Here is a 72,089-nt window from a genome sequence, read left to right on the forward strand (position 1 = left end):
AGTGCAGATCTGTGAGAGAGAAGGCTTATTTAAGATGAAGGAAACCTATGAAATGGGTCAGTTTAGAATTTATGAGAATGTTACAAGGTTTTTGGGTTTTTTTTGTTTATGGTTTGTTTTTTTTGTTTGGTTGCTTCGTTGTTTTGTTTTGTTTTCTTTTGTTTTTGTAAAAATGCAGTTTGTGGATTCCAAACTGTTTTGCTCACCACCTATCTGGTTTCAGTCTAAGACACAGTTCTGGGGGAAAACTGCCCATTGCTTGCAGGTCTGCTCTGAAACCAGAGCCTCAGGCTCCAGCCCAGCCCACCCATGGGAGACCGGGGGACTGCTGTGAGCATCAGGGAGTGGAAACTTGTGAACTGCAGCTATTCATTGACATTATAATTCTTATCCATCAGCAAAGGAGCTGCTAAGAATTGTAATGGTCTCTCAACTGACAAGTTTCAGTGAGCCCTGCAAGCCTCTGAGTTCTCAGATAATGATAAGTGATAAGATACTGGTAAGCAGAACTGCAAGCCCATCCACCCAGCAAGTGCCTGTCCATAGCCTACCTGCCTTGCCACGCCCGAGGGAAGTGCAGCTCTTGAGTCACACCACGAAGCACACCATTACGATGGCATTTAAACCATTGCCACATCTTCCTTTTTTCAAGGCTTTCTGCCCTGCAGATAATGACCCGTTCTGGGTGCCAGCACCGTACCTGCTTGTACCTGATCACCTCCACTGGTGATCAGCTCTGTACTGTATTACTCTGCTCCAGCTGGAGCTCACTGCTTGTCTGGACTTCACAGCTTGCCTCTGACTTCTCTGACCCTAGCTGTGTTACTTTGCTTTCTTGAGAGTGCCCTAGATCTTTTTCTGATCATAATTCTTGTTTGCAACTGGGTCCTACTAATTTAGGGGATAGTTTGACTTCTGACTCCCTTGTCTCTAACTCCATTTTCAGCTTTTTTAACCAGCGAAGTACCTTGTGGACCACTTCACACTGCTGACATGGATTGCCTGACCTTGTACTGAGTTTCTGTTAAAGCTCTAATCGTTAGGACAATGGTCATCCTGCACACAGCCTTAGCATTCTGCAGTAACAAACAGTACTCAGTCTTTCCTGTTTAAATTCCTGATAGCTCTTTCTCATCTAAAAACATTTCCTGTTTTTGTTCCCTTAGACAGTTTTATCAATACATAGTTTTCTTAATCTGGGTTCCTCAAATTCTTGCAGCAAAGGCTCAGAACTCAGTTTTATAGTTCTGCTTCAGTTAGGGAAATATCTAGATCTTCCAAATGCCTCTCATGAGGGAAGCTGAAAACAGCATCTACTTTCTTGGGAATAAAGCCTAGATATACCAGCCAAAACTCAACATGATGGAATAAACTGCGTAGAATCGTCTGACAGATTATTCAGTCAGGTGATCTCATGACACAGACAAGGAAGAATTATTTTTGCATAGTGGAGAGGAGCAGAAATTATTTTGTTAAGCCAGGTTTTTATTTCTGGATTCTTTTACTGCTTTCTTCAACACTGTGGAATCCAAAGTTACAACCAAGTCTTACAGACAGCGTTCTTCTTTCATTGCAGTGGATCTAGGATTTGGTATTAATAATGTTGACAGTATTTAGCTAATATATATTATTTCTATTGCTAACCATAACTATTTTAACACAAAATATTACTGCAAATATTTTCTTGTTATTTAGCACATAGATTTTATGCCTGTTTCAACATTGCATTCCTATAAAAAACATTGTTTGTGTTACTTGATTTCATTCTGTTAACACAATTGATTCTACATACTTTATTCAAGAAAAAAAAAATCTTCTGTCAGAATTCTGCTCTGGTACATGTGATTTTTTTTTTTTTTTTGTGAGATTTAAACAGATCAACAGAATACTCCAAGGCAAAACTTCTTAGCTTTCAAAAGGAAGACTATATTCAAAATGTAATTTATAATACCAGGCACCATTAGACATAATGCATTATTCAGCTAAACACCATAATGGTATTCAATTCACGATGAAAATTAAAAATTAATAACTTTGCAACCATTGATTTTCTGTATTCTGCACAGATATTGAGAAAAGTGAACTAGTCTACCTGAAAAAAGTAGCAGCCCGTTATTACTACAAGCTTCAAGGACATTGAACATGTAAACAAACAATAGAACGAACAACATTACCCAGGCAACTTGGACTAATTTGATATTTATATAAAAGTGAAGCAAACGCCAAGGCAAACAAAGGAGCACTGAAATATAACCAACTACGGGTTTACTTGTTCCTGTTTGGAAGATGAAGGAAGAAGCATCCGAAACCGCTATTTCCTGTAATGAAGCTAATATCTGTTTTGCACTGAGTAATTATTCATTCCATATAAATCAACAAAATACAACCCATCTTGCCACTGCATTAGAGAATATCCTGCATATTTATCCGCATCTCGGTGATGACAGGAAGTGTTCTGCTTTTTTCAGGCAATTGAAGGAGAAACTTAAATGAGAAAATTACTCAGTCTACAGAAACACAAAATTTTGAATGGAGATGGAAATTAACTTAGCTATTACGATTTCAAGGCCTAAACTATGAGTATATGTTTCCTCCCAAATGGTTTAGGATCAGATTTTCTACAAAAAGTTATAATTACTTTCTTCATTTACCCAGTAAAACCAATGCTTTTGCAACACAGTGCCAGTGTAATCTAACTACATAAGACTTAATTTTGAAAGATGCTGAACACCCTGGCTGTAGATCAGGAATGCACTTAAACAGATGTATAACTTGAAGCACTTGAGCAGTTCCAAAAGAGAAATTCTTGCTGTACTGAAGTACAGTAACGGTAAAGTAATAGCAATGATAACATTTCCATTGACTTCAGTATATCCAGGATTTGAATCATAGAATCATAGAAAGTTTTGGGATGGAAGGGACCTTTAAAGGTCATCTAGTCCATCCCCCCTGCAATGAGCAGGACCATCTTCAACTAGATCAGGTTGCTCAGAGCCCTGTCCAACCTGACCTTGAATTTTTCCAAGGATGGGGCATCTACCACCTCTCTGGGCAACCTGTTCCAGTGTTTCACCACCCTCATTGTGAAAAGTTTTCTTCTTGTGTTTAGTCTAAATCTACCCTCCTTTAGTTTAAAACCATTACCCCTTGTCCTGTCGCAGCAGGCCTTGCTAAAAAGACAATCCCCATCTTTCTTGTAGGCCCTCTTTAAGTATTGAAAGGCTGCAACAAGGTCTCCTGCAGCCTTCTCTTCTCCAGGTTGAACAACCCCAACTCTCTCAGCCTTTCCTCATAGCAGAGGTGCTCCATCCCTCTGATCATTTTTGGGGCCCTCCTCTGGACCCGCTCCAACAGGTCCATGTCCTTCCTGTGCTGAGGACCCCAGAGCTGGACACAGTACTGCAGGTGGGGTCTCACCAGAGCAGAGTAGAGGGGCAGAATCACCTCCCTCGACCTGCTGGCCACGTTTCTTGTGATGCAGCCCAGGATATGGTTGGCCTTCTGGGCTGCAAGCGCACATCGCCAGGTCTCGTCCAGTTTTTCATCCACCAGTACCCCCAGGTCCTTCTCGTCAGGGCTGCTCTCAATCCCTTCATCCCCCAGCCTGTATTGATACTGACGGTTGCCCTGACACAGCTGCTTCTTCTTCTCACTTCTCCTCACTTCTGCACGGCATCCTGTCCCTCAGGTGTGTCAACCACACCGCTCAGCTTGGTGTCATCTGCAAACTTGCTGAGGTTGCACTCAATCCTGCTGTCTATGTCATTGATGAAGATATTAAATAGCACTGGCCCCAGTATGGACCCCTGAGGGACACTACCTGTCACTGATCTCCATCTGGACATCAAGCCATTGACCACTCCCCTCTGGACACAACCATCCAGCCAATTCCTTATTCACCAAACAGTCCACCCATCAAATCCATATCCTTCCAATTTAGAGAGAAGGATATTATGGGGGACTGTGTCAAAGGCCTTACAGAAGGCCAGATAGATGACTTCCATAGCTCTTCCCTCATCCACTGATGCAGTCAATCCATCATAGAAGGCCCCTAGGTTGGTCAGGCAGGACTTGCCCTTGGTGAAGCCATGCTGGCTGTCTTGAATCACCTCCCTGTCTTCCATGTGCCTCAGCATAGCTTCTAGGAGTATCTGTTCCATGATCGTCCCAGGCACTGAGGTGAGGAACGATGAACTTTGAACCATGAACTTTGTTGCTACTAATAAACTGCTTAAAACTATTTTTTTTTTTTTTTGGTAGAGGTAATATCTTTTATTTAGATCCACTGGTGTAGCTAGGACAAGTGCTAGGGCACCCAAGCCCTTCCTCAGAAGCAGCAGAGTTCATAGCTAAGTGCAAGCTGAGAGTAAAAGCAAGCATAGATGTAAATATAAGTCTGAATTGAATCTGAGACCTTGTATGACTGAGAATGAACAGGAACATTTTGAAGATTCAGCACATGTGTAAACATAAAACCATGGCAAAAGCCTTCCTTCAGACCTGCTTGATGTTGTTGCTCAGTAATAATTACTAAAAGGAGATAGGCAGTTTTATTACTTTGCTCCTTTTCCATCTCTTGTAATGAAGAGAATCCTATAGAGTCACAGTAATAGAATCTCAAGGTCTAGTATTAAATTTTATGTAATCATGCCTGGGGAAGAGAAGGGCAAACCCACTTTGATATATATTTCAAAGTTATTTTACTTGGTATTGTTCAGTACTCACAGTTATGCAGTATTCTAAAATGGAAAGACTACTGCCATAACACACACATAAATGTCTGAAAAAATAAAAAGGACCACTTATTAAGAAATTATTTTTCATTTACATGTAATTTTCTGGAATATCTCATTTAGTATAACATCTTACATAGTTGTTTCACTCACTATACTTTTACAGATCTTGAATAAAGATGTTTATCTTAAATTCATTTAAAAAGACACCAACTTATGATGACCTAGCATTGCAAGAGTAAACATTATACTAATGGATATTTTTGCTTAAACACTGATGTTTACTTCCTACAATTCCAAATTGAAACAGTCACTACAAAAAAGATTTACTAAAGCTTTACACAAATAGAATGATATCCACACTATAATTTCTGCTGACAACTGCACACGAATGTACATATTCATGTATCTAATTTTTATTCACATGGAATAACATTTATAAACACAACACTTAGTGGTTCACGGTGCTGTTTCACACTTACTGTGAAAGAATTTAAAGTTATCCGTACCTACAAAGTATATTATAACTGCCCAGACCACATCCCAAGGAGACATGTATTCCATAATATCACGTTTACCTGATTTTTTTGTAATTTATTTTACGTATAATTTGTTTCCGCTATGAGTATACTTAAGGCATAATGTTCTGAAGCTGTAGAGGATTTTGTGCTGGCCTCTTAGCACTATGGAAACAAATGTGTACCTGTTTGTGTGTGTCTCTCTCTCTTTCTCTCTCTCTTACAAATTAATAGAATCTTTATTAATAGCATGTTCAATTTTTCAATGTGTTCTTCTTATGTTTATTTATACTATGAAGTCCATATCATGATGAGTTCATTTGCAGCTCAGGGTTAGAACAGACAATAAATTATTGTTTCTTTTGCCATAATTATTCAGAATTAAATCTAAGGAGATAATCTTTCAGAAACATGCAGACTGCACAAAAAGAAACCCACCTTGCTGAACGTTTGCTCCAGGCTCTATCATATTCTAGCTGAGGACTTATCTACACTGTTTTGAACATTGAAATAATCAACTCTCAGTCTCGCGCAACTTGTTGGAAACCTGATCTTTTGGAAAGGTTAACATAATATGAATTAAATGTCAGATTCCCTTCTGCCCCATTGCTGAGCCTTCTCCTAGCAAAATACATGCAGTCCACCTTCAAGGACCTCTGGATTACGCTGCGTTACACATTACTGCATACACAAAGCTGATTCTCTTCCCACATTAGTGTAATTAGCACTGCCTTCATTAAAATTAATAGAATCCTCACTGTGTATTTCAGGCCAGCAGTGAGTACTAGGCCGTGCATAGCATATGACATACATCTCCTCTCCCTCCCAACAGCACCATCCTCACACAATATACGCCTTGGAATCTCCCAAGGCACCGACACTAATGGCTTGCATCCATATTAACAAGCAGTATTGGTGTTAGTACACTCCCAAGTTACAGTTTAATCAATTCAGTATTGCTCAGCTATGGCGTTAGGAAATTTTAAAACTGAACTTGTTTTGTGGTTCCAAGAAAAATTTCATTTTGAATTAAACATACAAAATCTCTTACTCAGAGAGGCCCTTCACAGAGGTGTTGCACATGACATCTGAAGCCTGCCCTGTCATTAGTGACATTGCTGAACAAGGACATTATCATAGCTAATTAACATCTAAATTATCCACTATCTATTAATTAACCACACTAATGTGAGAGGAGAATCAGCTTTGTGTGTGCATACAGTGTAATCCAGGAGTCCTTGAAGGTGGACTGCATGTATTTTGCCAAGGAGAAGACTCAGCAATGGGGCAGAGGAGCATTTGACATTTAATCCATATAGTGGATTTGTATTTGCTAACCACTTTTGATGTCTCTTTTACCATTTGTTCATCTGTTTAAATTTCAAATAGTGTAATATAGCTTCTTACCATTGGTAACGATTTAGATATGGTGTCACATGGGACTATGGCATCACATGGGAGGCCCCTAGTTAATCTGGAAAAAAATGAGGGTTACTAGAACTGTAAAAAAGTCAAGCAGATGGCTAAAGGCAAATCTGCAATATACACGCTTTTAAAGTGAAGTAGTAGTATGGAAGAAGATAGCTTGCACTGAATCTTGGTAACATTTTGTTTTCTTAGCATGAAAATAAATTAAATAAATTAGATAAAATTTTATTTTAGCTTAGGCATTGAGTTATAATTAGGCATATAGTTACATGCTTTATTCAGAAACTATTTTACCTTGGTCTATTCACTTTTCCAAAGATAGAAATTGAAATTCTTTCCCACTATCCTCTATTTCTCTCATAACAATTATATTCAATTTCTCATATGTGATTTTGTGTACTGTGTCTAGTTAAAGACGAGAGCAAGTAAGGTGGCTGAATCAGATGATCTAAATTAAAATGTGAAAAACAGCAAAATAGAAAGGTGAAGGCTGATCATTATCCCCACACAACACTGTGTATTCCACACCAAACACAAGAAATTTTATCTATTAAGCTGATGCAATAGCAGCTAAAGATAATCTTACAGAAAAGTGAGCCCAAGAGAGGGTGATGGGGGCTCAAAAGGAGGTCATATCAAACAAAACAGCTATTTGTTGTTAAAGCAAGCAAAACAAAAAAATCTCTTGAAATAATCCTCTCTCAGGAACGAGGTCACAAAACATGCATACAGCTTCTGAGCAATCTCCCAACTTGTCAGACGAAGGCAAAAACTGTATAATTCTAACTATAGGGATGAAATACACTATCTTATATAGCCATACTGCTGTGAAGCAAATCTGACCAGTGCGTTAGAGCAAACACACTGCTGACATTTTGGAATAAAAATGATAGATGGTGTACTGCCCAAATACAGGCTCTATTTAACTACAGTTTCTTTTACTATGTGGTAGAATATTTTAGATTATAAGAAAATACTTTAAGACACCAGAAATGAACCTTTGCCACCATGTACAGATGTATCCTAGCTCCGGATGTAGATTCAGGCCTCCACTGCTCTACAACTTAACATCATGTAAGACTTTACTTGTTGTAAAGCACTGCTCTGACAAAATTTGTTCTGAAACAAATTGGGAGTTTCTTGGCCACAATAGCTAGCACAATCATTCTTCAGCCTTCTTGAGCACTGTAAAAAGAGTATGCATTATTCCATGATCCTGAGAGCTTTTATTGATGTGAAGCAACTATAAAATATAATAATTTATCACCTAGGCCACTATTCTGTAAGTAAACTAAACAACTGGCATTGGTGAACACAGTTGAAAAGATCTTTTATTATTTCAAAGGAGACTGCATAAGGAAATACTGTTGGTGAATCATATGTAACCTGTAATGAGTATTTCTTCTGCTCTTGTAAAATTAAAAATCAATACAACTTGCCTGCAAATTTCAACACAAGAAACATATGTGTCAGAGAGAACATATGCAAGCAGATCTTCAGGTGTAGCCCTGTTTTTGGTAATGTTGTCCATGTACAAAAAGGTACACCTTATCCACAGGATTGTAATAGGAAGAAGGTAGTAGAAAAGTCCCTAAGTATGAAATAAAGTGTTTTTAAGATAAATAGGACTAAAAAGAGAATGAAATCTGTTTATATTTAAGACTAGCTAAGTGTGTAAAAAAGCAGAGACTATACAGTTCTGTTTTCCTGCTACAGGGTGATAAAAATAAAAGGAACTTGGGCCTATTTCACACTTTATACCTATGGGTGCAGTGGCAGTGTTAAAAGGGCAAGAAGGGCAGAGACAGAACCGTAGCAGACACTCTTAGTCAAAAGTATAAAAATGGGTGTGCTAGGCACATGGTTAAATGAAACAAAATCCATGCAAAGTTGGAGTGTCCTACCTGTAGTATCTCCATCCTTATAACATCTACCTCTCTCATTATCACATATTTCCATCTACCATAACCTCTGTGTCCTGGTTTGGGCTGGGATAAAGTTAATTTTCTTCTTAGTAGCTGGTATAGGGCTGTGTTTTGGATTTAGGATGAGAATAATGTGGTAACACACTGAAGTTTTAGTTGTTGCTAAGCAGTGCCTACATTAGTCAAGGACTTTTCAGCTTCCCATGCTCTACCAGCTGCACAAGAAGCTGGGAGGGAGCACAGCCAGGACAGCTGACCCAGACTGGCCAAAGGGCTCTTCCATACCATATGGCATCATGCCCAGTATATAAACTGGGGGAGTTGGCCAGGGGGCAGCTATCGCTGCTCGGGGACGGGCTGGGCATCGGTCAGTGGGTGGTGAGCAATTGCATTGTGCAGCACTTGTTTTGCATATTCTTTTATCATTATTATCCTTATTTCCTCTTCCTCTGCTGTCCTATTAAACTGTCTTTATCTCAACCCATGGGTTTTACTTTTTTTTCCAATTCTCTCCCCCACCCCACTGGGAGGTGGAGGGTGAGCGAGTGGCTGCGTGGTGCTTAGTTGCCAACTGGGGTTAAAGCACACTCTGCTCACTACTTTCTTATCCCTTAATCTGCACGCTTTCACTTGCCAATATCCAAACCACGTGTTGTTTGTCTCAGAAATCATTCTTTATCCTTTATTTCCAAACCAGAAAACTATCGCTAAGGTTATTAATTTTCCTCTCCCCTCACTCCATTCTTTCCTGAGCAGCAATCTACATCACTACCTCTGCCACTTTGTCACAGGAGACACTAGGAACCCTAGAAGAAGACTAAGTTCCCATATGTGAGCTGAACTGTTTTGTAAAAACTCTTATCCCATGGTACCAGGGTGGAAGGCTGCACAAGAGAACACAAAATGGGCTGCATACATGAACCGCTCAGGAGGGCAAATGGCTGGTGGCAGAGAAGCAAGTCAGACCCCTCAGCTGCCCAGCCATTCTCCATAGCGGTAGCACAATGAAGATGGCCAAATAAAACGTCTCAGAGGTCTTATGAAGTGTTAAGAGATAATATTGTTTGGGGTTTCTTTAAGAAAGGATTTTATACCATAGTTTGCTAGGGTTGAGTGCATGCTTACCAACCAGAAAATGTTAAAATTGTTTAAGTCACAGTTTGAGTGTTATCTACTTAATTTTACATCATTACTTATGCTTTGTTCAGCATCAGCATTCAAAGACCCCTGTAAAGAAGAAAATCTAACACATCCAATAAAAACTTTGATGCACTTTTCCTTCAAGATTAAGTATTACAGAAAAAAACTCTTAATTTACCAAGTATGGTAATAGCTGAGTATGACTTAGTCTTTGTACTCCAACGCTAAAACACCTCCTGTACTGTAAAATTCTTGCTCTCTTTTCAAGCTCATTCTGAGGGCAGAAATTCTTGAGATCTTATAGAAACAAAAAATCCTACAGACTCACTGGGGAAGATGAACCTTAATTTAACAGATTTGCCTGGTAGACCCTTGTGTCTTATGAGATACTTTGACTGATCCCGAGATTCACGGTTTTCTCTCATGCGCAGGCTGTTTATCTATTCTGTGACACCTACTTTGTTTCAAACTGAGTGTGCTCACAAGGTGGGGGGGAGCAGTGGATACAAAGTCACGCAGAAGCTCAGCTGATCCTGCTGCGAGCAGGAGGTTGGACCAGATGACCTCCTGGGGTCCCTTCCAACCCGAATTTTTCTGTGATCCTATTATAAGGTAATAGGATCTTTCTTTGGCAATCCAAACAGCTCAACACGTGCATAGTAGGGAAAGAGTTGGAGACGTTGCATGTAATTTTCTTAGGAGTTTGATATTAAAGAACAAAACAAGCAAGCAACAAAACAACCCATCGATAGGATGTGGGTACGCAGACAGCCCTACGCTTGAGCTCTGAGAAAGTACGCCAGCCACATGAAAGTTGACTGAGTAGTTTTGAGCCGTGGGGTGGGAGCGGTTTTTTTGCCTTTCTTTTCGCGGGGGAAAAAAAATACTGCTGCCTGGTGAGTCTCAGGAGGGCAGAAAGCTCCGCTGCTGCCCCACGCCGCCTCCAGGCCCCCTCCCGAGGCGCCGATCGCCCCGCAGCCCACAGGCACCCAGCGCCGCGGGTGGGGGCTGGACCCCGCGGCCCCTTGACGGATCTCGGCAGGGAAGCGGCGGGCAGCGAGCACAAGGCAGGCGGGGGCGCCGGTAGCCGACGGGGACCGAGGCGGGCCCAGGCGGGGCCGTGACTGAGGAGAACGGGCTGCCGCTCCCCGCCACGCCTCAGGCGCCCCCCGCCTCGGGAGCCGCCCCTGCGGGCCCGGGGCGGCCGCGCCCGCCGACGGAACCTCCCGCACAGAACCGTTTAAATTCGAGCCCTCAGCGGTTTCCCCCGCGCCGCTGGCAGGTGTCCGGGTCTCGCGCGCGATGGCGTCACACAGACGCCACCGCCTCCTCCCGCGCCCGTTTTTAACCTCATTCACGCTGCGGCTTCGCTGCGCCCCCCTCCCGCCCCCGCCACCAACGGCTCGCTGATGCCGTGCGCACGCGCAGTCGCCCCGCCCCGCCCTTCCCGCTGTGCACGGGCTCGCCCCCTCCCCTCCCCTTCCCTCCGCGCCGCCGTGTGGGCGGTGCGCGCGACCGATCGCCTCCGGAGGGGCGGCGGCGCGGCGCGGCGCGGCGGGAGCAGCAGCCTCTCGGCCGGCGGCAGCGGCCCCGGTGCCCGGCCTCCGCCTCAGCCCCTCTGCCCTCTCCCTCTCCGCCTTCCCCTGGGGACGGCTTCAGGCCAGCCCCCTCCCCGGCGCCCCGTTCTCTTCCTCTCTGCCTGCTTGCGTGTGAGGTAAACTCGGCGTGCGGTGCCTACGCCGCTGTTGCGTTTCAGGTGAGGGAGGGGGAGAAGGAGAAAGAGAGCGGGGAGGCGCCCACTCCCCCTCCCTCCTCAGCGCCTCTCCGGCGGCCCCGGGCGCGAAACCCCGCCGCTCCCTTGCTTCTCTTCCCCCGGCGAAGTAAAACAGCCCCCTTCCCAAAATGGGCTGCACGCTGAGCGCCGAGGACAAGGCGGCGGTGGAGAGGAGCAAGATGATCGACAGGAACCTGCGGGAGGATGGCGAGAAAGCGGCCAGGGAGGTCAAGCTGCTCCTCTTAGGTAAGGGTCCCCCTGAAGTAACCCCGCCAGCGCCCTGAGGCGAGGCGCCCGCTCGCCTCCCAGCCCCGAGGTGAGGGCCGCTGTGCAGGCGAGGGCGGGGCAGGTGCCCGCCGAGCCGGCCGGCGGCTAATGTGGCCCCCGAGGGGGCCGAGGAGAGGGCCCCGCTTCCCGGGCGGGGCGGCAGAGGGAACGGCGCTCTGCCGTGGTGGCTGTGTGCTCAGGGCCCCTCCAAAGTTTTCGGGGTGAGGGGAGGCGCAACAGCCTGCTAACGCAGGTGGGCGCCTGGGCTTCTTTCGGGGTTAGGGGCAGGGCTGTGCTGGGGAAACGGCACGGCGTGGTTTGTGCCGGGGCCCTGGCTTCCACGTGAAGGGGATAACATCTCAAACTTTTAACGTGGATTCTGTCTACCTCTGCTCAGAGGAAGGATATTTTAGGTTGGAGGATGTTTGCTCTTAATGCCTCTTGTAGACCCGGACGCCTCCTAAACTGTTGCTGTAAGGGTAACGTGCACAAAGCATCAAAGGAACACAAGGCAAAGCACTGTCTAACTTTTTGCATTGTTTAATTTTTGTGGAAGTTGCTTGTGTTGCTGGAATTTTACAACGGGAAGTACAACCTTGATGGGGGTTCTAAGTCTATAACACAGTGACTCATATAATATGCTATCATGCGTTCTTGAGTTTTGCTCACAAGTACTGGAAGCTAGCTTTTTTGTATATTTTAAGTGATGTGCTTGCATGTACAGATAAGTAAAATAAGATTATTTTTAAAAATTACTATACAAGAAAAAAGGAAGCGAGTGTTTTAATTAAATATACCTTTGTGCAGGACTAAAACTACTGTGCAACGTGCGGACAGCTGAATGGTGTGAGATTTTCATTGTATTAATGTTGCAGGGAGTTTTGCAGTATATGTCGTATAGTTAAACCAGACTGGATCCTTCTAATCCGGAGTTAAAAAGCTGTTGAGTTGCAGCTTTCCTCGTGCTGCCCTTCCCCTCCCAGAGCTACAATTTCAGGCAAACTTTTTAAAGGACTGACCAATTTCTCACACCCCTCGACACTGATTTTGCCAGATTCCTGGCTGTAGTTGCTCTATTCACTACAAACATTGTAGTAGACCTCTTAAATAACTTTTCTGTTGCTAAATTCTAAAATAGCTCCAGAAAGGTACAGGAAACTGAAGCACTTTCATGCGTAGATGAAGAGGTGAAACAAACCTAGTATGAGAAAAACAAATGTCCTAAAATGTGTTTATGGATTTAGAATTTCGCTTGTGAGAGAAAAAATTAAAGCCTTTATTCTTGGTTTGTTTTCCAGAAATTGTTAGGCTTTTGGTTGGTACTGTGCCTAGTCCCGTACACCTTTGGAATCCTCAGATTGTTGCATGGAAAGGTTGTTCTGTATGTGATCGATAGCAGTACTGCAGAAGATGTTACCATCTTTTTTGAAGGTGGAGAAGTAATGCTTTATACGTCTTCTGACAAGGCATTTAAAATGACTTTTCAGTATTTTGCTGTTCTGTGTGGAACTTTTAGCACATGTAGTTTGGTAGTTGCCTTCATATCTTTCATCATATTCTGTGGATATGGATAAAATCCACACCTACAGAAAGATGCTTTAAACTTGAGAATGAATGTTGTCACTATTTTCAGTTGTTTAATGCTCTTATGTATAAAGTCCTGTGTTATGAGCTTTTATTTTTAAATTTTATAAATTCTATGTTTCTAATACAGAAAAGCTTTTGAGGTAGGTATGTTCTTTTGCTAGAATCTCGTGAAATCTTAGGATACGGAACAAATGCTCAAATACATGTGTTTTCTTATAGTGTTCTGAGCAGTAGCTCAGTTGGTTTAATATTTCCCCCTCCCCTATTAAAAAGAGGTGTGAAAACTAGCAGGCAAACTTCATTTAGGACCTGGGTTTGAATCATTATTTAAACAAAAATTACCTAAATGTTTACTGCACTCAGAAAGAGGTTTTGTATATACACTCATGGATACATTTGGTATTTCACGTCTTGGAATGAAAGTTTTTTTTGTTACTTTTCCTTGCAACTGTGTCGGATGTCTTAAATGTTATGCAAATGCTTTATCTGATGGCAAAACTATTTAAAGTTACTTCCACTATAGTCACTTTCTTCTCACTGCTCACTTTCCCAATTGCTTGTTCAGCCCATATGTCATAGTTTATCATCTACTCGGTTGTACTCCTACATCTATTTATGGGCTTGTTCTGTTAAAAACATACTGAAATAAAAGGAAAAGTACAAATTGTGGTCTGCTGCCAGGAAAATACAATGTGTGAGGCATCTAAAATATCTTGCTTATGTAGACAAAGAGCATGTAGCTGTATACCTATTGACCCACTGAGACAGATTGATTCCAGCATCTATAAAAACTATGTTTTTGTCTGTTGACTAGAGAATCCTACTGAAGCTTGAGCTAGAATGCTCAGTTGAGGGAAGATGTGTTTATAAAATCGGTCTATTTCTAGCCTTAAAATTTAATTTAGTCCATTATATGCTTTTCTAAAGGTTTTTCTAAAACAGGAAATTGCAGTGATTTAATTAAAAGAGATAGATGACATAGCTGTACCTAAACCATGACTTTGTGAACAGTATCACTGATCCATGTTAGATTTATATTTTGTTGTCCTGTCTCTAGGAAGAAGCAGACATATTTAAGCTGTGCAAAATTTGGCCTGGATTATCTAGCTTCTTTCATCATATCTGTAAATTGGTGCATCATTTTGTACAAATTTGACTGCAGATCATTTGGAATAAAAATACTGGATTCTGAACATTATTCATGTATAACAGTATTTTAGCCTTGTAATTCTATCCACTTCAATGTGCTATCCCAACAGCATGAGAACCTCTTCTGGAAAATTTCTGAGAGCTATCCTCATTATTAGAAGTAAGCTGAATTTGAGCATATATATAATTTGTAAGCCAAATAGAAAATGCTGGTTTATCCATGAAATTTGGTGATTTTCTTTTTTAAATCATGAAATAAATGAGCTTCTTTCATTTAAAATTGTTTTCAATCAATGTGTGACAAAGAAATACTTAAATTTCATGGGAACTCAATAAAAAATACAAGTGCAGTCTAGTACATTGTCCAACACTAAAAATTTGACATACAGAAGTACTCTTCTGTAAGCACTTCAATATGTGTCAAGTTGACAGTTCCTAAACTTGTTTCCTAATTGTTTGAAGTAATATTTTGTTTTATTGTTTTTTGTTGTTGTTTCTTATAGATAAGCTCATATACATAGTGTGAGCAAGATTTTTGAAAAGCAATGTGTATTTTGGCTGGCTTCCAAGTAGAGAAAGCAGTAGACCCAAGGTGTTTTTCTTTTTCACGGTTCCTCATCTTAAATTTTGGTGTTAAACAAATAAAAATTCTGGTGATGCTTGCAGAACGAGCGTAATTCTACTCATGGTGGGAGACGGTGGTTCTCTGTGACCAGTCTGTGTGCTGCATTAATATACATGTGATCCAGATCAGGTGTGGATTTGCAAGTACATTTCTGTTAAATTAGCTAAAGCACATAAGACTGAATTTATGCCAACTACAGGAGAACAGGCAGTACCTCATTTAGTAGAAAGCCTTCTGGTATGAGGTTAACTCATCAGGTTTTATGAATACATTCAAACTGGCAGCATGAGTTTATAGGATTAGCGCTTTGTCTTGTGGATTATCACATTCTTCGCCTAATATAGCAAATTCACTGTTCTGGTTCTTAGTATATTGAATGAAAAAGGCAATAGATAGGTCTTAAACATTCTTTAGGAGTAGATCCTGGGATCCAGGAGGTCACAGACCATATATTTGACAACTGTAGTTATCTATCTACTTTCTGGATAATCATGTTTGCAGATTTAATTTCAATGGATACCTTTATGCTCACAGAATCATGGAATCATTTAGGTTGGAAAGGACCTTTAAGATCATCAAGTCCAACTGTTAACCTAGCACTGCCAAGTCCACCACTAAACCATGGCCCTAAGCACCACATCTACACATCTTTTAAATACCTCCAGGGATGGGGACTCAACCACTTCCCTGGGCAGCCTGTTCCAGTACTTGACAAGTTTTTTGGTGAAGAAATTTTTCCTAATATCCAACCTAAATCTCCCCTGGTGCAACTTGAGGCCATTTCCTCTTGTCCTATCACTTGTTACTTGGCAGAAGAGACTGATGCCTGCCTTGCTACAACCTCCTTTCAGGTAGTTGTAGAGAGCAATAAGGTCTCCCCTCAGCCTCCTCTTCTCCAGACTAAACAACCCCAGCCCCCTCAGCCGCTCCTCATAAGACTTGTGCTCCAGACCCTTCACCAGCTTCGTTGCCCTTCTTTGGACATGCTCCAGCACCTCGATGTCCTTCTTCTAGTGAGGGGTCCAAAACTTAACACAGGATTCGAGGTGCGGCCTCACCAGTGCCGAGTACAGGGGGACAATCTCTTCCCTGGTCCTGCTGGCCGCGCTATTTCTGATGCAAGCCAGGATGCTGTTGGCCTTCTTGGCCACCTGGGCACACTGCTGGCTCATATTCAGCTGGCTGTTGACCAGCACCCCCAGGTCCTTTTCCACGAGGCATCTCTCCAGCCACTCCTCCCCAAGCCTGTAGCGTTGCATGTTGGGACCCAAGTGCCGGACCCGGCACTGAGCCTTGTTGAACCTCATGCTCATGACCAACAGACCCACTTTTCCATTCCTGAATAGATCCTTGTGATTCGTACTGGGACATTGGTATGTCATGTTCTTAAAGATACCTGTTTTTTAACTTAAGACAGGGTACTGCTCTTAATCTTTTACATTGCAGTTCTTGTTCCCTAAGGCAGTAACTAAAACAGTTCTATTCAGTTGTTCTTCTAAATCTTCACATCTCAGGCATCTTTTATGGCTGCTTTTCTTTTGTTACAGACTAGCATCTTTCTGTCTTCTCACTCAACTGACTCCCACTGCATACTCATCTTCTCAACTGCATGATCCTCACAGTCCTTGGCAATACCTGCCTTCCTCCAGACCTGACTGCACATTGGACTAAAAAAATATGTATATATGCTGTTTGTACCATTATTTCTCTTGCCTTTTCTCCAGAGTATTCTCTTTCTCCACCCTTGCAGACAAAAGACTTTAGAAGTCTGAACTTATGGGAGCTCTCAAAAGAGCCTTATTTTCACAAACAAGTATTGCACGTTTCGGAGATGTTGACCTCATCTTTATAAGTTATGCCAGCCTAGTCTAAAACATTTCTGACAAAATATTTCCTGTCTCACCTTCAGGTACAACTATCTATAGGTATTTACAAAGTTCACCTCTTATTTAAAAGCTGTTTTGTGGTTTGGGTTTGTTTTTTTTTTTTTTGCTTGTTGATCTTGTCTGTCTGCCCTGCCTCCCCCTGCCCTGACTTTTTGCCTGTCTGCTTAGATTTAGCGGGAGTTCTGAACTAGGAGCTTTCTTGCATTTTAATGCGGTACAGTTGGACTCTGGCAATCAGGATGTTATTTATGTGGACGTTTATATTGGACTCTGTAGTTAAGTCAATGAAGTCCTCAAGCCTTTGTACTAAATATAACAATAATTTCAAAGAACAAAGTCAAAATTACTAGATTCCCATAGTGTAATAATCCCCCTTGCTTTTGTGAATGGAGGCTTATGGATGTACAGAAAACACAGCCATTCAGTTAAGGTTGTGTTTGTATAATTGCAATTTGTGTTCTTTTATGCTTGTCTCTTTCTATTTGAATGTTGGTGTAAAAATTTACAACATAATATTGGTCTTCAATGTGTATATAGACTTCTTCACTACAATACAAATTAGTGATTTCAGGTCATCTGTTGCATTATTATTTGAAATCTTCATTTTGGAAGTTTCTTTATAAAATCACCCTTTATGATAGTATCATGATTTTAATTCTTTAACATTCTTAGGAAAAAAATTACGTCAGCGCATGTTGTTTTAGAAAGGACTAAAGAGAAACTGTATGTTTTGTACCATGTCATGATACCAGTAATGGTGACTTTGCTTTTTTGTCTCCTGATTAAAAAGTGTAGTTATGGATATATCTAAAAATTACTTTAACTTATCTTTTGCATCAGGCACTAAGGCTTTTAAAAAATATTTTATTTTAAGAGTTAGCAAATATTTTAAGCTTAAAAAATTATTTTCCTTCAAGTTGTCTTTTAAAAACAATGTAATGCTTCTCCCCCCCCCCCTACCCCCCCCCCCCCCCCCCCGTTAGAGACCAAAAAAGCTCTGGTAAGGTACTTTGGTAAGGTACTTTTTGGTGAGCCGTTCACTCCTAGCAACAGTGGTGCCTCAAGACTACACGTAAGTTCTATAATACACTGACTTAATTAGTTTCTTCCTACTTTTTCTGGCAGGACAATTTATTGTGTCATCATTGTATTGGTATGACAGCTTACTTCAGTCCTATAGATCATATTACTGAAATGATAATGTATTTAAGCTAACCTCCTTTTGTGAAGTTATTTTAAATCACTTAAGAACTAAAGTTTACAGTATAGCTTCTTGCATAGTTGTGAATTGGCACAAATTGAACTTGGGCTTTGTGCTATAAAGAGTTAGGCTGTGCTGATTTATGTAATCTTATTGCCAAAGTGGATTGTTCTTTTGCTGCCACATTTTACCCTTTAGTTGTTTTGGTCCTCTGAGAATGAAGAATTGAGTAGCCGCAGATCCTAAAGTCTGGCTAAATATTTTGAAACCAAGCCATGAGTCCAGCTTCAGAGGGCATGAAATTCTCAAGTCAGTTTTGCTGCTGAGCTTGATGGATGTCTGCAGTGTTTCTTGTAATATTCTATCTGGCAAAGGTCAACGTAGAAAACTGGAAGTAGAAAAGAGATATTTAAGATGTTCTGTTAAGTGTGAAGTTTTTCTGCCATGGAAATGCTGAAATAAAGATCTGAACTGACTTGATAATTAGCTATTAAAATGCTCTTTCCCCAAGATGTGTATAGGAGACCCTGTATTGATGAAAACTTGCTATTCTGAGGTTGAGTCTTAGTCATTGTCCAGCTTTACTGAGGTCAGCTGTTCTATTTATTGCCCTTGTTTGCTCAGTGTCCTACTGTTACCTCAGGCTTTGTGTAAATTACTGTTTTGTTATTTTGTAAATGGAACTTAGTTAGCTTCACCTGAGAGATTCTGTATCCAAAAAGTATTTAAGTTGGTAAGGTACATAGAGAGCAGCTGGAAAAATCAGAACTTTGAACTTGTGAGAGCAAGAAGTTTTGAGTGCACTATTTGGAAGAATGCAGAGATTTTGAAGTGGCTCGACTTAGTGACATTTCTGAGTGGAAGGATAATTAAGATATTTAAGTTTATTTTTGTCTCAATCGTCTAATAAACTGCTGAGGCACTTTCGTGTACTAGGAACGTATGCTTTTGCAAGAAGATTTGAACTTATCACTTCTTAAAGCTAAACATACTTTGTTTTCCTTGTCCATTGAGTAGGAGCAGATAAGACAAAATAAGATTTCTTAATGAGAATCAGGGTGGGAAATGAAGGAATGATATGATGTCACAGACTAATTATCCGTGTTTGTGACTGCTCATAGCTGTAAGAAGTGTTAGAGTTGGGGATTTGGAAGATGTTTCCCATCATCATGGCTTTGCCCTTGGAATTTGCAAAGCTGTGGAGCCAGCTTCAAAATCTCTGGAATTATCTATAGCTTGAATATGTAACAGGAGGTAAACTATCATGTATCTTTTTATGCTGTCCCAGTAAAATGGCCTAAAAATCACCTAGTGTCACCGATACCCATGTGCATTATTCCTTGATTTGAAAGAATGTTCAGATCAAATTTTGACTTTCCATTTCATTTTGATTTAATTGATGGCTAGCTCCTTCCTTGAAAACCATATTTCTGTGTAATTTTTAAAATTTTTTCTTGATACCATTCTTTCAGGATCCCAACTGATATGGGTAATCAACATAGAGCATTTAAGAACCAAATCTTTAAATATGAGATTTGTTGTTAAACATATGATAGACACACAAATTGCTTTCCTGTCCTGGCTTTGGTAATTGAAGGGTCATTGAAGCTCTGAAGAACACAACTTCTTGTATGTTTACGTATCAACTTAATAAATCCAGTAGCAGTGTTGACATACATCTGTATTTTTTATATGGGCACTATGTATTTATATTTAGAGATGCATGTAAACTGCAATATTATATGTACCTATATAAATTGATATTGAAATTAGAAAATACTTTTTGTAAAGCTACTTATTTAAAGGAATCAACACTATTTGAATATACAGTGCTTCAGTTTATGAAATAAACTGTACCTCATTACATTTTCATATATGCTTTTTAGAAATGTAGTATTGCATTTGAAGTGTGTAATATACTTAGCAAAGGTACCTGATTAAATCTTTAGTGAAATATAACAGTATCTAGGCAACCAGAATGGACAGGAAGTCTTTACAATCATTGCTCGAAACAGATTGCTTTTAAAGAAGAAATCAATGTACTGTAATGAAAATTCCCGTTGAAACTGTGAAACAGGTTTATAATTCTTAATATCTTCTAGAATTTAATATGGTCTGTTTCTTGAAATGAAAATACTGTTGGAATCAAATAGCTACCTGTATCACATCTTCCATTTGCAAAGTTGATAAAATAATTTCTTGCATACAACTATATGTTGGTTTTTTACATGGATGTAGCTATTGTAGTTGTTTGGCTCATAATATGAGTTGTTACCCATCATGATCATAAGGACGTTCTGAATCTCTGGGGTTTTTTTAATAGTTTCCAGTAAAACTCAAGAGGTTCTTGCCTACTTTCTAAATTCGTATCAGAATGCTGGAAATAAGCAGTGCATGTTGTCTAATAAGCAGTTGAGCCATTCTAGCAGCTCTGTGTTGCTAAAAAGGAGAGTGCTCTTGCAGCATCTGGCTGAATGGTTTTGCCCTCTCCCTGGCACTTTTAAATGCTTAATTCAGTTTTGTGCTGGTTTAATAGTTAAATTGGCTGTCCTGTTTGGACTCTAGTTTGCTGCTAGAGTGGTCAGTTTAACTGGTATTTCATAATGGTCTGGTGAGGACCTGAATAAAAGCATGATGAGGAGCACAGATACATGCCTTATGCAGATGGAGTACTGGAAATACATGGCAGCAGGTGGAGGGGAAAATGGGTGCAGAATAGGATTCTTTCAATTTCTGCATTTCTCTGTCACAGTTTACTGTAGAATCGGATTAGGAGTAACATGAAATTGTGCTCACCTGCAAGGTTCAGTTGATAGACATGTTAAGTGGGTTTTGAATAGAGTTTATTTTAAAACCTCGTTGCTGGAATAGGAGATAGTGCCAGTCTTTCTCAAGGTGTGTGTTGATTAGGGCACTTGATTGAAAAATGGAGGTAGGAGTTTGTTTTTGTTCCAGATCCAAGGAGTCTCAGACTTAGGTTTCCTTACGCTATTCTAACTTATAGGTCATAGGCTTGACTCGGAAGAACCCTCTTCTGCCTAGCACTTTGTGAGGAATGCAAGATGGTAGTGGACAAGCAGCATAACTGCCAGCTCAGTGTCCAAACAGTAGAGAGGAGGATGGAGACATTAGTCTCCAGTTAAAACAGTAAAGTTGTACTAATATTAGAATACAGTGTGAATGTCGTATTGGAATGCAATTTTAAAACTTGCTATGACTGGAGGTAAATGTCTTGCAATAACAAAATTGGGAGTAAACAAGACAATTGTCTTGAGTATTTATAGATTTTATTTAATGAAATGTTATTTTGAATGTTTGTTGATTTCGGAATCTACCAGTGATGTACTGCACAAAGGTGGACTGAAAATAAGCTGCTAAGTCTCATTTAAGTATTGTCTGTGTTCTTGATGCAAGAAATATTTCTTGAAGTGTTTTGAAATTGGATTTCTCAGCTGTATGCAGATTCAGTTACTGATCCTTAATAAATCTGGTAAACTCTTAGCAAACCCATTATATGCTTTCTAAAGCTCTTAAAGACACTGACAGGGATCCCTTCTAATATGCTTTAGTGCCTCAGTGTTTGCTAGCAAAGGCTGTAATTTAATTCCTAGATGAGAGACTACTTAGGTTATTTTCTGTGCCTGCTGTTCTGGAACATAGGACCTTTTGGGGTTGGGTTAGATTAGATCAGGCTTTGACAACGTACTTGTTTGAAGCCTAACAAGCTGCTGTTTATGTAGGTATCTATCTTATTCCTTGCTTCTGGGCTTGTTGGGTGCAACTGCCTGTTTGAATGGGTTGAATTTTTATGTACTTCAAAGCTTTCTCAGTTTGAGACCAGTTAAATACAAAGTCTGTTTAAACAACAACAACAAGCCAGATTTTTGTTTTAGTACTGTTAACCACAAATAATATTCTGTGTGTAGGTAGCTTTGTGTGTATGTAACAAAAGAATATGGTTGAGTATACACTTGAATTTTCTTTCCTGGTTCAAATACCAATAAGAGTTCTGAAAATGTTTGCTTTTGAAAAAGATCAGTCAGGATAGCTAGATCTCTTCATTTAACGTTTCAATCTGTGTCAGTTTGTAAGTCCTTACAATTTTTTGGTGGAGGTGGAGACCTTTTCATAGTGAATTTAGGTCAACTATCAATATGCTTATTCTACTTACTTTTGTGGATCTTAGTCCTCAAGCTACAGGATGAAAAACATTGTTAAGTTAGGCGTGAGTGAAGACTGAGAATTTATGTGAACTAAAGTTTATTGCACTACTTTTACAATAATGGGCTAACTTTTAGTATAACTGCATTTGGCCTGGTATAAACGTTGACAGTACCCACTTATCACATTTGCAAATAATGTAGCTTGGTGTTACATGACAAGTAGAGCTTTGAATAAAATCAGTTGAGATTTACATGAGTTCTTTTTCCTATTTTGAATAGGAACGCATACACTTTGCTTTCTGATTTTCCCACCTCCTTGTACAGTTACATAGTAACATGAGGTAGCAGGGACTGTCGGATCTGTCACAATTGTAGATAATACAACAGTAGTGTTGTTCTGAATTGCCAGTGGAGCCTGAGATGAAAATATGCTGTGATTTCCAAGTTCTTTTGTTGTATCTCTCCGCCAGAATAACCTGCATAAAGTATGCCTCTATTGCAGTGGGGAATTGTTTGTAAAGTATCTTTGATTGTGATTAATGATAGTCTGCTTAGTAGTAGAAGTTCTCCCTGGTATCTCAGTCACTGAACCTACCATCTTTACACACCATATTTATAGCTCAGTGAACAGTAAAAGGCCATGAAGGCCAACCACACTGTCAAGAAAAATGTCAGGGCACTCTGGATTTCTAGAAGTCTGTTAGATATATATTTGGATGTCTGGATGAGGCATGCTGTACTCTGCTGGCAGAAATTGCCAGTAACTGTCTTGGTAAACATTGTAAGAGCAAAGGAGGTGGTCGTCTCTGTTGGAGCCCTCAGCGTTTATCTTGTGTAGTGTGGTCATATCCAACATCCACTCAAACTCGTGTTCCAGAAGGTCTTTAATCATGTTCTTCCATACCATGATTTCAAATTATGTAGTGATTGTTTCTGAGCATACTACTATGTATGGAAGAAGATAACCACTTTAGATTTTTTTTCTTTTTTCAAGTAACAAATTTAAATCTTATTTTAATTTTGAAGAGAACATCAGTTATTTGCTATTAGTGAAGTTCCATTAGAAACACTAACAAGTTTCTGCACTTTGAATTTTGAGGAGATTCTCAAATCTTTTAGAGGATAGTAGTGTGGAGGCTGGCCTTTGATACATTTAAGTCTGAATCTGAATTCTCCCAGTGCCAGGAGGCACACAAGGAGCGAACATCGTTCTTCCACTTCGATTGGTCCGCTGCTGCGTGCTCTGGAGTCAAGGGCCACAGCGCAGTCTTCCGTCGGTTTCCCCCTCAGGACACGACTGATCCAGCTCCATCTCCTCCTCCTCACTTCGTTACCGATTTTCTCCATCCCCGCCATTTCTGATGCTCGTCGTTTCTGCAACTTCTTTTTTTCTTTTTTTTTTTTTTTTTTTTTCCCCCGGGAGGAGGTAGTTGGCCTCCTGCCCAACCCCCATGACTTGGAGAGCCAGTGGTTTTTCTGTCAGGGTGGCCTTCCCTTAGGCTGCGTTGGTTCGCGGCACCTTCTTCAATTTTATCTGGTGCACCCTCCAGAGAGGGATCCCCTATCCACCACCCAGGGGACGCGCCTTCTAGCCGTGCAGCCCCAGCCGAAGGATACATTTAAGTAGTCAACTGATAATCTCACCAAGCTGCTGTCAGCATTGACATGTTAGATAAACCTGGAGCCACAAATGTCTTAGCCGCGGGTGGTGTGGCATATAGTTGTCAGGCAGCAAGCATGACTACTGTGTGATCTTCATCTCTAAATGTGCATCCATTCCCTTATTTAATTTCTGGCTTAAGAGGTTTATTTTCAAACCTTTGAGTCTCAGCTTGTCATGGTCCTACGGGGTTTGGCACCTCACACGAAGGAAGCTATGCCTATATCTTAATTGAAGAAAATGCTTCAGATTTTAAAATACAATGGCACTGTCCCTCTGTAAGGCAATGATACTGTTTTTTAAGAGATCTGTTGTACGTCCTCAACAGATACATCTTTTTAAAGTAGATTCAATTCCAAGGTACCATATTTCCTTTTGAATGCTTCACAGAGTTTCTGAAACTTGGGATTGTACTGGTGCTCTCCTTTATAGTGAGAGAATGAGTCCACAATATGGTTATGGTATAAGTGATGCACATAATGATAAAAGGGTTCCTACTGTATAGCAGTAGCTGTACAGCCAGTCATTTGAAACAGTTGAGGAATATAAATATAAGAACCATTTTGAAGAGCTAGGTATAATTTGCATTCAAAAGCTGCATGCATTCAAGTATGTTGTACATAAAATTGCACATAAAAATTTTCTGCTAAGGTGTCTGCTTATCACATGCATCAAATTCTAAGCAAAAAGAAGATTTCATAAAACCTTTGTCATAAAAAATATTAAGCACTAATAGAAAATTTGAAATAGCTGGAAACTCAATTCATATTCTAAAGATGAAGTTGTGAATAAAAGTTACCTGCAGGTTTGCAAATTGGAGTGTGTGCTCTGCTCATTTCACCATAAGCTTTATTTTTTAGAATTCATTGAGTTCCAGAGGTTATATTGAATATAAACCCATGCTTTTTCTTTGTTGTTTCAATATTAAACTAATTAATACAGTCTTTATCACTTGCTTATGTGTTTACTATAGTAATAGCCTAGGTATCTAAGAAACTTAAAGCAGTTTATTGGAGGTCTAGGCCTGAATAAACACACAGGATGCTAATGTAAGTTAATATGCGATTGCTTCTTGAGGTAACGTTTTATATTAACGGTTTTCTTAAATGATGTTTTATGTATAATATATTGACTATTTTGTTGTGTACTATTGATTTCAAGCATCTACTAAGAGCAATACCAGAGACCTAGGAAAGAAATAATTAGTTGTAATTAATTCTTGATTTGTTAGGGAATTTACAAAAGCGACAGTGGCTTATAGGTTTTAATGGTGCTTCTTCTGTAGAACTAAGCCAGCATGCAGCTACTGAAACCTTGAGAATTATGTCAGATCTTCTGTCTGAGTCAGTGTCATAATTTTAGAATCTGTCACTCCTGTGGTTTCAACCAGTGATGTAATCTGGGATTCACACTCTATTACTACATGGCTAAGTTACTGAAATATTTTCTTCCAGATATTATTCACACAGCTTCTTTCTTAACTCATTCAAAGTTTCCTGGCACGTTCAAATTCCAGTAGCTACAGAAATTCCAAGACTAATGCCACCTTGTAAGTAATGAGTATTGTGAACCTTTGGTTGACTATATGAAAAGAGTTGGGAAGGGGAAAAGGAACATAAACTCTGTCAGTGGCAGCAGCCACCCCAAAATTAGAAGAATACAAGATGGTGGTAGATAAGAAGCATAACTGCTGGGTGGCTTCCAAAAGGGGGAGTAGGGGCACAAGAAAAAAAAAAAATAAAAAATTGCAGGGAGATAGAGCGGTGTGGGTGCTGGCGTCAGACGATGTTTCATTTAGTTGTCAACCTGTCTAGTGGATGTGTAGCAACAAGTTTCCACTGTTTGTGGGTTTCTTGTACTAGCATTGATGTATTTTGAATATAGTAACAATGATTAGCAGCTTGAATTCTAATTTAAGTCTCATGTCTGGTAATATGTCATGAGGTGATAAATTTAAGAGATTATACTTCCAAGCTATCTGCTTGCCATGTGCTTTTGCAAGACATTACTGGCCCTGTAGCAGAAAGTAGAAATCACTGGGCATTTAGCTTGTGCTGTGACCAGTGGCAGCTGAGGAACAGGCACCATTCATCTTGTGCCTTCTACTGTGAAATACTAACATCTGACAGAAGGAAAGTTGTGGGGAGAGGACCTTACGGTAGGTGAATCCAACAATTTACTAGTCAGTGTGTTTTATTTTAAATTTTGCATATGTCTCTATGTTTAAGTTAATCTGGTGCAAGTCTCCTGTTTTACAGTCTGAAAAGCTGACAAGCATCTGTTGAAGGTTTTATATTAGTTACTGTTGTCCATACTTGAACTCTCTTCTGGCAACATACAAGACTATTCTACTTGTTTGTGGGTTCTGTTCCTTTGTACAATTTAGTTCGTGGTTCAAAGCCAGCCCTATTCTACTCATCAGTTTTTATCTAATTCTTCTCTTAAACTAGGGTTTTTTTCCCTAAAATTTACTCTACAATTTTTTCTGTGTTAGTGTTGTGAGGAGTATATTTGTGCTATTAAGACTTGTTGTACTTGACAGTTGGTTTCCTCCAAAGAGGGATACTGTGAGCTTGAAGTTTGCATTGCTTTTTATTTTGGTATTTGATTAGTTTCTTCAGTAAGCAATTAGCAAATGCTTAACAAGTGAGAAATGTTACTATTAAGATCTCAGCACTTCCAAACACCAGTTTCTGTGCCTGGGTGCATAAAACATTTGTTCCAGAAATTTGTAGTTCTGGAACGCCTGCCTTGTAGGCAGGGTGTAGGATAATAAATCACAAGGCACTATGAGTAGTTTAAAGCAACATTTTTGCTGATCTGTTATTTTTAATCATTATAAAATACTTATTTCAATTCTTTTTAAACACAGACCTGCTCCATTTGGAAAGTAAAAGAATATTGAGTCTGTCTAAAGTTGTTTGCTACAATTTCATAGTAGTGGGTCATAGAATCATTTAGGTTGGAAAAGACCCTTAAGATCATCAAGTCCAACCAAGTCTGTCTTTTTAATATCTTTTAGTAAGTTCTTGTGTAACTGGCCAAATAGCAGCTTGGAGAATCAAATATTGCTTTAGCTGCTTCTTAAATTTATTTGAGCTTTGGTAGCCCTACTCAGTTCCTTCAGAGCACTATACATAAGGTTGATCTGTTAAATGTTTTTTTGGTTGGTTTTTGGAACGTGAAGATGCTTTGATTTTTCTCGCTATTTCCAAAGTCGAAAGTTGGCTTTGAAAGAAAAAATATAATACAAATTTAGCCCTTCTTATTTAGCTGAGCTTCAGATTGACTGTGCCATGGATGGTGCAGCGGGGTTGGTCATAGGCCTGGGTTTATGTGCTAGGTATGAATTCACTGAGTGCTATCATAACTCATGGTGGATCCAGGTAAACAGTTGCTTTGAGTAGCATCAATACTAGCTGTGGAAGTATTGACATGTGAACTAGACTTTGAGGCAGAAGACCCTTCAGATTGTAATAGAATCTATGGGGAAAAACGTGGTTTTGCTGTTTCCTGTGTTAAATTGTGCTGATTAAGTTGGACATGCTTTGCTTCCACACTTAGTCTGTATAATGAAGTATAAGGACCTACCTGCTTTCTGGCAAGTAGGTGTAATAAGAGTATTAGCTGAAGTTGTATTCCTACTGAACTATGTGAATAAAAGTTTTAAAATTCTATGCTTTAAATTGGATTTTCATAGGATGTGTTGCCCTCTTTTTTTTTTTTTTTTTGTGAGGAGCACACGAAGGAAAAAACTCATCAGTTATTAAAACTTCCTTTTGTCAAAGTGATGACCTAACAGTTAGCTTAGACTTTCATTTAAAACTAAGCAAACAAAAGATGTCCACCATTCTTTCAAATTCAGAAATGATACACTGCTGTTTTTCTAGTCTGAGCAGAACTGCCATGTCTTTTTATTACTATTTTTATGTTATACATAAATAATAACTGAGACAATAAAACTGTTCAAATTATTGGCAACAGTGAAGCTGAAATCAAGTATCACACTTAAGTAGTAGGCAATAAATAGCATCCTTTACTAGATGATTAAGGAATATACAATCAAGTCTGTCTAAATTTGGGTAGGGTTTGGTTGTGACACTACAGCTAGCTCTGACATTTTATATGCAGCTGTCACATGAAATATTTAATACTGCTTGCTCCTGTCTAAAAGTTTCTAAAACAGATTTAGTTCTCATTTTGCTGTATGGACAACTTATTCGCACTGAGATAAAGGAGGAAATTTTACAAATGCATCCATCAGAAAACCTGGCTGAGCTCTGCATTCAGGAGTGCAAAAATAATGAATCTCCTTTCAGTATGGGACAGTGAGTAAGGTGTAATTTTCTTACATACTTTGCAAAGATTATTAGGCAAGCTGCAGGCATTTTAGCATGCAGTTAAAGAAAAAGCCGAAACCAAACACAACTGTTTCTATTTTCCATTAAATAAAATAGGGGAATGCATCTTCCAGGAACTCACTGTTGATGTTAGGTACTCTGTAATAAATTACTTAATTTTTTTTCATATGTATGATGTGTGTTTGTGGTTATGTTGCTGAGAGGGCTTTTATGAGAATACGAGGTATTTGGTACATGTGAATTTTAACACCATAGAGGAACACACGTATCTGACTCAGGAAAAACTGAGTAGAAAGTGTATTACAAAATAATTAAATTTTGATACTGTGGCTAGCCCTGACACTGACCTGCTCGATTAGTCAAATGTGACAAATTTTTTACAGAAAGAGCACTTCACAAGGTTATGTAAATTAAATGCTGTAGTAATATTTCTTAATATCTCCAAGATTGCTGTTGAATGCAGGGGTATATACTTTCTTCAAATTGTTTGAATAAAAATATTAACCCAAAAGCACATTATAGTAATTTCATTAATAAAGCTAATCTTTAAACTTTTGTCACTTATTTGTGCTTAAGTGCATAATTAGGTATTTACAGATTAAGTGCTAATTTGGTTTATAAATGCTTCAGGTGTCACACTAACAAATTACTTTTGTACTGATGTCTCTGTTTTCTGTTTATATTAATATACTGATATTGAACTTCCATGGCAGCTCAGAGTCTGAGAATTATTGCTACTCTATAAAGAAACTTGCAGATTTATAAAAAATAAGTCTTTTACTTGGATATTAGCTAAAGATGGCATTAAGCAATCTTAGATTGATGTTGACAGGCATACTCTGTTCCTTAGCTACTTAATTCTGCAGCACGCTAGCTCCTGGTGGTGCTAACACTCATTCTACTGTGTGTTGGAGGAAGGGAAGTCTAGCGACCTCAGTAGGCATGCTGGGGAGGAGGTGGGACAACTTTTGGCAGCCAGTCTTAAATTGGCTTGACCCTGTCATGAAGCTACGTATTTGGTTCAATAGGAGGGATATCCCAAAGGCATCACTATACAGTAGTCAAAGTATAAAAATATTCTGTTATACTGACATTAAATAATATTTTAAATTGAAAGAAACCTCTAAAGGTCATCTAGCTCAACCCTTGGCTCAAAGCCAGGCTAACATCAAAATAGATAAGGTTGCTCAGAGCGTTGTCTAGTTGAATCTTGAAGATCTCCAAGGCTGAGTTTCTACTTCCTCTATGTGCAATTGGTTCCAGTGCTTAACCTCTTCCATGGGGATAGGTTCCTTGCCCCATCTTATATCTCTGTGAAACTGCCTGTACTGCAGCTTCTTGATTGCCTCACATCTTTTTGTTGTGTACCTCTGAGAAGTTTGCTTCTGTCTTCAGCTGTCTTAAGTAGGTTTCATGGAGAGGACAGCAATTAGACACACATCCCACCTCACCACCCCCTTGGCCCCCAGTAGTCTTTCCAGGATTAAAAAGCCCAGTTCCACTTAGCTTTTCCTTGTATGCCATGTGCACCAGCCCACTAATCAACTAAGTGATCTTCTACTGGTTTTTGTGTAGTTTATCAGTATCTCATTTTCTGGGCACTGAGGGAGGCAACAGTACACAGTGCTCAGAGGCAGTGTCATGAATGCTGACTGCTGGGAGTAACAGCTTCTTTTGACTTGACTGCAGTTTTTCCAGTGCAGCAGTGGTAGCTGTTGGCCAGGGTCAACCCAAACACCCACACAGCTGCTTGATCACTGTCATCTCCCTCGGCAGATGTTTGGCCACATCCTGGAAAGGAGGACCTGAGCATGCATAATGGTTGTGTGGGAAGAATCATAGAATCATTTAAGGTCATCGAGTCCAACCGTTAACCTAGCACTGCCAAGTCCACCACTAAACCATGTCCTCGAGCACCATGTCTACCCGTCTTTTAAATACCTCCAGGGATGGGGACTCCACCACTTCTCTGGGCAGCCTGGTCCAGTGCCTGACTACCCTTTTGGTGACTAAATTTTTCCTAATATCCAATCTAAACGTCCCCTGGCGCAACTTGAGGCCATTTCCTCTTGCCCTATCACTTGTTACTTGGCAGAAGAGACCAAGCCCCACCTTGCTACAACCTCCTTTCAGGTAGTTGTAGAGAGCAATAAGGTCTCCCCTTAGCCTCCTTTTCTCTAGGCTAAACAACCCCAGTTTTCTCAGCTGCTCCTCATAAGACTTGTGCTCTAGACCCTTCACCATGAACTGTGTTCCAAAGGTTATGACAAAGAAAGGTTAAGACAAACACCATAGCCACAAACGTCCACCCTTCCTCCTTCTTTCCTGAGCTTTTACAGCTGAGCATGGCATCATATGATATGGAATATCCCTCTGGTCAACTTGGATCAGTTGTCCTAGCTATGTCCTTTCTCAACCTCTTGTCCACTCCCAGCTTACTCGCTAGGTGTGGGGACAGGGTGGAAAAGAGAAAAAGCCTTGATGCAGTGCATGCACTTTTCAGCAATAGCAAAAACACTGCTGTGTTATCTTCAGTGATTTAGCCGCAAATCCAAAGCACAGAACCATATGGGCTGCTATGAAGAAAGTTAGCTCTATCCCAGCCAGACCCATTGCAGCAGCCTGGTATCTGGTTGACCTTCGTCACCACAAGGGCCACTGCTGACTCTTCAGGTTGTTGATCCCCACAGTTGCTTTCTGCAAGGTTGTTCCGTAACCTGTTAGTCCCAAGTCTTTGTTGTTGCATGGGTTATTCTGTGCCACTTGCAGCACTTCACATTTGTCTCTGTTCACTGTCGTGACATTCCTGTCAGAGCAGTTCTCTAGCTTGTTGAGAACCCTCTGAGTAGCACCTCTCTTCTCCAACACGGTGACCACTTTGTGGCCTCTCAGGCTGATGTCAGCTGCAGATTTGATGTGGGTGCATTCCGTCCTGGCTTTCAGGTCATTGATGAAGATGTTAAACTGTACTAGCCCAGTATCATCTCCTGAAGAATTGCCTCTTCTAACTGGCTTCCAGTTAGATTTTAAACTGTTGACCACAAGTCCGGCTGTCTAGGCAGATTTTCAGGCACCTTGAAGTTGATATTTATCCAATTTGGTGCAAGGATGCTATGGGAGGTGGCATTGGAAACCTTATTAGAGTCAAAGTGAATGACATCCATTGGTGTCCTTCATCCCCAAAACCAGCTGTTTCCTCACGAAAAGTTATCAAGTTAGGTGCAGTTTGCACTTTGTAAATCCATGCTGGCAATTCCCAGTCACCTTCTTTTCATATGCGTGCCTGGAAATGACTTCCAGGAGTATTTGCTGTATAGTTAGTCTGAGGATCAAGGTGAGGCTCACTGTCTCACAATGCCTCAGATTCCCCTCCTTGCCCTTTTTTGAAGATGAATAAATACAGCCTTTATCAGTGGCTTCCCATGGTCACAGTGACCTCCTCTAACGAAGAGAGTTTTCTTTGGTTCTATTGGAATTGGACAATTGCTGATGTTTGCATTAGAAACACTTGTAGATTGTGTGAAGATTATACTCGCTTCTGCAAAACCATATTGAGAAAGAGGAAATGTAAGAAGGAGAATTCAGCACAAGTCACAGACAAACCAGGAGTGTGCTGTCTAAAGGGATTAGATCACAGCTCTAAGAGTTCCATAATTTTTTCAGAGAAAGAAGCAGACTAAAGAAAGGGGTGGTAAGGTAAACTAAGGTTGTTGACACAGCAAAAACTGCATTTTTTTTTTTCCCTCCTGTCTGCTGACAGCAGTACTAATTGTTTTTGTAAGCTTTATATTTTAAAATAGCATGCTTTTTTTTTTTTAATTCGTTAAGCATTGAGAATGGTATCAGCATGGCTGGCAAACCTCATGCAGTCTGTTCCAACAAAAAGTAATCTAACTGTTGGTTTATTCTTGCAATGGCCAAAAGGTGGTTGCAAGGACTAGAACCCTGAAGAGTTTGAAGATGGTCATTTGCATCACTGAACACCATTAATACTGTGTGAAGAACTTATAAAGGAGTTTTTTGGTTAGGTGTTGATTAAAAAGGCAGTTAGAGGAACTGAGCTTCAGTCCCCTTTGAAGTTGAACAACTGATCATCTGTTTGCATTAGAAACACCAGCAGACTGTGTAAAGATTATGCTCACTTCTGTAAAAAGAGAAGCAAAGACTTTTTAGAGCTGAACGATTTGTTCTTAAAATGTCTTGATCTTGAAAATTCCAGCTCAAGACAATTACATTTTGATATTAAAAAATAATTTGTAACAAATGTACTTTTAACTATTGAAGGTTTTTATATTTGTTACATATTTGAAGTGTAGAAGCTAAATGTCTTTTCAAAGATTAATAGAAGTCTACTCTAATGAATTTTCATACATTTATTTTTCAGGAGCTGGTGAATCAGGGAAAAGCACAATTGTCAAACAAATGAAGTAAGTATAGTGAAACAATATGACAGAGAAATATTTTTTTATTTGAATAGAGAATTTATTTTTTTTTCCTTCCATAGGATTATACATGAAGCTGGTTATTCAGAAGAAGAATGTAAACAGTACAAAGCTGTTGTCTACAGTAACACCATTCAGTCCATTATTGCTATCATTAGAGCAATGGGGAGGTTGAAGATAGACTTTGGTGATCCAACCAGGGCTGTGAGTATTGAAGTACACACACAGAAAGACAGCTGAAATATCTATTAATTCTCAATTTTTGTCCGTTACTATTTCCTGAAAAAATCTCTTAATATCCAAAACTCTTCTTTGTAGGATACAAAGTTTGATTGAAAACTAAATGTCATTGGTCTTTACATGGCAAGGTGACCTAGAGAGTAATCAGAGGGAACTAAACATCTGAGTCTTAGGGAGTTTTTGAAAAACATTAAACTATGCAGTCATGTCTCTTCTTTTGTATGGACTTGTGGGCTGTTGTGTTCTGTAAGTCATTAAGTTAGACATCTTCACATTCCTTAAAAAATGGAACACAGCTTAAATAGGTAGGCATCTAGCTACTGTTGCACTTCTCTATTAGGTCATTGGCACAGCGGTGCCTAAAACATTTCCAGCCTCTGGACTGATTTCATGTATTGAAATAAGTATGTAAGGTAGTCAGAGGGATATTTTGTCATAATTAAGTTCTTTCCATCATGTTAAGGTTGAATTACAGTTTGGGGGGTGTGTGTGTGTGTGTCTTCAAAAATAAGAAACAGTATGTAAATTCTTCATTCATGACAAAGTCTTGTGTTCAAGATCTTATTACTTAAAAAGCAATTTATAAGTATTAGAGAGTATACCTTCAGTGACCTTGTGAAATGCATTATGTATGGTTGTCATAAGGAAGACAAATGTTCATAAGATTACATAAAGTGGGTCATAAAGTTGTATTTGAAGTCTAAATCTGATTGGCAGTCATGAATTATTAGTTAATTTTCATTTTGCTCTTTGATAGTCATTATTTTATGTACATATGTTAATTCTACCTGAAACTTCTTCAGTTGTAAGCATAGGTAGTAAAAGCTCATTTTCATTGGTTATTCCTTTCTGTGTTCTTATGTTTGCTGTTGTCTTCTCTTAAGACCAAAGTTTTCCAGGGCAGCAACAGTATGTTGTTGCATGTTAGTTCAGTATTTGTGCAATGGAGTCCTCTCTGGAGTCTGGCAGTTAATGTTGGAAAGAGGCAGATGGTAGACACATGTTACTAAATACATAGTAAGAGAAAACGGAGGAGGAGTACATTTAGGTGTTAGCAGATAAAATGACTAACAAGAAGATTTTGAGGGCTATTTTATATATGATATCAATTTGAAGTCATCTGAGTTTCTTAGCTTCAGAGAGCTATATAAATGATGAGGCAAACTTTTGTGAGGGATAATCTTAAAATAGCTGTCCATCCCTTTGCACTTAGGCAGGTCTTTGTGGTCCAAGTTATTTTTTCAGAGCAACACTGCTATGGAACATCAGTACTAGATTTTTGCCAATTGTAAAGTCAGAAATTGAAAAAGGAATTCAGAGCTTGTGTTATACATCAGTCTCACTTTAAAAACAAAAGTATGGTTACTCCTTGATTATAACCTTTTTAATTTTATTCTATTTCGTTGTAATTTTGTTGGGTTTTGGGGAAAAAAAAAAAAGCTCAAAAATTGTAACTCCTGATCAAAACTGTTACATTCCGACTCTTCCTTAAATTTCTGAGGGGAATTTCTGAGGGTTTTACTCTAAATGGGATAAGTTTGTTTGGAAAATCATATATTTCTGTCATAAGACTAATGGTAAAGCAGTGAGTTGATTGTTTTCTTTTTTAAAGCTATTGAATCAAGGGAGCACAGATTACACCAGCAGCTTCAGTAATGGTCAGTCTCAAGACTGGTGTGTCTTCCTTTGTCCTACAGGATGTTTCAGTACTAAAGTAGAAACTATGTTTTGAGAGACATTTAGTGAATATGCTTTAAAGGACTATGGACCACTTTCTGAATGTGAGATTTGTTGTAATTAGCTAGAGGGATGGTTAAATTAGTTTCTTTACATTATCTCATATATGAAATCTGGTGTAAAAATAGTGACACCTAGAGAGGAAGCTGACTCATTCCAGTAAAATTAAAGGAAAATATCTAGCATTGGTTAATAATGAAAATAGGACTTGATCATTGCATACTACCTCACTTGTGGTATCTGTAGTACTTGCCATCCTTAGAAAAGGGAGTATGAGGGTAACAGAGACCACTTTTAATGTTTGGGCTTTTAAAAAGCTAAAATTGAATCTCTTGTTCCACCTCCCCTTTCCCTTCTCCCCCATTAGAACCTGTAGGGATTAGAGCTATTTGAAACAGTAAATTTTGTATGTTTGAAAGTCAGACCATGTTAGGTATAAAATGGCGTGGTCATTTATGACAAAATTGATTGTCAGTTTCTAAGCTGTTTCCATCATGTGTCTTAATGTATTGGCCTTTCTTCAAGATCTGCTGCTTCTATGAGTTGTGGGTCCTTGACATTTGCATCCACAAACAATATTCAAGACCAGAATTATCATTCAGATTTCTTTTATGCAGGCATATTGCTAAAACTACAGTTCGTGGGATCTGACTATCCAATCCTTTGATCTTTACTGATCTGTTTTTTTAATGTAATTATTAGCGCATTGAAATTTTACTAGATGTCCACAGTTTATCCTGTGTATGTACAGTAATCGGTATTCTGTTAATTTGTTTGAAAATGTTCATTTTTAGATTTGTAACTACTCTAGCTTTCAAAAGACTTTTTGAACTATACATCAGAAACCTGTTGTTCCTATGTCTACATATAGATATATATAAATCTCTTCAAGTTTGCCTTGAGTTGACTGAACTGCAAGCTTTATGTTTTCAAGCTGTGAATATCAGTATTACTCAATCCATCTATAAACAGTGTCCCTGTTAGCTGTCATAATCTTTGATTATTTAAGTCTGCAATGGACAATATCTTTAGAACAATCACTGCTTTCTGTGCTTATCCTGATTTTTTTTTTTTTTCACAGCTTATTGTTTGAACAGGAAAGGTGACAGAACCGGATTTTTCTACAGATTTGCATCTGTATTTTATTACTGTTTTGTGAGAATAACCTTATATGTTGCTTTTTTTAATCCTCTTCTTTCTTGAAAGACTTTCAGTTCCCAGCTGATGTGCCTAAGTCTCTTTTATACTTCCTCCTTTCCAGTATCATCTGTTCTCTTAATTATTGGACAAACAGTACATGCTGTGGGTAGTAGTTACAAGCCACAAGTATGCTGATTTTTCTGGCTGACATAACTTGGCATTAGATCACATACAGCTAATAACCAAGGTCAAGCAGCTACCCACAGGAGGATCTCTTTCCTCTACCCAGCTGCTAAATTCTTTTTCCAATGCCTTACAGGTCTAACATTTTTAAGTTTCTTTCCTCAGTAAAAATTGGATAAACGTAGCCAACTGGTGAAATTCTGTTAAAGGAGACTGGTGGATTGACATCCTGTACTGCATTAGCCTCACTCTCAAAGGCAGTCATTATATATAGTCTTAAAATCCAACATTTGATCTCTTAGAAATCTTGATGTTTGCTTGATATTGCATTACCAAGAAATCTTGGTCTCTATAGAATAATTAAGGTAATGGATATTTGTAACTGATTTATCTGGAAAGGTTTTAAGAAGTATTTTTCTATTTCCTGATGCATGATTGGGGAAGAAATGATCATTTGTCACTTTCGAACAAAGTTGTTTTTTGAAGCTTAAGCGATTAATGTGTTTTCTTGAGTCAATCAACATACATCATCATTTCTGAAGGTTCTAGTATGCATTGTAACCATTCTGTTCAGTTTGTGGTATTTGATAGGCAAATAAGGTTAACTTTAGACTTGAGCACAAAATTATGTTACTACTACTGTTTATAGAAGCTTAGTTCAAGTTATAAACAGACCAGAAGAAGCTTTATCAGCTTATGAGAAATTTGGTTTACTAGTCTTTTTCTGTTGTTGAAAAATGTGGGAATTAATATCCCATGCAAAACACTAAAACCAATCGTTTTCCTTCACATTTTTTTGTTTGGTTACATTCATGTTTGCCAGGTTAAGACAGTAACTCATTTGCTGAATATAGTTCTTATTATACTTCTGTTGTATTTCTCAATGTTTGTCTCTCCACTTTCTGGTTACATCCTAAAGGATGATGCTCGTCAACTCTTTGTGTTAGCTGGAGCAGCAGAAGAAGGATTTATGACTGCAGAGCTTGCAGGAGTTATCAAGAGACTGTGGAAAGACAGTGGAGTTCAAGCTTGTTTCAACAGATCTAGAGAATACCAGCTGAATGACTCTGCTGCCTAGTAAGTACTATGTGACAAACAAGATTCTCTTTGTTTTTTAAGTAATAGCTAAAGGAATATAAGAAAAGGATCATCTTTTGAGGAATTCTGCTCCCATGTAGGTGGAAAATTTAGCAGTATCTGGACAAAGATATTGTCTACTTGGGTCAAAATGCTCCAACTAGGCTTCAAGGTTGGAAAGGAAGAGGTGTGGTATAATTAGGAAATTCAGTCATGTTTTGACCAGTTGTTTCATTCTCTTGAGGAAGACAAAAATTGCTTTAGGGTGCTTTAATAACATTTTTATTACAAAAACATGACTCAAGTACCTGTTCAGTATCTAACATGTCCAGGAAACTTGATTACGTGATGTGAATCTGTATTACCAAGGATACTACTTTCATGTTCGTGATAAGAGTTTCTCCTATGGTTCAACACTGCTGTATTTTCATTGTTAATTAACGGTCTCTGTTAGAAATGTGTTGAGCAGGTAACAATCAGGATGTCTTCTATGTTAGGGTACTTAATTAAAGAAATAAAATAGTAAGGAATCAAGGGTGTGAGAAATAAGATGTGATGGCAGCAAGTCAGTCAGTCAAGGAAAAGAGTCCATCAAGGGAGGGGTAAGATGGTAAAGAATGGCATAGCAGTGATGCTGGCCATATAGGGAAATTTTTTAAAGCTTTATCATTCTGAATTAATTTGTAGTGTTTGAAGTTGGTTTTCACTTTCCTTAAGATAGGGTACTTCTGTTCTTTAGAATAACTGTACCTAAATAAAAAACATGCAGGTGAGGTAATTGAGAAGATTACAGCTCGAGTACTGTAATTACAGGCATGCTGAATGAATAGAAATGTGATCAAATTGTACTGAAATAACACTGATAATTTCAGCAGGATTGTTACTTGTTTGCTAAAGTTGTTCTAAGGGTACAGAGGGTAGATGGCAACAAGCTGCGCTCACAATGACAGATGTCTTGACTTAAGACTTGCATAAACTTTCTTCAATATGGAGCACTTCCTTTGGAGGATCACTTACTTTCTTCTGGTAGCCTCCTCTGTTCTATTTTGTTGTTTTAGATACCTCTGCCGCCAATTTCATATGAAAACTGTTCTTATAGCCATACAATTTTATCCTTAAAATTGCTAACTTCTGGTTACACTGAAAGAAGAACATAATGCCTTCCCTTTTCACTATGGGAAAAGCACAAATAAGATTTGTATGTTTTTTAGAAATGCTGGGCTTCTTGGCCTGCATCGCAAGAATTTTGGCAATGAAAGTATGCTATTGTAAATAATGTGTGCAATTAGAAATTCTCAATAAAAAGTTAATTGTTATGTATTAAGCATTTTCTTAAACACATTAATTCTGGCCAAAACACCAAGTTGTTCTTTTCATACCTATTATCAAATCCAGGGTAATTTTGGGCTTTGGTTATAGTTCAAAGTAACTTGTATGTAGTTCAGTAGGTTACAAAGATGAAGGTGTTCTTCTAGTTAGTGCAAATAACATTGGTGTATGTGGAACCATATTTGCATTTTGGGATTTCAAAAGAAGAATTCTTTGTAGTGAAGTCAATTGCATAAGTTTTCTTTCTTCTAGGATGAAACGTCTTTGTGTCTCTACAGTATATTTCAAAAAACCTTGGAAAATTGAGGGGAATAATGTGTCTTGTTTTTTGTCTTATCTCAGAGAAAGCTACTTTATAAAAGCCAGGCACAGTATAATGAATGGACCTAGAACTTCTGTAATTCTTTGTAATTATCTTGTTACTATTTTATGAATAACTGAAAGCAGTATTTATTTTTACCTTCAGTTACTTGAATGACTTGGACAGGATAGCACAAACCAGCTACATTCCAACCCAACAGGACGTTCTCAGGACTAGAGTGAAAACTACAGGAATAGTGGAAACTCACTTTACTTTCAAAGATCTTCATTTTAAGTATGTAAATCATGCTGCATGTTCATCTGTCTGTTACAGTTTCTGTAAAGTTCTAGAAGATGGACTTTCGATGATGTAATTTAACAAATTTGTGTAACCACAACTTTGACACCCCACCCCCCACCACCACCCCCCGGCTTTTTTCTGAAAAAAATTCCTCACACTTGGCTCAATTTTCTGAAGGGATGTGGGAGTCGTTGGAACTCCTGTAATAACTCAGAATAAATATGCAGATATTAAGTAATAAATGCTTTGGGTTTATTGGAAGCGTTTTGTAAAGATATTTTATATGTAAATTAAATATCAAAATATTCCATTTTTTGTCATGTTAAATCACTGTTACTCTCTCAGATTCTTCCCTTTAAATTCAGTTGGAGAGCTGGAGGCTTATAAATGTTTGCTAGTGTTGTATGAAAGAGTAAATCCATTTTCCTGAAGAACTGAATTGAAATATGTGTTGTACTTTAAGGTAGTACTTTCTTTAGTGATGAAAGAATGTGACTGGTTTCCTGTGGTGTGGGATTTACAAAAAAAAGTTAATATTCTGAACATTTTATACCCAAAGACGTTCATGATGAAAGCACAGGATAGTATAAATGTAATAATACTCTACCTCCTACTGATCAGGAAGAATAAGAAAGCTTAGTAAAACTCACATTGCATCTGCATTTAGATTGTGCAGAGATTGTTGTCAGCATGTTTATACAATATATTTGTTTAGTATCTTCATGGAAAATATATTTTTTTTATGCAAATGCATAGCAAGTACTGTAATACGGATGCTTCAGGGCCATCAGTACTTTGGAAATATATTTTGTTTCTTTGTTTTGGGGTTTAAGTATGCAAAATGCGTATTCATCCATAAAATAATAGCTGGTAAATGGGAATGAATCTCTTGCAAACCTAAGGAGAGTAGTCCTTAGCCAACCCTCAAGAGAGGCCTTCAGTATTCTGAGGAGCTATCCATTTTCTCACTCAGTTTCTAATGTTTCTTGTTCAGTTCCCTATCGTAGATGGGTTTAAATTCTTCTACACTCTTAATGAATTTGTATGCAGGTAGCTACTTCCAGTCTGTACTGATTATTAGGACTGTTATAGGGACCATATGGTTAGAGTCCTATAGAGTCCGTTATAAGGACTGTATGATTACAATTCTATAAAATGTGTAACTTTAAGACAGGCCTTTGGAAGTATTTAGCTGTAATGTTGTATATTTAAACACCTGTACAGCAGGTGTTTAAATTTTAGCTGCCTTAGGAGCTAGGCTTAATGAGTTATTGGAAGGGCTTGAAGAAGTATAGTCTTACATAACATTGAAAAGAACTTTTAAGATGAACTAAAGGCATAAAAGGCTTGATTTATACCAAGGTGAGGGTACATAAACATGACTAGCTGTGCAATATTGTGTACTTCATTTTTTTTAAATTATCTTTTCTTTCCTATTTTTCTCTGTGTGTTTAGATTCTTTGAGGTTGAGCCTCATTTCAGCCTTCTCTGTGAAGCGCTTAGCATAGCTTTGATTATTGATTCAATCTAAAATGCAAATAGCAAGTCATCTTCATCCTCTTTCTATAGACTGTTTCAGAAGTTGAGTCTGATTATTTACTGCTTTTGTCTTCAAAGAACACCATATTTTGTAGAAATGTTCTTCTGATAATTTAACAAATTATTATGGAAATTCAGGTTTTAGTACAGAATTATAAAACATTAGCATTAGAATTGACAGAAGTAATGACTAAAATTTAAGATATTAATTATTAAGGTATGCAAGTATGAAATATCTTCCTGTGGGTACAGCTATCACTAATTATTTGAGAACTAAGTAGGAGCAGGTGGCTGACTTGCATTTATATAGGGTGATATCCAGAGACTTCCCCTCAAAGATATTTCTGAAGGTAAGGAACACTTCTAAGGAATCCTTTTTTTCATTTTTAAATTCTAACAGGAGTAATCTTAAAATGTTTTTAAAATGGCATTATTCCATTGTAGAACATTAAATGGGCAATGAGTATTGTGACTTTCACAATAGCATACCCAGGTAGAAGACCTCGTTAGAGGTTATGATATTTCTGTCAGTTTTTGATCAGAAAGGCAAGGGTCTTTGCTTTTTGTCTAATTTGTTTCCTTCTCTACTTATTTTTACTGTGGTTTTTTAAATAAAAATTTAGCAACTCAGAACACTTGAAGATTTCTAAAAATAACAATTGTAATTGAATCCCTTCTAGTGCAATTTATCTAATCATGTAGTACACTAATATTACATCGGTAGGTTTTTTTATCTACCTGTTCCCCTGCAATCTTACAGCCCAGGGAAAACAGGAAAGGGGGATAATAAAAAATTCATCTCCTTTAGTAAGTGTGTAATATGTGAGACTTTCCAAGTATGTATCATATTTTTGTAAACACTTATCCTGCCTCAAAAAAATATTTGTCAAATTCAGAGTCTTTCACAAGGCTGAGGACTGGAATGAACAACTTGTTTAACCTTAAAAAAAGAAGTGAAAGCAATCATAATAAACATCTGGTGTCATTTTGGACCATGTCACATTTTGTATGGCTACTGGAATCACGTTCTTTGCTTAAATGGTCTGAAAGAAGCAGAACATAGCAAATCTGGCAACACTAGCATTCAAAAACATATTGTGATAATGAAAGGACCTTGCGTAAGTCCTGAAGTTTGCACAATTGCAGATAAACCATTCCGAAAGCTACCAATTAAATATAGCTAAGTAACATAGCTTAGTAGAGTGATGACTGGAGAAGTGTCTTCACTGCACTAAATATAAAACATTAAACTAATTTGTCTTAATGTGGCATAGTCACCTTGTAATCTCATTGAGAAGTCTGCTTTCTTTAAGTAATGGAAAATGATTAAAGCATTTCTCTAATACCTTCATTCTTTAGGTAAGGGGTGTAGATTCAGCTGTTACAAATTTCAATTCTTTCAGCAGTGCCTTGTATTTCTTTTTAGTTCACTGTAAACTCGGGCTTACCTTGCATAAGCAAAATATGGTTCTTTTGAGTAGTCAAACCATGGACAGTACTATGAATTTTAGCACCTGAGGCAAGTGCTTAAAAGATGGGCTTCCACACAACCCTGCGTGTGCACCCTCCCATGTTGGAAGGTGGAATCTGTAAATCATTCTTTCAAAACGTTTTAAAATTTATCTGCAGATTAAGCAGCTTCTATGAGTGTTTCAGTCTTTTGGGACTGTGACCTAACAGGCCTCAGTATGACTTCTAACAGGGCAGATGGAAAGCTTATGAACTTTAAGACCATTCTGTTCAGAACAGCTAATTTTTCTGAAAGATACTTGCAGCCTTATCTTTTCTTAAGAATTTTGTGTGGCAAAGTTGTTTTTCCTGTATGCCTGTATTTCTCTGTTCTGATATCATATGGAGAAGAAGCTTCATTATGTAAAACAATCCATCAGGTTCTTATTACTTGCTGTTGAGGTGTTCACTGTGAAACTGGTGCCAAAACTTCATCCAGCACTAGATTTTACTATATAAAAATTTCAAAGCTGAGTGCGAAAAGATGGTTTGCATAAAGAACTGGGAGTTTGTTAGGTGCACTGTTAGAAGGAGAACCCCAAAAAGAGACAAGCATCACTGGTGAAATACACCACTGGCAGAGAGGCTATTCTGAACTGAAGCAAACATTTCTGGCTAAAATCAATATCTGCAAATACAAACTGGAAATTGCACTTCTTTATGTTCTAGAAGTTGTCTTCTGCATTTTCCCTCCCTTCCCAGGATACCTGCTGGCAACATAGTCTGAACAAGCCAAAATCATTCAATGCCTCTCGCGCAGACCTATTTTCTTTACATATTTTTGCTGTTCTTTGAAAGAATACTTTTTACTACAGTTTTTTATTAATACAGGAAGTTGTCTCTCAGTAATATTTTTGCGTTGAGCAGTGCCATAAGATATTACTGAACTAGGTGAGATCCATGCAGATTGATATTACAGCACTGCCATCAGTATAAAGCATTTAATTTCTCATGTTCATTAGAAGCTGGTGTCCACAAAAAATAAAAGGAGCAATTTTCTTGTTCAGTTTCTCAGTTAATTTTTCTGTCTTGTATTCTGTTCTGTCCTATAAAGAATGAGACTTGTTGTTCAGCCTTACATGCTCTACTGTCTACCAAAAGCCCTCAGTGTGATAACCTGATATAATTCTGAATGATTTTAGGCCATGCTGGAATATCTTAAAAATTATCTAAAATATCTAAAAAATTTTAACTATGCATCTTAATTGTTGTTGTTCTGGTCTGGATTTCTCTTCCTGTTCGTACCCAAATAAGGCTTTCATGATAGAGTTGGTCATTCTACTACTTACAGCAAAGAGGATCGAGATGTAGGAACTGGTCTGCCCTCTCTTCTTTCTCTTCTCTCTTCCTCCTCCCATTTGAACATTTTTATACCTACTGAATTCTAAGTTGTTTTTTTTTTTGTGACAACGTAGAAAAAAGTTAAAGTTACTTGTGAAAAGCCCTGAAGACAAAAGTCAGAGGGAAAAATTAAATTTTTGCATGATAGAATATTGGCTAACATAGCAAGGAAAGTAAAATGTAACATATTTGCATTGTTTTGAAGCTGTAAGTCATCTCAAGAATTTGAGACCACAGACTACTTTTTCTGTGATAGGAAAGAGATAGGTGGGAAAAGTCTGTGTTTTCTCTCTTTGAGCAGATCCTACGATGTATATATCACTTAATTTCAGGATACCACTGTTGGTCTGCTTTTCATTTAATTTTTTTCTTGGTGTTGGGTGTCCTGTGTGTGTCGTCACACACCTCCCCCGCCCCCAATGATGTCTAATGAAAGTTCTGTCTTTCAGGGTGGCTGTAACCCGTAGTAGCTAGTAAATGGCCATTTAAAGCATTTAGATAGCAGAGAAAAGCAAATCCATTCACATCGTGCTAATTTGCTGATCCTCTGCTGTTAAGTTCTGGAATGTGGTCTTTTCCTATTGCTCTATTTCTGCTAAGCTATGAATTCAAAAGAAACAAGACTTACCTTTATAGCTCAGTTTTCGCACTTAACTGCATTTCCAAAAAATGCAGTTATTAGAGTGAAAATGATTGTTCTTATGTAATGTTTATTGTCTTTTAAGAGAATTTTGAAAATAATTTCAGTGTCTCTTAAAAAAAAAAATCCCATTTAAACATGGACAGTTGAAAAATGGATCAAGTTGCAATTTGGTTTAGGAGAGAGAGGAGCTGAAACTCATCAGGATTTAGAGATTCCAGATTAAATTTGAAAAAGTGAAAATTAGATTTTATATATTTATATTCAAAATACTAAACCAACAACAATAAAGTCACTGTTACTTGTATCCAGCTTCCTTAGCACTGCATTATTTCCAAGTATTAAAACAGACATAGCTCTGCTCTTAAAGAATCGTACCTTGTTGATCAATACCTTTTATTATTTTAGACTTTTTTATTCATTTGGACTAAAGGTTGAATAACACTTCCATCTAGTTTACATTTAGTAAAGCTAACTCTGTATTTTTATTTTTCATAGATGACAATTAACTTTGTTAATGAAATAGTATTGTAAATGTTTTGTTTAGCTTTCATCTCACACTTTCTCACATTTTGTAAAATGTTGTATAGGAAGGCTTTTAAGGCTTTATTAAATTTTTTTTTTATACTGAGACATTAAATAGTAATAAATGTTGCAGATTTTTATGCCTTTTTTAAAATTTTGTGATCAGACTTACACAGCTGATACTTTCAGATTTTATTGGTTAACATTCAGAAAGCTAGAATTTCCAAAGTTCATTCCCTGCTTTGCGCTTCTGTTTTGCAGAATGTTTGATGTTGGAGGCCAAAGATCAGAGCGGAAGAAGTGGATTCATTGTTTTGAGGGTGTTACAGCAATTATTTTCTGTGTGGCGTTAAGTGATTATGACTTGGTCTTGGCTGAAGATGAGGAAATGGCAAGTACCTTAACGTTGACGAAAGGAATAGCTGTTGGATAGGAACTAAATAAGTTTGAAAGGAAAGTTATAAATCCATCTTGTAGAGTATTACTGCTTTATAAGATGTATGGGGTTTGTGTAAAAGGTCTCAGAGAAATGGTGATAGAATTCATGCTTTCAGGTTTCAATGTATTTTGTTCTTCTCAGAAGGAATACTATGAGACAAGTATTCTTTTCAGCTACATTCTTTTGTGTTTTAAAGGATGCATAAATTAATGAGGATAGATTGTCAGTAACACACATTTTGGTCTCTTTATGGATGCTAGAAGTATATAATAAGAAATTGCTTGACTTATCTGTTTCTACTTTACCGCATGTTTTGTTTTCCTTTCCTTCCTCAGTCTTCAGTTTTTGTTTCTTTCTGAATGTGTTTCTCTGATCTCTTTCCTCTAGCTGCAGAAATTTTGCTCTTCCTTCTCCCTTCCAACCCCCTCCACTCCTCCTCCTCTTTCAAGGTGTGACTCCTCCCATATCAGTATGCACAGAATGCATGCTTTTTACTATCTGAGTGGTCAAAAATGATGCTTATCTGTTGCTTGTGCATCATTAGCAAACTTCTGTGCTCTTCCTCATGTTCTGCCACTACTTATAAAATATAGTTTGGGGAGGAAAGAGAAATAAAACCACTTTCAAGTCAAATGTAGTCAAAGAAGGTCATAGCTAGCACAATGCTACTTAAATGACTGGAACTTGGCCAGAGTACTTACATGTTGGATAATTTTTCTACAGAGTTAAAAATTAGGGTAAGAGGAAAAAAACCTGCTCACTTGATTCTCTAGTTCTATTGAACTTTTGATGTTGTTTTTTTTTTAAATGCTGGAGTCTCAGCTAGGTGCAGAATTTAATTTTCAATTTCCAGGAGATCTAATCAGTATAAGACAAATTCAGGTAACTCAGCAACTCTTGTAGAATATCTGTACTGCTAAATGTCAAAGCACACCAAACATTTCTAAAATACTAACCAGCTTAAGCCTGAAAATGAGAAGAAAAAAAAAAGAAGTAGTAGTTGCTTAAACCCTACTCATGAAAGTGTTCTTTGTAGTGGTCTTGGCCTCTCTGTATTTCCCTGTGGTAAAATGTGATTTTGTATGCTAGAAACTTAGTTTTGTAACTTATCTGGTTCATTTGTAACTAATCAAAAATACCTACCCTGATTTTACTACTGAAGTCTGATAAAATACAACAAGGTGTTTTTTTTCCCAAATACAGAATCGGATGCATGAAAGCATGAAATTGTTTGACAGTATCTGCAACAATAAATGGTTCACAGACACTTCTATTATTCTCTTCCTGAACAAGAAAGATCTTTTCGAAGAAAAAATCAAAAGGAGTCCTCTCACTATTTGCTACCCTGAATATGCAGGTATTGGAGGGGGGCGCGCACGTGTCAAGTAATTTTTGGTTAAATTACCTCATTTTTGATGCACAAATCAGGAGGAGTTTAATGACTCTACGTGTCTAAAATATTTACATTAAATAAAGTTTAAGATGGGGGGGGGGGTATTTTTATGTATCACAAATAAAATAGTGTTAAGTCAGGTTCACCTTTTTAACCAGAAATAATGCTGGCCCACTGGTAGCATTTACATGTTACTGCTGTAACTCTTTTCAGCCTAATTTATTTGGCCCATTCTTTTTTCTGATGTCCTCCTATTTTTGTACGTAGGTGTAATTTTTTTCACTAGCAGTAATCCTAGAGAATACATGAGAGTTTATTTGAACAGGGAGTGTATGTACATGTTAGAAGTAGGTGGCTTATTCAGGAAATATATAGCAAAAGAGGATGATTTCATTTAACAAATCTTAGCCTTTTTATGTTTCATTGTAACTTCAGACTACTCCATTGTACAGAAAATAGCATGTTGGAGGTAAAAAGCTTAGGAGAAATATGTATGCCAAATGTCTTTAATTGAGTTTGGGAAAAATCCAAAGCTTTTAAAAACATAAACATTGAAAATTAATAACTTGAATGAAGGAAACAAAATATCCTAATCTAGGGAACAGTGATGGGTCATTAATGACTTGCTCCGTCTGCCACTAAAGTAAATGGAAAGACTTCCTGCAGCTGGAATTGAATTGACTCCTTATTCTTTAAAATGTGTCCAAAAGATTTCCTTCAAGATTTTTTTATGGTGTCTTAAAGCAATGGCTGTGGAGTTACTCCTCTTCAGGTTTACGCTAACTTTTCCAAAGAACCACTTCCTTCAAAGATATAGTATGCATCTTGTTGTTTCTCAGTCTGAAACCTGCTTACTGAGCAATTTTCTCCTTCTAGGATCAAACACTTACGAAGAAGCAGCTGCTTACATTCAGTGTCAGTTTGAAGATCTGAACAAGAGAAAAGACACGAAGGAAATCTACACTCACTTCACATGTGCCACAGACACAAAAAATGTGCAGTTTGTTTTCGATGCTGTAACTGATGTCATTATTAAAAATAACCTTAAAGACTGTGGCCTCTTCTGAGAAAAGACAAAAGGTTGTTAAATGGTAAATTACATGCCTGAAAACAGGATTTAGGCACATGGAATATGCCCATGCTGTGTAAAACCTGCATAGATATACTTAATTCTCTTTTATTTTATTTCTAGGTTTGGAGAACGACTTCGCACAATTCTAATCTGATTCTTTTCAAGGTGAAAGAAATACAAAATACATTGTGCTGAATGATAGATCAGTACTGTACTTGCCTGTTTTAACAGCTTTATTTATGTTTGTCTTGTAAATTTAAGTAACTAGTTAACACTGAGATGTCAGTTGATTGTATGTAAACTTATAATTGTAGTAATGTATTTGTATAAACGTTGAACGGAATATTTTAGTAACTTGATGTCCTCTAAAATTTCCATGTTTTATGAAGATACTCTTAGAGGAGACAGACACTTTTTGCCTTTGGATTATTTAAACATCTTGTAAAATTAAATTTTCTTTTCATCTTAAGGGTGCATGCTGCCTTATTCTTTACTTTTGTTGGTAATACTGTATATGGCGTTAGCTTTTTTGATATTTAAACAGCCTCGTACACCTGCTCAGATTTAAAGAAACATAACCAATAAAACTTGTTTTTGCCTTAAGTTTTGAAAAAAATCTTTTTATAAATTTAAGATAAATGCAAAGATTATTTTTTAAATTTAAACAAAATCTACAGTTTATTAAATCTGGGCTTGCAGTCTTTGCAGTGCAAATGTGGCAACACTGAGAAATTGAATTTTAAGGTTCAACTATCATTGAAGCTGATGGAAATGCAAAAAGAAAGTTGTTAAAACCATTCATACCAATAAAAAGTTTGAAACTGTGGTCTTTACTCAGTGGAGTGAATGGCAAAATTGCCTTTGGGGTTTTTTTATAGACCGTTAACAAAGGCTAGACTTCAGAGTAATATTTTTTTCTGCTTACTTAAGAAGTAAAGTCATGTTGTCCTTAAACTTTTTGCTATTTTCCGGTAATAAAACTAGTTTGATAATTTAATAACCGTAGAAATATCAGGTTCTCCCACACGACATGGCACAGTGGCTTCACGGATTAAAGCAATTTCCTGTTGCATATAAAAAGAATCTTCAGTATTTTGGATAGGATGTTTTAGTGACTTGCAAATGCTGGTTCTTTCATTTCCTCTTTAATTATAATTAAAGTCTCACAGTTCCTTTAAATAATAAGTTAAAGAATATGGTTTTCTTCTAGTTATGCTTTCATTATGTGATTTGCTGTCTTAGGTACATATCATCCATTGCCTTATGGGTAGTGCCAAAACTGATTTTTTTATACAGATTTAAAATGAATACGCTTCTATTTGTAAATAAAACCATGGATGGTTGTCTTAAATGTATGTCATCTAGAAAATACGAACGTACCAAACTTGGAAATATGATTTTCTATAATTGTTAAAATATTTCAGGCAGCTACAGTACACCATAAGTTCTTTGAGAAGTAAATAAGTCTTTGAACCTGTTGCTATTTTTCTATAATACCTTAGCATTTATGTTCATTATGAACATCTCTATGTTCAACCAAAATATTTAAGTCATTGTTCTGTTATTTAATTTTTGATTGTGTATGTGTTTCATTTAGGCCTCAGATAGCTTGAGTAAAACTTACCTGCACTTCTTATTCTTTAATGCTTCCTTTGTTAGGTACAGAATTGCTAAATGTGTTTCAAATGAAAGATTAGAAAGGAGATAACTTATTACTGGAGGTTGTTAAATATATTCATACATTATGAGCTCTTTCAGCAGTTATGGTAAGCAATCTGTATATCCTGGGCTGCTTTTAATTGTGCTTTACAGTTCTGGATACATGACTGATTTTAATCTTATTGAACTACTTTGTGGAAATTGTATTTACACCTACGTTCAAGTTGGTTTTTGTACTTAATGTAAAACAAAAATTGGGATTAATCAAATTACATAAATAAATCTAAATTTTGTGCCTTGCTTGAAAGAAATGTTTTTCATTAAATGTGCTGATGGAAATCTTTTTGCATCCATCCTGTGGAGATGTAATAAAAATGAGAAGATAGGAAGTCAAGAGTAAATTCAAAAACTTTATGCAAGAAACAGTAAAATGAAAATGAGCATAAACTGATGATTATTGATTAATTCCTAAATATTTTTCCTTTACTGTTATTCCTAACACCTTCAGTTGGAGAATTTTTGGAATTTCATAACTGGTGTTTTCTGAAGGATTTACATCTTAACACAGAAGAAAATTGTGAAATACTTTTGCTTGTCCAGGCAGATGAGATTGTCTTTTCTGACTTGGTGAGCGGACAGCAGGTATGTTTCCTTATAGATGCTTTGTACTCGTTGATCAGTCTTTGTCCTGAGATGAAAGTTGTCAGATGAAAAGTTGTAGGAAAAGTTACAAAAGGATTTACGTGCAAGAGTGGGAACCACACACTTAGTTTTCACTGCAGTTGTAATAAGGCTCCACTCCATCTCTATTCTGTCAGGAGGCTGCTGCTCAGTCAGAGCACTGCAGAAAATGGAGGAAATCCTGCAGGTCCTCCACTGTCTGAGAAGGTCAGTCTTGTCCCTCAGCAATCTGAGCCTCCGTTCTCTTCCAGTTCTCCATTCTTTAATTTCTTCATGGAAAGTATCCAGGCAAACTGCTCTTTCTAGCCTTACGTAAGGAAGCTCCCTCTACTAGCTTAGATATTCCTTCAGATTATTTTAAATATTGTACATTTAATATATGTGGGGAATTATAATCTTATGGAGGCTTCTCCAGCCCCTGTGGTCTTGTGACTATATTGTCTGTGGTTGAAGTCTTTCAGTAAAATGCAGCCATCATTAAACGTAGTTATTTTTAATGAGCATAACTGGGAGGAAGCGTGGTTTGGAGAATTTGGTATTTGGCTTCATGATACTACCTATTGAATTTGGAGGAAGTTTGATGTTAAATGTAGTAACATCTTAGTAACTAAAACAGGGTCCAGGATCATGGCATGGGAACAGCATAGCATTTGCTGGAGTGCAATTTCTGTTTCCATGTATGCAATTAGCAGATTCATGATTTAAATTCTACATAAAACCTTAGGGAGCAGAAGAGATCAATCTGCAGCATGCTGAACAGCATGATGGCTAGTATGCGTTTAGAATTGGGGAAAATAAAAGGATAAGTTTCTGTTCCAAATCAAGCAAAAAGGAAACCCTACGAAGACACTGGCTATCCTACTGTGTTGGATGTCTCTTGAAGTTATTGTACTTCATGTTAATAACTAAGAGCCTGTGGGTCAAAGAGTGGTGCCAAGGTTGTAATCTTCAAATCCTTGACTATTTCATTTTGAAAAAAGTGTAGAAGGTGGAACAAGAGGCTGAAAGCAGCTCATCCTCGAATAATTCGTAGCCTGTGAGAGAGCGCGCTCACAGGCTACGAATGAGGAAGATGAGACTGGTGAAAAAGTAACAATTACCAGTCATTAGCTATATCAGTGCTTGTAGTTTTTGCAAAAATTTAGGTTTTTTGGACTCTGAAGAACAGGAATATTAAAATTTCAGTTGCATAGATGCAGGAAAACCTTTTCCAGCTCTGTCTCTGGATTTCTTGCAAAGAAGCTGCCTTGACATAGAAGAAGCTAGGAGCAGAATTTCAATCAGCTATGTTTCTAAGTCATGAAAATATGCTGTATTTAAAAATGGCTGAGTTAAAATTGATTTATCAAGCTTTTTACCCATAGCATATTTAGGAGCAGCGCTTTTCAAAGTTGGTCATGGTTCCAGATAAGGTCTTTCTGGTTGGCTTGCTCTGCATGTGGTTTCTTTTTTGTGGTGGTGGGAAGGCTTTATGACTGCTACCTGACACAGCAGAGATCAGGGTTATTGAGCAGTTTTATTTTAGTAATAAATTGCTTGGACTAAGGCATATTTCAGATTATTTTTAAAAATGCAGTCAATGGGTTGAGAGCCATATGGGATAGTGTGATGCTATACTGTTTTGGTCATAGTCCCTTCTGGATTTTAGGAAGGGAAAAAGTTGAGCCCACAGTGTAGAAATATAGTTCTATAGTAGGACTTCATTTCTGTAGTGCAATGCCTCAGTTCCGAAAGGGATTTCAGAGCAGCTGTTACAGAAGAAAGATGTATGCATGCAGGGATGTACTGATCAGAATGTGCTATCTGAAATTTGACTCTATTGCAATGGAACAAAGGATGTTTAAGACCAAATATGTTTTCAGGGGAATTCACTGCAGGTTCACAGTACGAGCTGTTCCCAGCTAACTTCTTTTTTCTCCCTCCTTTTCTGTCCTTCCGCTAACAGAGAAGTTTGGGAAGAGGTGGTGTCACTGTGCTTCCCCACTCACAGGTTGTGCTATTGTGTAGACATCTAAGGAATGGGTACCTTCAGTCCTGTGGAATACACTGATCTTTAATTTCTTTTGCAGATAAAGAACGTACAGATGTCTGTATGTAATGTAAGATGATGATGATGATGATTATTATTAAGGTAATGTAAGAATATGCAGATTGATTAGAGAATAAATAAGTGTACTTATTTAAACTGCATGTGTTTATACTGAAAAGCATGAAGAAAAGTCTAGAAAACCAGGAACTTGAGTGGGTGAAGCTTTTCAGCTATGTAGCTTACAGTTCCAGAGTGATACACAGTCTGATCAGAAGTCCTTACGGTATAACGCAGAGCACATCTCAAATACCTCATCCAAATAAGTGTCCTCATTTCTACAAAATCAGAAGGCACTTTGAGACTGTACAGTACAAATGGCTGAGTGGGAGACACATTTCAAATAGATACCAAGATACTTCCAGAAGGGTTTTGGCCATTTGTCAAAATAAAATAGCAGTGATCTAAACTAAAACAAATGAATAATTCATCAGTTTTGCACATAAGATCAAAGGTGTAACAATTTACCTCAGGAATCATAACATCTTACTCTGACAAAAATATGCTGAAGTATAGTCACAAATTCTTAGTTCTTGTCTGTTCCGATGTGGTGATTCTCTTACAATGTGATAAAAACCCCTGCAAAATCTATTATAAAAATCCTATGAAACTAAGTCATCCCGAGAATGTTACATAGTTCTGATTGAAAAAGGCTAATACTTGTCCTGTATGCCAGGATTTTTTTGGTAATTAAAACAAAGGTGCAGCTCTTCCTGTTTTGATTCCATAAATCACAAACTTAAAATACTTTGTCTAACTTTCATCAAGAGCTTTGTTACTAAAACAAAGACAATTTTCCAATGAGAATGGTATTAACTTTAACTTCATGTAAATTGCCAAAACTTACATTTCTTTAATAGGAATTATTGGTGGATTTATTAAAATAAATAAAAATCAGAAGTTATCAACTGCATAATTTAGCATATAAAACTGAATAACAACCAGAAAAAGCATATCCAATTTATATTCAGTGACTTTATTGTAGCAAACATATCTGAACATGTGCTCAAGACGTGATTTTGTCCTGTGTATTATGTCTTAAAATACCTGTAAGTCAGGAAGGATAGTTCATCATCCAGTTTCTAATGATGATCTTTCTACTATTTTTAATCTTTAACAAAAACATGGTTTTAATCCTTCATACTTCTAGAAATGCTATTGTAAAAAAAGTAACTTGTTAGATACTGCACATGGAGATTTAAGTACATTTGATCAAATTCTGAAGCTGTTGGTTATAGGTTCTGCCAGTGTCTTTCATAGCCAAGTTATGTTGGTTTGGCTTGTATGTCGTAGTTTGCCTTGTTTTTCTACTTATAACTTAATTCTTTATAAAATTCTCAGTCTTTGGCCTTCTGACTCTATTTAAGGGATGGAAGAAAGTCATAAACTATATCATCTACTGAAACAAAAAGAACACTTTCAAGATGTTTGTAGTCAGTCAGGCATATGAGACTGATGTTATGGGAAAGCTTTAAAGAAAATACTCCGTGATGAACGTCACAGCTGTGTCCAACATATGAAGAAAGCAACTTTAGGAGAGTGATGTGGCATAAAGTTGTTTTTTTGGTATGTTCTTGTACATTTTTGTTGCCTGGAGCTCTAATTGTGAGGAGAGAGAGTGAGGTATGTGCAGTTGCTCAGCTACTTACCCCTTTTCCAGGTGAGGCTGTTAGTTGTTTGTGTATTAAAGGCCCAGGCAGCCTCATCTTACAAATATTGAGGAAAAGGGTTGTGAGCTACTTGGTGAAAAGAAATAGGCAAGAGGCCCCCTGATCCTCCTGGGGAGGAGAGAGGGACCACTCCCCAGAAGAGTGGATAGAGATGGAGGGGGAGGGAGGTGGCTGCTCTTCTGATGTCTACTAAGTTTGTATTTGAATGCTGTCAGGGTTTAATACAATTTTACAAGAAGAGATGATGTATTTGGGTGCTGCTAGAAGAAAGTTGTTGGTTTATTGTACACTTAATCTTGTCCTATCCAGATTCTCAGCCCTTGCAGATCTGTCTTCCTCTAGTTAAAAGCCATGCCAGAAAGAATAAAATGCTAATATGGCTGCAGAGTAATAGTTTGCTGGTCTTGAATAAGTTTTTTCTTCAAAACCAGAATTTTTAGTGTTGTAGAGTCTCAAAGATGATCTAAAAGATAAATCCCGAGGCTGTTAAATGAGTTTTATAGTGTTTTAAATATTAAAGTGCAGAGATAGGCACAAGCTATTTCATTTCACTTCATTTTTTCCCAGTAAATGTGTGAAAGCAAGATTAATGGAGCAAAGAGCTCCGTGTGAGCCTTCCTGAGACCAGTGCTGAAACACAGTGCTTCCATAGGCTGTGAGAGAGGCAGAATGATGGATTTCTATCTTCTGTGGAATTGCAGCAAAGAACTGATAGTGCTCCCTGATAGCTCTAGTGTTTTAATCCAGTACATTGACAGTTGACATCCTTGATGAAGAGGGAAAAAATATTAAAGTAGTATCGGTGATATAGGACCCGAAACTACCAGAGCACAAGTGTTAGGGTCCTTTGAGGCCAAACTGTGATGACTGCTGTATAGAAGAGTTGTTTACGTAAACTGACTTTCAGTGAAAGCTTTAAAAGGAGTTGGCTGTTTCATCACTTTCAAAAGGACTTCAGAAAGCAATGAGCAGTTCTGTTAGAAGTGGGATAATTTGCCTCACTTTAATGTTCCGCATCTCAAGTGAGTTAAAACAGTTTGTCAAGTGATTGCCTATCAGCTGGCATGTGGTAATGAGTATGTTTTCTTAGCCTTTGACAAGTGCAATGTAGTTCAGTTTATTTAAAACACAATGAAACTTGTACATCTAAGAAGTAAGGAAGACATGATCACTAAGGAAATAATTTGCAAAATTAAAATTATGCAGATTAGGTAACCAAGGCTTGCATTCTTCCGATAACACTTACACACATGATCATATTATGTCAGCATTTCAGAAACTCCTTTATGAAGTAGATCTATACCAGCTTTTTGGAGACGGCACTTCTTATTGTCATAGTATATACAGAACTGAGGGGATGATGGCACTAATAGTATTTTCTGTATTCCAGTTGCAAGGCTATTCAGCTGGCAACTGGGACAAAGGTTCAAACTCAGTCTGATTTTTTTAAATACATTTGGCCTGCTCAAATCTGAGAGAAGTGCCCTGATGAATGGGCTAGTAAATACTCTGAAATGGTTATTTTTACCTTGTCCTGTTAAATTTATTTCAACTCATTTGCCTGTACCCCAGCCAGTTGCATTATGTTGTGTGAGACTGCAGCTGTGTCCCTCATTTTCACCTTTGAATGGTAACAAAATCATCCTTTTAGACCTTTTTTCCAGTTACCATCTTATTTATAATAGTTTACAATGTCTAATTCAATTTGAAATTAATTTATCAATTTTTTTTTTTTAACTACCAGCAAACAGAAGAAACTTACAGAGCTCACTTAAGACTGATCTAGTCATTCTTTAGCTGTTTGTGAAGCTGGATGGATTCAGGCTGATGAGACCTTCTGTACAACGCCTGTTTTTTTAGTCCTTCATTCTTGTAATTCTTTCCTGCATCAGTTTCCGTTTCTCCTTGTGTATCTTGAATTGCAAAGCTATTTATAAGTGAAAATCGTTTAAAAGTGGAAAGCTTTTTTTTTTTTTTTTTAATTTTATTTTTGGTAGGATGGATGGGGAAAGAATATGAAATGAGTGTTTTACCAAAAAATATCAGTTTGAATCATCTTAACAAGCTTCAAAATTTTCCATTCCCAAAGCGTAAATATTACTTGAGACATTTGTAGATTACTAGACAATTTAATAAACTTTATTTTAAAAAATGCAGACTGAAAGACGGAAGAATACATTATCATAGGCTGAAATACCAAAGCCCCCTTCTGCCTCCATGCTGTTTCTGGTCAGACTAGAATAATTAATGGATGACTTCCATTAAGGCATGATGTTACTAGGCCAGGGAAAGATAAGACAAAAATCAGAATACTGTGTTAATTCTGGAAGGATTCTGGTAGCATATTGAGGAAAGACCATCAATGAATAGACTAATTTGGGTTGGAAAGGACCTTTAAGATCATCAAGTCCAACTGTTAACCTAGCACTGCCAAGTCCGCCACTAAACTATGTCCCTTAGTGTCATATCTACACATCTTTTAAATACCTCCAGGGATGGGAACTCAACCATTTCCCTGGGCAGCCTGTTCCAGTGCCTGACTACCCTTTCGGTGAAGAAGTTTTTCCTAATATCCAACCTAAATCTCCCCTGGTGCAGCTTGAGGCCGTTTCCTTTTGTCCTATCCCTTGTTACTTGGCAGAAGAGACCGAGCCTCACCTGGGTATGAGGGTGTCCTTTCAGGTAGTTGTAGAGAGCAATAAGGTCTCCCCTCAGCCTCCTCTTCTCCAGGCTAAACAACCCCAGTTCCCTCAGCTGCTCCTCATGAGACTTGTGCTCTAGACCCTTCACCAACTTCGTTGCCCTTCTCTGGACACGCTCCAGCACCTCGATGTCCTTCTTGTAGTGAGGGGCCCAAAACGGAACACAGTACTCGAGGTGCGGCCTCACCAGTGCTGAGTACAGGGGCACTATCACCTCCCTGGTCCTGCTGGCCACGCTATTCCTGATACAAGCCAGGATGCTGTTGGCCTTCTGGGCCATCTGGGCACACTGCTGGCTCATAGTCAGCTAGCTATTGACCAACACCCCCAGGTCCTTTTCCTCCAGGCAGCCACTCCTCCCCCAGCCTGTAGCGTTGCATGGGGTTGTTGTGACCCAAGTGCAGGACCCGGCACTGAGCCTTGTTGTACCTCAAGCAGTTGGCCTCAGCCCATCGATCCAGCCTGTCCAGGTCCCTCTGCAGGGCCTTCCTACCCTCCAGCAGATCAACACTCCCGCCCAACTTGGTGTCATCTTCAAACTTACTGAGGGTGCACTCAATCCCATCATGAAATAGGACTGCAGGAGTTTTAACTAGACAGCAGAACACTTCAAATTTCTGAATGAAGGCATGCAGCTTCCTTGCAAGGTATTTGTCCCATGCCTGATTTGATTTTGGCTGAAGGCTACTGCTAAAGCATTTCTTTGCCTCATTACCAACCAGAATTCTGCTCTAGAGCCTTTAGTCTTTGGGTACTGGCTTCAGAAAGAGATTCCTAGGAAGTCAGTTTTCTTCTTTGCTTTAACTCTTTCAACTCCTTAGGGAACATCTATGTTCTTAGGTGGGCAATGGCCCAGGAGGTATAAGCTGGACTTTTAAGGCAGATCTTTCTTATGAGCTGTATTCTGGAAAGCAAAATAGTGCAGTTAATGTGTCTATACAGGTTTATGTGCTTTAAGTACAGCAAATTGATGTTTGCAGCTTTTCATTATACCAAAATAAGGTACTTTGTTAGCCGTTGTATCAGCACAGCTCTTCACTTGTATTCTAAGTAGGTGCCCAGTGGTGCTGCATTCTGCCTCTGTGCTGAATTCTTTGAAAGAGAAATTACATGAGAGGCATGGTGAGAAGCTACCATCATTTACCTTCCTGTATCTATTAATCTTTAAAATCTGATTTATTTCTTTTATTGCCATCAAACAACATGGATGACATGCCGCAGAGCATGATAATCATGAAACAGCATAATCAACATGTGTTTTGATTCACAAAGATGAATTTGTTTCTAGTGTCAAAGGCTGTAGATAATAGAGGAGTAAGAGCCAAATGACAGAACTCAATACTCTGGTGGGGTATTTGAATAGTTTTGCTCAATCGATCTTTGCTTTAGATCTCAGCTGGCTGCTGCTCATTGGAAGCTCTTCAGCTCAAGAGGCAGGTGGTTAGTTTTGTGGCCTTGGTAGTTTGTAATGCTTTGAAAAAAAATCATGCTGGCTTTGTTGCAAAGTGTTCCATCATAACTCTGCCTCTCTTCCAGAGCCATGATCTTATGCAATATATGGAAAATGCCTCAAATAACCATCCTTCTATAGCTCTGTTCTCATTGCACTATTATGGGTTTAAATATTTCACGGTGTTTTTTTTTTTTTTTTCCTTCTGTGTTTTTTTTTTTTTTTATTCTCTTTTGTTGCTCTTTTCCATGTTCTGTAGCACTACAGCTGTGCTAAAGATATTGAGAAAAAAAACCCCACAGGTACTTACAGTCTTGGTGATACACTGATTATTGTGGACCACACTGATTAAATGTTTCCTTCACGGTTTAGAAATGTCATGCATATTTTTTTTTTTTCTGTTTTGGGACTCCACTTGAAGGCTTGAGTGCTTTTTCAAATTACTTTTTAGTGTAGGCTTCCTGAAATCTCTCTGTAGCCTGACTTGGGCCATTAGCTCATGAAACAGACTTCAGTAAAAGCTTAGTTTAATGAAGCTGTGAGCCAGTGTACCTTTCTATTTACTTACAGGTTTTTTTTCCCCTCTAGTTATTTATCTATGGCTACAATAAATGCACTTGCCAAGTAATGCATTGATTTAGGGGGATTTTTATTAGCAGAGGGAGGTAACAGGAAAGGCAGTGAGTGCATCTTGGGGAAGAGGAAGCAGCTGGGGATGCCAGTGGCTGTGGGATTTGTTATAGCTGAAAAATAAGACTTTAACATCTCTGTTGTGAATGCTATTTTTAATGTTCTGGAGAGGAAGCAGATGCAAAGAGACTGCCAGATCTGCACAACATGGAAAGACAAAGAATAAGCCCTTTTAAAGCAATATATAATCCTTACAGGTAGATCTCTCTTCTGTAACAGTCTCCATATGATGATCATATGGACATACATGCAGCCTCTGGCTGTCTTCCATGCAGATCCTGAACTCCGTGCCCTGTGTATGATCAAAGGTTTGGGCATGTGTTTCTGAGCACTTGGTGTGTTGTGTTTTTAAGTGCTTTGTGCATGACTATCAACTGTATCATGTGTGGCTTTATAGGGGTTGGCACTTCTGAAAGTGCAGTTCTCAGTCACTGTTACCCTGCTGATGGAAAAAGAGAACTGCTGACTGGCTGCTGTTTTAATGGTGGTGGTCACAGCTGGTCAGTCTGATCCAAGGCAGTGAAGTATGAAACCATGCTGACTTAGGGATGAAGCCGTGATGGTACAAGAGGATTTAGAGGACTGCCAAAACCAGACTTTCTAAATCTTTCCCATTTAAAGTGAAAAAAATCCTGAATTGGAAGTTCCCTTATTTCCTAGACAAATTACCTGCTGTAACCAAGAATGCAAAATCCTTTTGGCTTTGTTTCCCTAGATGATTATTTGAGGTGAACTATCTGGAACAGCATTTCATGGAAATAAGACATGGCTAAGACTCAATTCCCCACAGTTAATCGGGACACATAAGTCATTCCACAAAGTGAATTGCAGCCGAAGGAGCCTGCAGTATGTGCAGATGACATCATGATTTACCGGTCGGATAAGATTTTACTGCAGTAAATAAGCTTGAGAGATTAGCCTGGTCTTGAGAAGGGATATGAATCCTCTTCAGAAAAAAAACCACAAACATCAGAACACTTATCACAGTTCATCCCTCAAAAAACAGCATCAGAGGTAGGGAATTTCTCTCAAGACGCTAGCAAAAGTTACTGGTAGTAGAATACAACAGTAAAATGTCCCTGACAGTGCCGCTCATTGCTTTGCTGCCAACATAGACAGGAGTTTTGTGTTCAACATTGTCTGTCCCACACAACCGAATTCTGCTTCCACTAAGGTTAGAGGATGACCGGCTAACATAATGCTGACGTACCTGTGATGACCACAAAGCCCCATGCAGGCTAGTAAGTCAGGTGAACCATCACTTTCTAACATGGCAGTACCTTTAATGGATGTTGCCTGATGGATAAAAGCAGTACTTCTTAGCAAGACATTTGGTATCCGGCAGGCATTTAAGACAGTCTCTGTTTAGTCTGATGCAATTAGATCCAGATGCTGTTATAAACAATAGCATCATATAATAACTAGCAACAAGACATCCCGTATTAATACTATGTTTTAATGAATTTAAATAGTTCTACTGTATACTTTAAAATGCCACTTTAGTCTGAATTCAATTGCTTTTTATTTATTTTTATGAGTATATAAAGAATACCATGTACGGTACAGGTGAGGATGGTTCTTGTCCCTGTACAACAGACACTGCACATTGTTAACGTGCTGTTTTGTGTTTAAGGTGTTTCCTGTAAGAACAAACTGGAAGTTCTTTTCCACTAATGGGAATGACATGGGCTATTACTCTGTTACTGAAAACAAAGGCCAAAACTGATTTCAGTAGAATCTGTCAAAGACCATTTCCTGGCATACCTAATTCATTACAATAAATTTCTTGCTCTAAGTTGCATGTGGTGTCTGTGGCAGAACACGTGAATATGAGATAATCATATTCAGCCTTATTCTTTAGGATGTCTCCCAAACTGCACTGTTACCCCTCAGCCATCTCCGAGACCTGGTTCTTGGGGCTGCAATGATGTAATACAGACAATCCATTTAGTACTTAATTATCCTTATAGCCTAGAAAGGTACTGAGCCTTTCTTTAAAGGCATGGGTTAGAAAAGTAGTCTCAACTTTCCAAAGAGACAGGGTAAAACACTACTTTAGAAATTAGGTATGTATCCTTTTTCTTGGAAACTGTGTGTTTATGTCCTTTTAGAAAGCGTGTTTACCTGAACCTTATCTTAGTCTGTTTTATCATGTTTTCTCTGCCATAAAAAATAGCTGACTTCAAAGTGGGATTAACTTCTCAGAAATATATTCCATAGCTTCTCTTCACATTTTGTGTGCTTCTCAAATCCAGTTGTAAGATAGTAAATGTTAGGTACTAACACTGTTTACAATACGATCTGTCAGCAGTCCTATTAAAGTAAAACTGAACCTCTTTTCAAGGATTCATAAAAACTGATACTAAACCCAGTTTGTAGCTGAAATTGCCAGACCTGTTCCAGCCTGGCATCCTGGGAATGCATTCCTCTGGAGGAGAGCCTTGCCATCACCCTCTGGATCCTGGAAATCCTTCACTTGCACTGGTCAGTGAGGAATCAATTCAAAGTAAGTCAACCATCTGCTGGTGGCCTAAGCTTGTGATGCCATATTTCACTTTCAGCGTAGTTTGGTCCGTACCGGTTGCGTACCTGAGGTTAATCCGTAGTGGTGGTGTCATCAGGGATCTCCCAACTGAAAAGGAGTACACAGCCCTCTATGCAGCTTTCATAACTATGATTGTGTTAACTAATAATTACCATTCTATCATTTTACAGGCCCTGTGAACCATTATGGAAGATCAGTAGTTTCTGTGAGGCTGTGCAGCAACAGCTTACATCAAAACTTGCCTTTTATACCTCAGCTATTTTCCACTGAAGAGGCATTTCTTCTCCTCAAAGAAAACCTCAGCCTTAAGGGTACCAGTATATGAATCCATGCTTGTCGTTACAATTCAGCTCTACCAGGAAAACAAGAGGCTCATGCACTTGCTTTGAGAGGGTCCTAACTCCTTGGTGTTGACATGCAGTGTGTTTTCTGTCATCTCACTAAGTTCTCCTTAGTGGGATGCTGTAGGACAGCCTTTCTGCCAGGACTGCAAAGTGCTTGAAATCACTGTGCAGGGAACAGAGAGCTGTGAGCTGTGGCGTATCCCAGTGAATTGTTCAGCAGGGCAGGGATCAGCAGGCTCAGCCTTGTCCCAGGCTGCCTTTCTCCAAACGTCCCTGCCTCCCTTCTAGCACAACTAGACCTCGCATTCATCTGTATTGTTTCCCTTCCCCTGCCTAAAGCACTGATCTTTTTTTCTCCATAGCAAAAGTGCGCTATATGCACAAAATGTCCTATAGCATATAAGGGCACTTATAAGGACACTTCTATAATACAAGGCATAAGCAGTATGTTGCTTTTTATTCAGACCATTTAATCCTCATAAAGGTCATACCTATTCTACAGGGCTAGGAAAATTTTTATGAAAAACTCTCAGGCATGCATGCTGGATGGCTGCTTTTTAGCCACCACCAAACCTCTACAGGCTGCTGGGCATTCCTCCTTAGTGCTGCCAGCCTTTTATCTATGGAGATAAAGTGTTCCTCCATAATATCTCTGCTGTCTAGCAGCCTGGATTTCTGTATCAACCTATCCGTATGTGGGCTGCCTTCTTGGCAAAAAGCTTGCTGTTTGGGAGAGGAGTAGGAGCAGAAAAGGCTCCCAACAAAACATTGAAACAAACAATTTTTTAAGATTTATTTTTACAGTTTTGGTAAGGATCCAGCCAGCCCGTGTGTGGGGAGGAGACTGGGAAGAGATTTCCAGCTGTCTTGGTGGCAGCCTACTTGGCCTCTGCCAGGGCAGCTGCTTCCTGGACACATGCTGTTCCTCTGGGGCCAGAGAAGTGTCCTGCCATGGGGTCTTCTGGGGTTGGAGGCTCAGATTAGGAAACATGACCAAGGAACTGCTCTTTTCTTGGTATCCATGACCCTCCTTCACATGCAGCCCATGAGACAATGTGTTTTTCTGTTTTCCTTCTTCTCTTGTTTGCAACACCTTCACAATCAGCCTGCTGCTGCTGACCCACACTGAATTGTGTGTGGCAGCCTGGGAACAGGTGAGGCTAAATTCTCAGATGTTTTTGTGGTGAGGGACTGTTTTAGTCTTAGTCTGATTGCACTGTTGCCCATATCTGTATGTAGCTTACCGGGACCTCAAAAACAGAGTTTTTAGTAAGAATCTTCAGTTTGATGATCATACCAGAAAAAGACTTCTTGAAGAAGGGCCTTTACCGAGATGACTTACTGACATCCTAAACATCCTTTAGTGTGGAAAGGGAGTGGATGGCAGTGGCCTGTGTTCAGTCTGGATCTATCTGTTTGGTAGTAAGCTAGAGATGAGAACCTGGAATGAGCTTTCCTGTAACTGTGGGAAACAGCAGTTGAGATGGGAGTGCTGGTCTGGGTCTGCCGTGGGAAGGGTTTGATGCTAATGGCCCATGCCTGTTTTTTCCTTGTTGCCGCTCTGGGGGGATTGGATTGATTCCTTTGCACTGTTGCAAGGATTTGCTCCATCATTAATTACAATAGCCACATCATCCTTTGGGGAGACATCCTCTTCTGCTGGGAGTTGCTCTTAGTCTTGCTGCTTCTCAGCCAGATCTGGGACTGAGACTATGTGATCTGCTGCTCTTCCCGGTGGTGAAATACTTGGAGTGGGCACTGCAGGAAAATCTGCTGACATTCCTTCTCCTGAGGAGGTCAACATTTGGGATCTGTACCACGGACAGGCTGTCCTGATAGAGGACAAGCAGCCTTAGGAGCTTGGAGCGGTCTTGTGGAAGAAGGTGGAGTGTGGAGGGCAGGGAAGATGGGAGTGGGATAGTAATCGGGGCTTCTTCTGTACTGGATGATACACGTTTTGTGATGTCTATCTCCTAGGTGCCAACAGCTACTTGCTTTCAAACCATACCATAAGTCCCCAGAGTGCAGCCTGTGTTGGCGCTTCCTCCTGCCCCACACAAGCACAATCAAAGCAACGCAGCAGGGCTGTTTCTGCATTTTGCCTTACCATAAAGGATCTGGGGGTGAATTGTTTATGACTGAAGCAGAAGGATGCGTGATGATCTTGTATTTAAGGCCTTCTATGGCCTTAGCGCCCTCAAGGGTAGTGATTCCATGCAGTTATAGAATATGGAATACTTAGGATTTCCCAAATCCAACGAAAGAAACCATGGAGATGTGGATTCTGGGTTCTGCCAAAACAGCAAACCTGAGGATCTGCGACTTCTGTCCTTGTCTCAGTTGAAGAAATACTGTTTTAGAACTGACTGGGATGAAGAAAAATCCAGTGAAACAGTGCAGAATTCCTGTCAGGAATTTTACAGCAGATAATATGGTAGAACAGATGCTGTTGGCACAGAAAGAAAAGGAAAGGGGCAGGGTTGTTGCTGGAGGCTTCCGAATTCAAATCTTCTGAAGTTGGTCTGTATCTCTACCACAGGACTCAATTGCATGGTCTTAATTTTGTAATGTTTTTATAACTGTAGATGTGAATCGTTCTGTTTGGAAAAATAAGCTGTGACCTCAATTTGTCTTTGTACTTTTTTTTTTTTTAAATTAAAATAGTAATAAAAAAAGAATGTAAGATGATTATATTGTTCTTTCCATTCCTTGGTGCTTGATTGCATTATATAAATCCACCAATGTAGTCTGTTTAACTTTGTTCTTCAATAACAAAAAAACAGTTGGATCAATGAGATTTAGCAATTGTACTGTTTGCTTATAGATCTGCTCACTGGTAGAAACATTTAAGGATGTTGCTAAAAATAAGCATCGTCTTCCTGCAAGGCTGTGAACACAGACTGTAAAATGCATCTTTAAGGGAGGTACGCAAAGTAACAGGAAACCAGCTCAGCCTTATTTCAGTGTACTAGTGCTTGGTCATGTGTCACCTTTCTAAAGCAAGGGTTAGGTCCTGAGAACAGAAGCAGTAATTTTCCTTGTTCCACGATCCTATGCTTGAATGCAGTGATCTCTGGTTAGCTACCTGGCTGAGCCAATATGCAGTTCAGAATAGGAAGGCAGGGTTGTTCGAGCTTTCTTCTGGGGCACCTGTTGTCCTCTTGGAAAAAAAGTATATAAATTCATAGACACTTTTTCTTAAAGCCAGTGATAAAACTAATCTATTTAATGTTGTGTTCCTTATGCCAATACAGTTAATAAAATTGTGGTTTTGTAGGTCCTTATTCCCTTCATTTCTCCAGTTAGTGAAATCACCTGATAATGTGAGTGACACAAGTTAGCACTTAATTTGGGCTGTCAGAATTCTTGTTTGTTGCTTAAAAATGGCAAAACCAACCAGCCAACAACAACAAAAAGAAGAAGAATTACTCTATTGTCCCAATAAAGGAAGCGCAGGGTCTGTTCAATAGAGTACTATCCTATTTTCTAGAAAACAATGGTAATGGTTTTAGCAGATGAAACTTTTTTCTTTTTAAGTGCCTTTACTCAAGCTAAAGGTATTGGTTTCAAATGAAACTTGTAACCCATGAGCCTACTTAAAGTGGTAACATTAATAGCCAGCTGTATTTTTATGTTAGGAGAAAGATTTGCAATTATAACCTATATTCCAAATTTCAGTGAGTTTTCGTACTTTTTTGCTCATTTGGTTTTTTTTTTTTTCTTTCTTCTTTTTTTCCCAGGGAGGTGGTCAGGTCTGTTTAAATGTATTAATGGCTGCACAGTAGACTCCTAAAAGAAGTCTAAACACAGAAGTGATTACATTTCAGTGCTAAAGAATCCCATGTTTTTTCTTGCTTCCTTTTTTCAAGTGATAGAAATTTTTGTTAGTGTTTGAAGAGTTTGGTGTACTTTGGCACTAAGAGGAGGGATTGTCCTCATTGCATTAATAATTTTCAGCCACCTTTTGCATTGTGCTTTTCAACACTTTTGTGGAGTGCTCTACCTTAGTGCAAACATTTCATCAAGATTCATATGAACGGCATCCTTAAATGCTTTATAAATAAATATACATTACATTTCTTATGTTATAGAAATTATTCATAGTGCAGTGTTACAGAATTTATTCATATGAATATATTAATATTCATTCAAAGTGCTTTATTAAAAGAAGCCAATACAGTTATTCCCTTCCTATGAGTGGGAAACTGAAGGAGAAGAGAGTGAAAAGAGTCGCTGGGGCAACACGTCAGCCTACTGTGAAAATCGGAAAGATTGGCCTGGTCTTAGAATTCTGTTTCAATGCATCCCATACCACCCACGTAGGTGGTATATGTACCTGCCACACAGGGTGAATCCAACATCCATAGGCAAAAATAATATGTTCAGATATGAAGGGCTGTCACTGTCCTACTCAAAAGACAAAAGTCCTGTAGATTATGGCAAGTTTGCAGAACAAAAACCCAAAATCTGAAGTTCCCATATGTGTGTGACTCCCTCTTTAGAAGGGCTTACATCCGTATTTCATATTTTGGATATTTGTGCAGTTCATGAAGTTATCTGTGTCCTGCCATGTTGAATGTGATCAGGTGTCATCATATGTAATATTATTTCCTTTCTCACTTGAAAAGAAGTAGATAGTGAAGCTCTGACTTTGTTCTGCCTAACACTAGGACTCTTAAGAGTTTCTGGATGACTGATGCCAGCTCTATTCATTTTGTTTAATAAGCTACATTGGCTCTGAGTGTCAAAAGCAAATGAATATTTATTCTTTTAGAAACTGCAAGAATGAAAGAGATGAAGAATTTCCCAGGGTTTCAGTGTTCAGGTCTTAAACAGTGGAATAACGAGTATCCAGTGAAGGCCCCTTTATGCTGGTTGATAGATCCAAGTTGCACATGCTATTAACATAGGGCGCTTCCAGTTAAGTTACTGAGACTGGTTCAACATTTGGGATTTGGGATCCAATAATCTCAAAGTGAAGAATATTCCAGTCTAATGCTTTCAGCTATATTCAAAGGTGATGCAAATACATGTGCTCTTCGCTGCCAGGTATCCTTACTACTTTCAGGTAGGTTTGCTTATAATTATGTCCTCAAAATATTACATTGCTGTTATATTACATTGCTGTTTTCAGATGAGTCCAAGGGGGGATATCGCATGACTAAATCGTGTAACTAAGTAGTTATCACAGCCAAAGTCTAGCGAGAAGGGTTCCCAACAACATATTTCTATTGCTTGAACAATGCAAGCTGGTGGTCTTCTGACTGTTTCTTTCCTAAAGACAACTCTGCCTTGAAAGCAATATGAAACCACCTATCTGTTGGGAGAGGACTAAAATGATTTTTTTGCATCTTAAGAGTAATACAAAACCCAAAACCTTTTAAAATGCAAGACTTGCAGTAAAGGGGGATTCTAGCTAAACAACCTCAAAATTGCATTGCTAATTATGACAGATCTATTATATTTTTTTTAAAGACGAGTATATCAATATATATATTTTTTTTAAAGATGAGTATATCAAATCACAGACAGAGTTTTGAGAACTTTTTATCTTCTATTTCTTGAGAAAATAGAGATGATCTAGCAGAGAGGGAAAGACAGCCAGTAGACAGCTCTTGTACCTACCGATGCTTTTTGATCTGGCTGAGCTTGTACACAGACAGTTCCATTAACAGCTCAGGCAAAGTGCTACAAGCTATAAAGAAATCAGCTGAATAGCATACAGATTTCGTGTGTACTACCTAGGTTTGCTGTATATATACTTGACAGTTTCTTTGGGCTGCAATGTGTAACAGTAAGGGAGGTGAGGATAAAATGAGGAAATGGCCTTCCAAGACCTCTTTGACATGTATCTGGAGTTGAAAGTACAACAAATAATGTTCAAATCATTAAATTATTCGTAATGAACAAGCTCAATGGCTTTCAATGTAAAAACCCAGGCATACAGGGATACCTTTGTTCTCCAATAAACAATTTTAAGGCCTGATGTTAAGCCTACTAATGCTATTCAGAAGACTTGAATTGACTTTTGTATGCTTTGGATGTAACACTTCATAAACAGAGTAATTCAGAGGTGATGAATCGCTTTTAGGAAAACAAATACAGAAGTCACTTATGAAACATTCACACATGTGACCAGGGACTTAAATATTCCTCAAGATTCGATTTCCTTCAGGAAGTAGAGAGAAATAGACACTGAACAGACAAAGCCATTACAAGAATCATTCCCCTGGTGTTTAAGCTCAATCATCAACAGATTTGGAAATGTGATATAAGTGACCTTTGAAAAACATGAACTACTATCAGAATATGCAATTTTTAAGACATATCTCAATGTTATAGGAAAGATGGAGATTACGTCAGTAGCCAAGAGACACGTTTTCCATTTAAAGCTTAACATTTTAGGAAGGCAAATTGTCTATTACCAGTGGAGACAGATTTTTATGCCTACACTGACTGGTATATTCTTGTTGTTTTATTTCATTCTGTCCATACAAAGCCAGCGTAATCAGTTTTTTTCAGCAGAGTTTATAGCTGCTTTTCATCTTTGGGGCAGTGTAAAGCAGGTAGGGTATGTTAATGAATCTGGACCTATACTTTAACAAGGTAAAAGTAAATACTCTAGGCAAATATTTACCGTGCCTGGCAATCAGCAATAAGAGACATAAACAACTTCTAAAGTTAACATCTTTTTGTTTGTGCAACTGATCACTTGTTTTTTGAAAGCTGGATTTGCAGTTGCTTATGTCTGTGGGTGAGGGGGGGGGGGGAAAAAGCAAAGATCAAATGCTCTTCGGAGTATTCTAGATCAGACGTTCCCTAAAATTGGCATACTTACCAATTTTGACATTTCAGGCTTTTGTGAATGCCTTCTTTCTACTTTCTCCAATCAATATTCTCTTTCACAGCAACAACAACCACATGGTAGAAGCAAAACGGCACAACTGCACCAATGAATGCAACAAGGGAAATTGAGCTCTTTTTTTTCTTATCTGCTGTAGTTCTTCACGACAGACTGCCTTTCTGCTTTGAGTACTCCACACACCTGTACAACAACATCTATTTTAAAAATTCTTCAGAGTAGCAGTGTGGAATATGGAGCTGCTCGCTTTGCTGGAGGTTAGAGAAATGGCACTGAAGATGAGTGGGAGAGTTGCAAGCAACAAAGGTTGTCCTGTAGATCTAACCGTACTGTTCTCGATGCTCCTGGGACAACACAGGCTCTTGCAATAAGCCAAGATGTCTCCCTAATGTGGGTGATGTTACAGAGGAAATAATTTCTTCCCTTGTCCTTTGTTTTGTGGAAGGGAGAGTCTGGTGGACTAGGGGTGGAATCCAACCCTTTCTGCCTTTCCAGGCTTTTTATTATGTAGAGAGTCTCCAACAAATAGAGCTGCTGTAAGAAGAGAACAGGCTGCCTTTGGCCCTGCTGGGTGGCCCTACTTGGGCACATCAGAGCTTTGGGAAGCTGAGGGAGGATGTTGCCTGGAGCGTGGTAGGGTGTTTTGAAAGCACCCCAGGGCCATGGGCCTGCACCTCCCCTTCTTTTGGGCTCCTCCAAGCTGGATTTAACATAATGGTGAGCCTTTTCTCCTGCCACTCTGTCAGCAGTTCTCACAGATGATTATCCACAGACAATCCCATTATTGTTGTAATTTAGTATGAATTACAGAAGCCTAGAGTGCCTGAATAACAGCATGGGCAGCAGTAGAGTTACCAGAAACAAACATTGAGAAGTCTCTTGGCACTGCATGTTTGCTTGGCATGGTAATATCAGTTACAGGCTGCACGTAGAAAGTTTGGAGTGAGAAGTTTGGAGTTTCCCACCTAGGAAGGCTGAAAAAGTCATGCCGTGATGCCAATTCACAGGTGGCAGATAGTGAAGGTTAGTGAGTTGTTATATTTTTCTTTGGTTTAAACCAATTTGATCTCGGAAACACTATTTAAATGTGGTCATGATGCTGACAGCTTGCTTTCCAGGGAGGTATGTACAATTGTGCAGAATTACTGGTGTATATTGTAGCAAGGGATTAAAATTACAAATTTAAACTTTATACTCATTATTGTGGGTCTTTTAAGTACATGGAGAGCCAAGTTTCTCAGCCAGGTAATTTGGTCTAGTTACATTAAATAATTGTATATTTATTGGGCCCCATAGCCAAGAATTTGGTTAAAAATCTGTTGTCGCATTAAGTCTTGCAATACATTATTGTCTGTGTGTTGTAATTCCAAATAACGGGCAGTGAAAGAAAGGCACTGGAGAGGGTATTGTCACTGAGACATGAATAAATGGTCGAAAATAATACAATCTATAGTGGGCTTAATGGTTCTTGGTTTCTCGCCTGCCAGAAATCTTTCTTGGCACATGATTTTCTTGGTTTTGCAGTATCTATCAGAGCTGGCTCTGGAGCAGTTTAAACATAGCACACTGAAGTGTGTTTTACAAGATCATTTGTAATATTGCCTTACTGCCCTGCTTCAGGAGGAGGAACACCAGACCTCTTCCTGGCTGTGCGAAATGATGCTGCAAAGTGCGTGCAACTGTTGATAGCTAAAATCTACTTCTGGATTTCAATCTTCATTTCAGACAAAAATGTAGCCTGCTCCAAAGGCAGGGAGGAATTAACTTGTTAAAGCATATAGAGAGATTATGATTTAGTGAATCAGTCAGAAGCTGAAGTACGGGGTATTTTTGCAAAATAACAATGAGTCAAGAAGTTGGCTGAGACAGAATAGAAACTGGCCTTTCACACATCCACATGTAGTCAGTGGAGCAGCTTAGCTAACAGAAGTTACCACTGTCAGCTGAGCTACGGGATTAACCATGTGTGTGCTCCCAGTCAAGGGTAAATGCAATGTCCTTTCACGGTGTTTTCAGTTACTATGCTTTGCTTTACAATGGCATCGGTGTAGCACAGCATCATCTTACCTGGCTCTGCAGACAGGTGGTGACACACTAATGTCCCATTTTTATAGTGTTTACTCTGGTAGCAAGTGTTGCAAGTTCCTTAAAAACCTACCTGAAATTTCTTGCTTTTATCTGAAAATTTGTAAATCAAAGATATGAACTGAGTATGTGAACGTCCACTCAGGGATCTCTACGTATTAGGAAAGTATATTTTAAAATGTCTTAAATGTTTTTCCTCCTTTTTCTCCGAATTTCTAAATGTTAATGTACAAAAAGTTTCAGTTAGCTTTAAATGTCTTTGGGGAGTCCTCTCTCTCCTAGGGTTTTTATGATTCAGCATGCAATTTTATACAAAAGTGTTCTTGAAGCATTTTGAAAGCTTCCCTGTGAATTATTTCTGGCCTTCTGGTATTTTATGAAGCATCATATTTTGCAATTGAAATATTTTTAGCATGATTTTAGTACGTCTGATTTTCCAAAATCATAGAGACCGTCTCTTGAAACAGATGGAAAAAGTGATAAACAGCTGAAAGGGAGGCTGGAAATAAAATGGACAAGTTATGAGTGATATTCTATGTTGGACCCCCTTCTAGTAACTTTATCTCCTTTGATCTCAGACTCTTTCTGTGCAGAAAACTTGAAGCTCTTTCTTTTTTTTTTTTTTTTACCTTTTTTTTGGGAGGGGGTGGGGACTGAGGAGGGGAGGGAACATCCTTTGGGACTTACATTTCAGGAATTCATCAGCAGCAGAAAGCAGAAAGAAAAATCTCTTCTGACTTGGTTATTTCATAATTTGGCATTATTATAAGTTTCTTCCAACCTCCTCTAAAATATTAATTACTCTTGCCGTAGTCCTGGCAGCGTGATTCTCTGTATGACTATCTTGTTTTTTTCCCCTACTTACAGCTGCTTTCAGATGTGTTTAATGACAGTAATTTACTGAAATAGACTCACTGAATTTGTTCAGGAGACAAAAATAGAACTCTAGACTCTTTTCTGTGCCCCCAAAACACAAATCCAGGGGTGAATCTGAGTCCTCGAAGAAACCATCCAGCCTCTCTCCCCAGCGAACTGTGAGCCCTTGCTTGTACACCAGATTGCCATTATGCTTTTTTTTTTTTCCCCGAAAGGAAGGATTTCTGCCTGCTGTGTGTATTTGCTTCCTCAACATCTGTGTTGTGTGGACACGATGTGCACATCATGGTGCTGCCTGGGCTCCGGGGACCGGGGCTGTGCGTGGTCCTGGCACTTGTACACGCCGCAGTTTGATCTGTGACAGAGTGCCAGAGCAAACCCTGGGGCTGGGGCACCAGGCTCGACCCATCTAGCAGGCAACACTGGAGGGGTCAGGGGAGTTTGTGCTTCAGTCTTCCCAAAAGATGTGTTAGGATTAAAATTCCAGCCTTGTAATTTCTCTCTAATAGTGTTTTTCCTCCCACTGAAGTAAATGAAAAGAGGATCAGTCCCAATGATGATAATTATTTCCCAATGATGGAAATGGGCACAGCGGGAAAGTACTCTTGCAACAAAGATTATAATGCGTGAAGAAGCCAGTATTTTTGGTTGCTGAGGGACTGCTTTAGTCCTTAGCCCCCCAAAGGCCAGGGCTATCCGTCATGCTCTGTCACTGCAGACAGCTGGTGCACCGCAGGCGCCGACTTTGTTGCTGTAGGCTTTTGTGTTGCTTTAAGGTTTTTGTAATTGAATATGAAGCAGCAGCTAAGTATAAT

General features: G+C 38.6%; 1 protein-coding gene across 2 annotated transcripts; it reads left to right on the forward strand.

The window, feature by feature from the left end:
• Positions 1 to 11,263: 11,263 nt before the first annotated feature.
• Positions 11,264 to 49,578, forward strand: GNAI1 (G protein subunit alpha i1). Of its 2 annotated transcripts, none has more exons than XM_082309546.1 (9): positions 11,264 to 11,764; positions 32,802 to 32,844; positions 32,922 to 33,063; positions 37,079 to 37,236; positions 39,032 to 39,160; positions 44,982 to 45,111; positions 46,363 to 46,516; positions 47,429 to 47,643; positions 47,745 to 49,578. In XM_082309546.1, the coding sequence occupies exons 1-8, from the start codon at positions 11,647 to 11,649 to the stop codon at positions 47,617 to 47,619; spliced, it is 1,065 nt and encodes a 354-aa protein (XP_082165672.1). In that variant the 5' UTR covers positions 11,264 to 11,646; the 3' UTR covers positions 47,620 to 47,643; positions 47,745 to 49,578. The 2 variants fall into 2 exon arrangements, with proteins under 2 accessions (XP_082165672.1, XP_082165673.1); XM_082309547.1 differs by having other exon boundaries at positions 47,429 to 47,632.
• The last annotated feature ends 22,511 nt before the right edge of the window (positions 49,579 to 72,089 follow it).

This window comes from Platalea leucorodia (genome assembly GCF_965183815.1).
Source record: "Platalea leucorodia genome assembly, chromosome: 4".
NCBI classification, from domain to species: domain Eukaryota; kingdom Metazoa; phylum Chordata; class Aves; order Pelecaniformes; family Threskiornithidae; genus Platalea; species Platalea leucorodia.

What these genes read in the sequence shown, in the direction of transcription:
- GNAI1 (XM_082309546.1), top strand. Translation starts at nt 11,647, where the DNA reads ATGGGCTGCACGCTGAGCGCCGAGGACAAGGCGGCGGTGGAGAGGAGC. An exon ending in TGGCTGAAGATGAGGAAATG is followed by an intron (nt 45,112 to 46,362) that starts GCAAGTACCTTA and finishes TCCCAAATACAG; the next exon opens with AATCGGATGCATGAAAGCAT. An exon ending in TTGCTACCCTGAATATGCAG is followed by an intron (nt 46,517 to 47,428) that starts GTATTGGAGGGG and finishes TTCTCCTTCTAG; the next exon opens with GATCAAACACTTACGAAGAA.